Raw genomic sequence first — 71,086 nt, 5'->3', positions numbered from 1 at the left:
TACAGGGGCTGGAGAGATATAGTTCAGTAGTTAAGTCTTAGTTAGGGTTTCTTAGTAGCATGTCTTAGTTAGGGTTTCTATAGCTCTGAAGAGACTCCATGACCACAGCAACTTTCCTTTTATAAAAGGAAAACATTTAATTGGCATGGCTTACATTTTCAGAGATTTAGTCCATTATCATCATGGTGCCACATGGTGGCATGCAGGTAGACATGCTGCTGGAGAAATAGCTGAGTGCCCTGTATCTTGACTTACAGACAACAGGAAGTGGTCTATCTCACTGAGCATAGCTTGAGCATAGGAGACCTCAAAGCCCACCCCACAGTGGTACACTTCCTCCAACAAGACTCCAACAAAGCCACACCTCCTTATAGTGCCACTCCCTTTGGGGACCATTATCTGATCATTATGAAGCCATATCATAATGCAAAAAAAAAATGTCTTTAATCCAACTTCAAAAGTCTCCTTAGTCTATAAAAATCTCAAACTTAACTTACTTAAAAGTATAAAGTTCAAAGTCTCTTCTGAGATTCATGCAATCTCTTAACTGTAATCCCTTGTAAAAATCAAAATCAAAAAGCAGATCACATACTTCTAACATATAATGGCACAGGATACACATTACCATTCCAAAATGTAGGGAAAGAAGCATAGTGAGAAAATACTGGACCAAACAAGACCAAAAACCAGCTGGGTAAGCTCCAAATGCTGCATTTCTATGTCTGACATCAAAACACTCTTCAGATCTCCAACTTCCTTCAGCTTTGTTGACTGTAACACACTTCTTTCTCTTGGGCTGGTTCCACTCCCTGTTAGCAGCTCTCCTTGGCAGGTATCCCATGGCTCTGGCATCTCCAGTATCTTGGGGTCTCCAAGGCAATCCAGGCTTCAACTTCACAGGCTTCTCTAGGCCTCCATTCAGGGACACCCCCAACACACACCCAGCCTCAGCAGCTTTCCTTAATCATGAAGACAAATTCCATAGTCTTTTTCTTCTGTCCTTAATCCCCAAAACATGTGGCTGAAGCTGCCAATTTCTGCTGCTTGCTGGGGCTGGAACACGGCCCCCTCATTCAATTACATCTTCCCCAACTTTCTGTTTTTGATGGTTAGACCAGGCTGGCCTCAAACTCAGAGACCCACCAGCTTCTGTCTCTAGAGTGCTGGGATTAAAGGCATATACCACCACACCTGGCTCTCATCTTATCCTTAATTCCTCTTCACAAGTCAAAACCTAGCTGGGTGGGATCTTGCACTGAGGTCACCGCTCCCTTTATTTCATTTCTTAATCTGTTTATCTCCTTGGATACAGGACTTAGCTCCATTCTACTTCCTGGTGATCCTTTTTCATCCTGTTTTACATTTTGTAATTTACCCTGCTCAGCTTATTCCTTTTCATTATAAATCTTCATCAGAGTTAACACTAATAACCACACAACAGAATCTATGCTAGGCTGTTTTAAAATCTCCTCTGCCAACTTCATCCAAAATTCTTCATTTTAGCCTCAGGGAGATTCTTTGGACAAGGGCAAAAAGCAGCCACATTCTTCACCAAAGTATCACAATAATGATCTCGAAGTCACATATTAATATTCTCCTCTGAAACCTCTTGAGATAGCCCCCCACACACAGTTAATCAATCACACTCAGCACCACTGTCTTCCATGCTCCTACTACTATGGCCCATTAAGCAACACTTAAACTGTTCAACTGCTTTTCTAATTCACAGTCCCAAGGCCTGCATTCCTTCAAACAAAAGCATGGTCAGGCCTATCACAGTAATACCCCGACCCTGGTATCAACTTCTGTGTTAGTTAGGGTTCCTATTGCTGTGAAGAGACACCATGGCCATGGCAACTCTTGTAAAGAAAAAACATTTAATGGGGTGGCTTACATTTTCAGAGGTTCAGTTCATGAATATCATGGTGTGTAACGTGTACTCTTCCCACCAGCTGCCTGGGTCCCGCCACTATCTCAGCCCCCAAATAACACATGAGACACTGTATTAATTATGAAGCTGTTGGCCATTTGCTATGGTTTCTTAATGACTAACTCTGACTTAATTATTAACCTATAATTACTAATCTATATTTTTATAAGGACTTATCTTTCCGAGGACACCAGACTTGCACCCTTTCCTCCCTGGATCACATGGCGACTCTCTCTCTCTTGACTACATTTCCCAGAATCCTCCTTGACTCCTAGTCCTACCTATCTTGCTTCCCTATTGACCAACAGTGCTTTATTTATACCAATCAGACAAACATATACACAGAAGGACTCCCCCCATCAATGGTGCCACATGGTGGCATGTAGGTAGCCATGCTGCTGGAGAGATAGCTGAGTATCCTTTATCTTGACTTACAGACAACAGGAAGTCATCTGTCTCACTGGGCATAGCTTGAGCATAGAAGACCTCAGAGCCCACCTCACAGTGGAACTCCTTCTCCATCAAGGCTCCAACAAAACCATACCTCCTTTAGAGCCACTCTCTTTGGGGGCCATTTTCATTTAAACCACCACAGAGTACTTGCTGTTCTTCCAGAGGACCTGGGCTCAATTCCCAGCAGCCACATGACAGCTCATAGCCATCTGTAACTCCAGACCCAAGGAATATGACAGCCTCTTCTGGCCTCCATGAACATCAGGCACAAAAGTGGTACTCAGACATACATGCAGGCAAAATACCCACATACATAAAACAATAAAATAAAAACTAAAAAAAAACAAATATGTATTGTGTTCCAATGACTTGTATTTATTTATTTGAAAGGGGAGCTTTACACACCATGATGTGTATGTGGAGACCAGAAGACAACTTAGGGGAGTCAGTTCTCTCCTTCCATATGGTGTTCAGGGATCAAACTCGGGTCATCAGGGTTGAAAGCAAGTGCCTTTATCCACTGAGCCATGTAACCAGCCCTGCCTTAACCTTTTAATTCAGATTCTATTAGGTTTTTGTCTACACAATGACCACTAAGAATGCTTGTTCTGAACTGTAATACAGACTTAACCTGGATTTTTCTAATTGTATTTATATATATTAAATTTATTGGAATTACTTACAGACTGCAGCCAAGCTAATCTAACAATGGATTAGCTGTGAATGAAAAGCCCAAGAATCTAGTAGTTGCTCAGTCCCACAAGGCTGGATGTCTTAGGCTGGTCTCCTGTGTATGCTGGAATCCCCAAGAAGTATGCCCCAGTGCCAGTAAGGGATAGATATGCTAGCAAGGCAAAGCAATTAGGCAGAGCAAGAGTTTCTGTTGGGCCTAAGAAAGGCTCAGATGTGAGGCCCAGGGTAACCTCCTGAGCCTGATTAGAGTTTGGTGACCTGTCTCTGACCTGTAACCTCCATGTGGGGGTGACTCAGCCAGACCTGACGTAAGACTGCCCTCTGCCTAGCTAACTGCCTGCTTGGTGGAATACTATTGGCCATTACACCTCACCTTAACCTATCCTAAGATTTCCATCCCTTACCTAAACCCCATATAAGCTCCTGCCTGTTAGAAAAAATCGAGATCCTGCTTCAACAAGTCTCCCCACTCAGTGTGTATTTTCTCCCCAGAAACTAGTAGGGAGGAGGGTTTGAGCTATTGGCACTCACCATCTGGCTCAGCCCAAGGAAGAGACTGTCGGCTGGACTGGACCAGCCCTTCCTCTGCTCTACCTGCTGGAGGATCCGGCAAGCTTCCTTCTTCCTTATACAGACTTCTTCTATATGCCTTTATATAGGTTTCTTATATATGTCCTTATGTAGGCTTCCAGTAGAGAGTGTGAACCAGATTAGAGGTGTGTCTTCTCACCTTCAAGGTCTGGAATAAAGATTTGTCTTCCTGCCTCAAGCTCTGAATCAGAGGTGTGTTTTTCCTACCTCAAAGGACTGACTAGAAGTGGATTCACCACCCACTTTAACCAAGCAGAAAATCTCTCACAGGTGTGCCCTCCATTTCTGGATTGTAGCTCACTCAGATATAGTCAAATTGACAACTGAGAATAGCCACGACATTAATCTTTCCCTCTCCCCACACATTAAGACTGAAGACACCCATCAGCCACCATGACTAAAAACATCAGACCATGAAAGGAAAAGAAATCGTACCCAACTCCTGGAAAAGACAAGAATATTCCTTCCCTCTCTAAACTGGTTTCTCTCCTTCGTTATTTCTGCCCTGCATTTGAAGCCCCCTAAGCTCCTGAATGGAAGAAGCAGACCTGTGTGCAAAGTCCCCTACATCCATTCTTTAGCCACTTCTTTCTCCCCAGTAGACTCCAAGATGCTGCTTTTCTGTGGTATGAGCTTTTGAATCAGAGTCCAGGAAGCTCTATCTCTCATTATGGACCCTCCCCAGACTTCTCACCAACTCTTCCCAAAGTCCTCTCCCAACTTCATGACCCTCTCCAAAGTCCACCCCCCACCTCAGGGCCTTCACTAGTGGCCTACCTGTATTCTAGACCTCTAGGCCTCTAACACAGGCTGTTTCTCCTGATACCCCAGCCTCCCAGATACAATTTTCCCACACTCTAGCTATGGAGTTTACCCCAGAGCTGCCCTTTCCCCAACTCAGGCACTATGGTGGCCAGTTTGTTAGGTCACTGTGACACAAGCTAGAGTCATCTTGGAATTAGAAATGTTAGTTAGACTGACCAAGGCAAGTCTGTGTGGCATTTTCTTGATCAATGACAGGTGTGGGAGGCCCCAGCCCACTGTCAGTGGTGTCTCCCCAGGACAAGTAAATGTGAACGGGTTTTATAAGAAGGCAAGCTGAGCTTGTCGGTACTGGCACACGCCTTTAATAATTTATTATTAGCAACAAATTATAGGCCAAAAGCAAGTTTCCTAATCTATCAATAAAAACTTTCAAAGGAATCACACTGGAAGACTTAATTCATGATTTCTCATAGGAATTACTCCAGTGTTCTAAATCACAATAAGCACACAGTTAATGTTGTCAACAGTGTTAATAACAGGATGAGCAATTCACTTTAAAGTTTTTGTTTTTTGGACTGACCCAAGGTTCAGTTCCCACTTCTGGGTCTTGACTGTGTTGCTCTGAGGGACACAGGGGACATGGATGCTGGGGACAGGTGCTCTGTAAGTTTAACTTTCAGATGCAATTCTGGGTTTTTTCCAAGATGGGTGCACCAACTTAGAAGTGGACCTGAGGCTCACAAACCCTGTTCTGCTCAAACCGAAGAGCACAGCAAAGAAAGAGAAAGCAGGAGCTTATCCCATATCTCAGGGAGAAATGTTTCTGTGCTTAAAGCAGTGGCTTCAGATCTTCAGCATGGAAAATCACAGCGTTGCTCAGCAGATGTTAACAAATTAATATTTGACTAGTTTGTTCCCAACGACTAGTAGCTCTCAAGAAGTCCTACTTTGGCTGGATGAAGTGGAATACATATTGGCCTAAGTACTCAGAAGGCTGAGGCAGGAGGATACTGAGCACAGAGGCTTAAGAACAGCTTAAACCAAATGGTCAGTTGGGCAGTGGTGGCATACACCTTTAATCTTAGCATTTGGGAGGCAGAAGTGGGCAGATTTCTCTGAGTTTGAAGCTAGCCTGATCTACAGAGAGAGATCCAGGACAGCCAGGGCTATACAGAGAAACTGTCTCAAAAAAGAAAAAAACAAGCCTTTAGTCCCAGTACTCAGGAGGCAGAGGCAGGCGGATCTCTGTGAGTTCGAGGCCAGCCTGGTCTACAGAGCAAGTTCCAGGAGAGCCTCCAAAGCCAGAGAGAAACCCTGTCTGTAAAAAAAAAAAAAAAAAAAAAAAAAAAAAGGAAAAGAAAAAGCCAACCATATGACCATATCTCAAAAAGTACCACATATATTAAAAACTACAAAATCTTTTTATTTAATTTTATTTTTCTAAAGAGAGGGATAGGTCATTGGGTAAAGTGTTTGCTGTAAAAGCAAGACGCCCTCAGCTCTGATCTTCCAACACCCCTGTGAAAGCTGTAGCCCCAGCTCCAGAGCACTGGGGGCAGAAACAGGCAGGTCCTGAAGCTCCTGGGTCAGCCAGTCTAACAGACATGACAAGCTTCGTTCAGGGAAGAGACTCTGCTTCAAAAGATAAGGTGATGAGGCTAGTGAGATGGCTCCGGGGTTAAGAACAGATAGTACTCTCATAGAAGACCCTAGTTCAATTCCCAGCACCCACAGCTGGTGGCTCTCAGCTAGCTACCTGTAACACAGCTCCAGGGGATCTAATGCCCCTGGCCTCTTAAGTGTACCCACATTCCTGTGGTGTACACACACACACACTCACATGCACATACACATACCCTCACACACACTCACACACATACACACACACACACTTTAAAAAATAAAAATGAAACTTTTTTAAAGGTAAAGAAAGGGGAAGATACTCAAAATCTACCTATGGCCTCCACAGGCATGCACACAGCCAAGCAACACACACACACACACACACACACACACAGAGGAGGAGAGCTAGGTATGGTAGTACACATAAGAGAAAATCCCCGTTGCCTGGCATTAGTGGCACATGCCTTTAATCCCAGCACTCGGGAGACAGAGGTAGGCAGATGTCTGTGAGTTCGAGGCCAGCCTGGTCTACAGAGCAAGTTCCAGGACAACCTCCAAAGCAATACAGAGAAACCCTGTGTCGAAAAACCAAAAGAAAGGAAGGAAGGAAGGAAGGAAGGAAGGAAGGAAGGAAGGAAGGAAGGAAGGAAGGAAGGAAGGAAGGAAGGAAGGAACAATCCCAGCATTTGGAGTAGAGGTGGCAGGATCAGGAGTTCAAGGTCAACTTAGCTACATAGCAAGTACAAAGAGAACTTGGGCTTCTTGAGACCCTGTCTCAAACACAAGACCAACTAAGCAAACATGGTAAGCCAGGAACTCACCTGTAATCCCAGCACTCAAGAGGCAGAAGGATTATGAATTCAAGACCAACCTGCACCCTTGTGTAGGATAACCTTCTATCTGATCTCCTGCTGCCACCTCCCAAGTGCTCAATTACAGCTGAGCACACTAGGCCTGCCGATAGCAAGTTAGATTCCCACACACACACTATTTACTACATTTCAACTTCTTCAATAGGTCCTTTTAGTTTGGTAACCATGGCTTTGAGAAGCGTATGGTTCACTTTGGTAGTCTAATTAGAGAACATAACACTGTTCCCTTTGTTTATGTAGAACACAATAACAATGACTCCAAAATATTGTTGAGGTTTGGGTTTGGGTTTCTGGCTTGTTTTTGTTGTTGTTTGTTTGTGCTTTTTTGGGGGGAGTGTTGGTTTCTTTGGGGGAAGGGGGTGTTAATGAGATACTGTTGGAGAAGCAACAAAAACTTAAAGTCAAATTCTGATTGCACTTGTGTCCAGACTGCAAGTGGCCACAAGTTAATGAGTAGTTAATTTTAACAGACAAGCTTCTAGAAATGATGAAACTGAAGAGCTGTCAAGATGACTCAGTGGGTAAGGGTACCCTGCCACCAAGTCTTATGACCTGAGTTTGATCTCCAAATCACACACGTGGAAGGAGAGAACCAACTCCTCCAAGTTGCCCTCTGAACACATGGCTATTGCACACCACACACAAAAATAAATAGACACAGACAGACAGATGATTGACAGACAGACAGACAGACAGACAGACAGATAGATAGACGTGGGGTTTTTTGTTTTGTTTTGTTTTGAGACAGGGTTTCTCTGTGGCTTTGGAAGCTGTCCTGGAACTCACTCTGTAAAACAGGTTGGCCTCGAACTCACAGAGATCTGCCTGCCTCTGCCTCCTGAGTGCTGGGATTACAGGCGTGCGCCGCCACCACCCTGCATGATAGATAGATAGATAGATAGATAGATAGATAGATAGATAGATAGATAGATAGATGTAGCCAGCAAAAATGAACAAAGAACTATGGATATTCATTACCACCTCTGTGTGTGTGTGTGTGTGTGTGTGTGTGTGTGTGTATTTGAGACAGGTTTTTTACATGATAGCACAAGCCGTCCTGAAACTCACTTTGCATTCCATGCTGTTCTGACCATGTAAGCACGAGCCACCAGGAGTGGCTCTTCATTGCAGTTTCTATACAAACACATCTCTTGAACCATCATGTTTATAGTCCTTCAACTTGAAGTAAGTGGTACTCTTTTCCAGACACTGCCTCTCTTCAGAATTAATTTATTCTGAAAACTACATGTAGATAAAGAAGTCTGGGGGAAAGATACTTGCAAGAAAAGACACTGGTCTGAAATAAGAAATCTTTTTCATAGCCAGCAGTGGTGGAGCTTGCTTTTAATGCCAGCACTCGGGAGGCAGAGGCAGGTGGATCTGTGAGTTCCAGGTCACTCTGGTCTACAGAGTAAGTTACAGGACATCTTCCAAAATAATACAGAGAAACCCTGTCTTGAACCCCCCCAAAAATAAAGAAAAGTGGTTCTGTTGTCATTGTTTGTTTTGTTTTTTGGGGGAACACGGTCTCACTATAGTCCTAACTCGCTTCAAACTTGCTATGCAAACCAGACTAGCCTGGAACTCGCAGAAATCCCCCTGCCTCCATCTTCCAGGTGCTGAATTAAAGGCCTGCATATCACATTTTGCTGGGAAAACATTTTGATTGTTTTGCTTTGGTATGTGTTTTTTTAAATTAGGTTTTTTGGGGGGGGGTTCGAGACAGGGTTTCTCTGTATTGTTTTGGAGGCTGTCCTGGAACTCGCTCGGTAGACCAGGCTGGCCTCGAACTCACAGAGATCTGCCTGCCTCTGCCTCCCGAGTGCTGGGACTAAAGGCGTGTGCCACCAACGCCCGGCTTTAATTAGTTTTAAATGTTTGTAAATCATAGAGGTTACAGGTAGGGATAGCTCATTGGTAGAGTACACACTTGCGAAAGCTCTGGGATTAGTTCCCAGCACCAGAAGAGAACTAAAGAAAACAGAGGAAAAGAAGGCAGAGAAGGAAAGTGGAGGGCGGGCTCCACGCAGCCCTGTCCAGGGTGGGACAGTGCTTATGCTTATCAGACTGTTCCCAAGAGACACTGTTTTACAAGCCACATGAGATTCCACTCTGAGTGCGAAGTGCATGCGGAGGCTGAGTGATCCTGTATCTCGTTTGTGCAGACTGAAACCACAACCTATCCAGTGCCAACCATAGGGAACAGACTAAAAAATATCTTACACCTTCCAGTGAGGGCACCATGGTACACAGCAGGGTAGCTTGGCATGCACGGGTACATTAGAACCATATCAGAAAAAACAGGTGCAACATACCAGGTCAGTAAAGAGTGCAATGCCCTCACTTGGACCCCAAGAGGACAGTTACCTAACATCTATGGATCTGTCATCTGCCACTTGATGTATCAAGGGAGTGACAGGCAGAAAACTCACCATCCAAACTCACTGTCGTCTTTGTAGCTTCGGCTCACATTTGACGTGGCCTGCTCAAGTTGTTCCTCTCCACCCATCTGGACCCAGTCCTTGCTTCTGAGACCCAGGGTGCCCTCTGCTCTCAGCAGCTTTCCAGATGCATTGGTTAGCATCTTATCTAGCCACCAGGAAGCCATTAGCTAGTCAGACATCAGCAGGCTTGGAGACCACTGAGAATGGATTCCCTCCCTCATATTCAACTTCCAGCCCAGGCCCTGTATCCCTGGCAACAATCAAATTTTGAGGAAGGAGGAAGTCTCATAATTGCCCTGTCTTAGAACTTGAAATGCCGTGGTTATTCATCAGTGACCCTTTTACAAATGGCTTGGTCAGTGACAGATAATTCCTTTTGATAAAAACAGTCAGGGGTTCCCTTGCCCAGACAAGGCCAAAGATCACCCATGTTAAAGAGAAAGTGGTGTTTTACAACCTCAAGAGAACATTCTAAAGCCAGGTCAAAGGAGGCCTTGTTAACTGGGAGGAATAGCTGCTCCCTTTTAATGAGCTATGTACTTACACACCTCAGAAGCCCCTCCCTCAATGCAGTGACTTACAGACTCTCCCTGCCAATCTGCAATAGCTTTTCCTTTTCTTTTTCCACCCCCACCCCATATCTGCCTAAACGCCACCTTTCACTGAAGTTTCCCTCCCCCTCAGCCCTCTGCCCGTGACTTGCCCCCCAGACGTCCACTGCTGAGTCAGCCAGCTTCCTTGACTTCCAACTCAAATAGCCACGACTTTCTTTCCTTCTCCTTTTTTATTTTTTGAGACACCATCATGTGTAGCCCAGGCTGGCCTCAACCTCCTCATGGAGTAGAAGCTGGCCTTGAACTTCTGGCCCTGCTGACTCCACCTCCTGAGTGCTGGGCTCACAGGCTAGCACCATTTTCAGTCTTACGGCACAGTTTGTACCCCAGAAAGCCAAGTTTGGCCACCATCCTCAAGAAGGCAATTAAAACAGCCAAAGTGACGGTGAAAACCAGAAAAGGGAGATTTGTTTAGTGGGAAAGACACTGGGGAAAGGGACAGAGATCCAGTGACACACTCCAGTTTGTCTTTGGGTCCTACAGTGAGACTACAGTTTAATCAGAGGGTCGGGGATTACACACCTAAGCAGCCCAGGCCAAGCCCAGGACTGTTCTACATAAAACAGAGAAGAAAGAGAGTATCTTACACCGTGGTTGCCTATTTTCTGGTGCTAGGATTGAACTGAGTTTTCTGCACAGAAGAGCATTCTACCAGCCAAACTGCATGCCACCCAGTCCGATTCATTTATTTCTCAAACAGGGTCTCACTGTACTGTCTGAATGGACCTAGACAGAACTCACTGTGGAGCTCAGGCTGGCTTCAAACTTGCAGCAATCCTCCTGCTGCATCTCCCCAGTATAAATACATAGCAGCACACCAGGCTGAATTGTATACATGAGTGAGTGTCATGGTAATAGAATCATACTTCTTTTTTGTTTCCTTGGGGGTGTTTTGTTGAGACAGGGTCTGGCTATGTAGTGTTCCGGGAGCCTGCTGTGTGCTGTGTACTAGCCTGGAGTCTGCTGTGTGTGTGTCCTGACCTGGTGTCTGCTGTGTGCTGTGTACTAGCCTGGAGTCTGCTGTGTGTGTGTCCTGACTTGGTGTCTGCTGTGTGCTGTGTACTAGCCTGGAGTCTGCTGTGTGTGTGTCCTGACCTGGAGTCTGCTGTGTGTGTGTCCTGATCTGGAGCCTGCTGTGTGCTGTGTCCTGACCCGGAGTCTGCTGTGTGCTGTGTACTAGCCTGGAGTCTGCTGTGTGTGTGTCCTGACCTGGAGCCTGCTGTGTGTGTGTCCTGACCTGGAGTCTGCTGTGTGCTGTGTCCTGACCCGGAGTCTGCTGTGTGCTGTGTACTAGCCTGATACTTACTATGTAAGTCAGGCCTTGACTTCTGGTACTCTTGCTTCAGCCTTCCCAGTGCTGGCCTTACAGGCATATGCAACCACACCCAGTTAGAATTATATCTCAATAAAGCTATTATGTCACATTAAAAATAAATTAGGGACAAGGTCAGCTAGGACTGTTAGAGAGACCAAGGCTCAAAAAGATAAAATAAAATAAATTGAATTACGGACAGTGAGATATAGTTCAACAGGTAAAAGTACTTGCCACCAACCTAATGACCTGAGTTCAATTTCCAGGATCCATATTGTGAAAGGAAAGAACAAATTTTCACAGGTTCTCTCTCTCTCTCTCTTCTCCCTCCCTCCCTCTCCTTCCTTCTCCCTCTCTCTCCTCTTTCTCTCATACACATGCACACACATACACACACACACCAAAAAATAAAATAAAATAAAATAAGTGAATATTTTAAAAGAGAGGTTGGGGGGCTGGGGGGCTGGTGGAGGGACAAGGGAGGAGGGGTGGGAGAGGGAGCTGGGACTGACATGTGAAACATTCACGTTTCTAATTTAAATAAAAACATATATTGAGAAAAAAGAATATTCATGCACTATTTGTGTGACTTTAAAAGAAAAATAATCGATTAAAAATAAATAAAGAAAAAACGAGGGGTTGGAGAGATGACTCTGCATTAAGAGTGTGTACTGGCTGGGCACAGGGTTACACACCTCTAATCCCAGCACTTAGGAAGCAGAGGCAGGCAAACTCTGAGTTCTTAAAATTGAATCTTTTTAAGAATAAAAACAATTTGATGTGCAGCTGTACATGTAGTGGTCATGAAAACCATCTCTGGGGACAGGCAGCTGTGTGACTTGGCCACAACATTCAAGCTTTCCAACACATTTTCTTGTCCTAAAACTGGTGTGATGAGTCTCTCTTTGGAAAGCTGTATCTGGGAGCTGCCTTCACTTGCCCCTTCCTCTGGCCCAGCATTCTAAATGGTTGAGATGGAACTGTAAGGGCCAGAAAGACGACTACAGTTATAAGCACCTGGCTGCTCTGCCTTAGGACCTGGATTCTTTTCCAGAGGACAAGGATTCAATTCTTAGCACCCCTGTGCGCTCACAACCACCTGTAGTAACCCCAGTCCTAAGGGGTCTGCTGCCCTCTTTTGGCTTCCTTGGGCAATACACACATGTGGGCAAAATACCCAAACACATAAAATAAAAACCAATCTTTAAAAACATAAGAAAAAGAAGAAAACAACACAAACCACAAACCAGGCATTGGTGGCACCTGCCTTTAATCCCACCACTCGGGAGGCAGAGGCAGGCGGATCTCTGTGAGTTCCAGGCCAGCCTGGTCTACAGAGTGCCAGGATAGCCTCCAAAGCAATACTGAGAAAGCCTGTCTCGAAAAACAAAAAAGAAAAGAAAACAATAAAAAAAAACAGAAGAGATGCAATTACTAAATTAGTAAATCTTTCTTTGGATGTAGCATTATGAACCCAGAACACCTGATGACCTTTGTGACACTTCTGGAGTTCTCAAAGGATTCTGGGTTTGATGGAGCTTGATGAGGACTGGACTGGAAAGGGCTGCTGAGCCAGTTCAGAGGCGTGGGGTCTTAGAAGTCAAATAATATACTTTATGTGATGAGCAGAGGAAGATTTGCATGTAGAGGAAGCAAGGAGGTCAGGAAGTGTTGAATGAGATGGATGTGGTGGCACACACCTTTAATGCTAGCATTTGTGAGGCAACAGCACACTGACTTTGTGAGTTTGAGGCCAGCCTGGTCTACACAGTGAGTTTCAGGCCAGTAAGGGACCAGGGCAACTCTTACAAAGGAAAACATTTAATTGGGTGGCTTACAATTTCTGAGGTTTAGTCCATTATCATCATGATGGGACATAGTGGCATGCAGGAAGACATGGTGCTGGAGAATGGAGTTGAGGGTGGAGAAGGAGCTACACCTTGATCCTGCAGGCAACAGGAAGTGGTCTGAGACACTGGGTGTGGCTTGAGCGTACATGAGACCTCAAAGCCTACCCCCATAATGACACACTTCCTCCAACAAGGCCACACCTCCTAATAATGCCACTCCCTATTAGCTTCTGGGGACCAATTACATACCAACTACCACATTCCACTACCTGGCCCACATAGGCTTGTATCCATACCATAATGCAGAAATGCATTCGGTTCAATTTCTCCATAATCTGTAAGTCTCAAACTTATTTAAAAGTCCAAAGTTCAAAGTCTCATCTAAGATTCATGCAATCTCTCTACTGTAATCCCCTGTAAAAATCAAAATGAAAAAGCCAATCACATACTTCCAACATACAATGGCATGGACATACATTAGCATTCCAAAAGGAAGGAAATGGAGCATAGTGAGGAAGCAAAGAATCAAAGCAAGAGCAAAAACCAGATGAGCAAACTACAAACTCTGCATCTCCATGTCTGATGTCAAAGTGCTCTTCAGATCTCCAACTCCTTTCAGTTTTGTTAACTGTAACACATTTCTTTCTCTTGGGCTGCTTACACTCCCTGTTAGCAGCTCTCCTTGGCAGGTATCCCATGGCTGTGGCATCTCTAACATCTTGGGGTCTCCAAGGCAATCCATGCTTCAGTTTATAGCTTCACACAGTGGCCTTTCTAGGCCTCCATTCAAGAACAGCCTTGCCACATGGCTAGCTTTCCTTAGCATGTGGGGAGATTCCATAACCCCTTCCTTCTGTCCTTGAGTCTAAAGCCAGAAATATGTGGCCAAAGCTGCCAAGTTCTACTGCTTACTAGGACTGGAACATGGCCTGCTCGTTCAATTGCATATTTACCAGCTTTTTGTTTTTGATGGTTTCCTTCATTGCCTAAGTTTGGCCATTCTGGAATTTGCTCTGTAGACCAGGCTGGCCTTGAACTCGGAGATCACCAGCCCTCCTCTGGAATGCCAGGATAAAAGGCATGCATCATCACACCTGGCTCTAAGATTTTTCTTTAATGTCTTTCACAATTTGGAAACTTAACTGAGAGGGATCTTGCCCTGGGGTCACCACTCCCTTTATTTTATTTTTTAATCTGTTTATCTCCTTGGATACAGAACTGCGGGGCCCTTGCCACAAGCAACTCCAAGGTATCAGGAAAAGAAAGACCAGACTTCTACTTGTTTGTTCTAAGAGAATGCATGTGCTGCCTTTATTGCCAGAAGAATGTGCGTGTGTGTGTGTGTGTGTGTGTGTGTGTGTGTGTGTGTGTGTCTTCATTGCAAGTGCTAAGAGGTCTCTCTCTTGTAGGAGGGAGGAGATTTATATACAGGTTTACAGCATAGTGAAAAAACCCCAGGTAGAAGAGAGCATGTATTTCTCCTGCTGAATGTTGATGTCAGAGGGTCAAGGCCGGGGAAGTAAGCCAGGACTAGAAAACAGGAAGCACTTGGACTGGAAAACAGGTTGCACTTGTAGGCTGACCAGCAACTCACAAAGACCCCGTGGGGTTGGGGCCCAACACAGAACTTAGTTCCATTCCACTTCCTGATGTTTCTTTTTCCCCTCAAATTACACATTTTGTATTTTCCCTTGTCCAGCTTGTTTTTTTTTCATTATAAATCTTTATAAGCATGAACACTAGGAACCATATGACAGAGTCTATGCTAAGCTGTTTTGAGATTTCCTCTGCCAAGAGAATTAATCCAACTCTCTCATTTTAGCGTCAGGCAGACTCTTCAGACAAAGGCAAGAAACAGCCACATTCTTCACCAAAAGATCACAAGAAAATTTCTAGGCAACATACTAAAATTCTTCTCCTCTGAAATCTCTTGAGCCAGGCACCCCATAGTTCAAGTCACTCTCTGCACCACTGTCTTCCATGCTCCTACTAATATGTACCATTAATCAGTACTTAAAGTGTTCAACTGCTTTTCTATTCTACAATCCCAAGGTAGATATTCCTTCAAACAAAAGCATGGTCAAGTCTTTTACAGCAATATCCAGTATCTAGTACCAACTTCTGTCTTAGAGTTTCTACTGCTGTAAATAGACACCATGGCCATGGCAACTCATACAAGGAAAACATTTAATTGGGGCTGGCTTACAGTTCCAGAGGTTTAGTCCATTATCATAACAGCAGGACACAGTGGCATGCATACATGGTGCTGGAGAATGGAGTTGAGAGTAGAGAAGAACTACATCTTGATCCCAAAGGCAACAGGAAGTGGTCTGAGACACTAGGCATAGCTTGAGCATATATGAGAAGGCAAAGCCCACCCCCACAGTAACACACCTCCTCCAACAAGGCCACACCTAATCCAACAGCAACACCTCCTAATAATGCCACACCCTATGACCTCATGAGAGCGAATTACATTCAAACTACCACACATGGTCATACACTCAAAACATAGTTAATGAATATATTCAGAGATTCAGGAACAGTGAGGATCTAGGATGATGCTTAGGATTTCCATTTTGGCATTGTGCGGGTGACAGAGTAGGTGGAAGGGTTTAGGGGTAAAAAACAAACATTTTCTTTGAGAAATGTTTATTATAGCCATTGTGAATGGTGACATGCTAGTAGGAATGAAAGACGTGCCCAGAGCTGAGAAGTCATGTGATGAACATGTGTAGTACACAGACACTGCCTGGAGAGGTGACCTGGGGTGGAAAGACAACACTGCAGAGTTGTCTCTTGAGAAGAGGAGGGAAGTCAAGGACCCCATCTGAATGTCTACAGCAGTTCCAGCAGTTCCGAGGATTCTTCCAGAGTTTCTCTTCTCCCAGATGCCTTCATTCTCACTCTTTTAACTTCGCCCAGTGATCTTCACCAAATACAAACCAGGGGCTGGGGAGATGGCTCAGGTGGTAAAGTGCTTGTGCAAGCATCCACATAAAAAGGACTGATGAGTGAGTCATGGTGGTGCATGCTCATAATTCCAGCACCATGGCTTGGGGGGTAGAGATACGATGATCTCTGAGTCTCACTAGCCAACCAGCCTGGCCTATTCAGTAAGTTCCAGGTCAATGAGAGACTGTCTAAATAACAAGGTGGATGGCACCTAAGAACTGACAGCCATGGTTGTCTCCTTGTACACACACACACACACACACACACACACACACACACTGCAAATCAATGTCTTTCAAAATTTTCCCTCGTTCTCACTGCCACAGCAGTATATGGCTCTGATGTAGGCAGGTAGGTACGAGGGCAGTCAGCTGCTTTGCTCTCAAGTTTCTCAGGAGGAAGAGAACTCCATGTCTGTGGGATATGCCTGGACAGCCATGTAGAAATGAAACAAAGGACACGAGGAGGGGTTCATCTCCTTGACACAACCTGAAGCGCCTCCAGAAGGTGGACATCCCCCTGCCCTCCCTCTGTTCACCTAGGAGAGAGTAACTTTCTTTCTTCTGTGAGATCCCCAAAACATGCTCCCAGCTTTCTGCTGATAACCAACTATGCACAGGACATTCATAGTCAGCACTCAACAGACATTTTCAGAACAAACAACTCCTATGCCAGGATAGGAAGAAGTTCCTTTACCTCAGGACTCAGAAACACCACCAAGAGCATATGTTCTGGAACCAAACTCAGACTGAGACAGTCACTGTGCAAATGCAGCTCACATACTGAGGCAGTCACTGCACACTGCAGCCAACATACTGAGACAGTCACTGTATACACTGCAGCAGCTCACATACTGAGACGGTCACTGTGCAAATGCAGCTCACATACTGAGGCAGTCACTGCACACTGCAGCCAACATACTGAGACAGTCACTGTATACACTGCAGCAGCTCACATACGGGACAGTCACTGTGCAAATGCAGCTCACATACTGAGACAGTCACTGCACACTGCAGCTCACATGCTGAGACAGTCACTGTATACACTGCAGCAGCTCACATACTGAGACAGTCACTGTGCAAATGCAGCTCACATACTGAGACAGTCACTGCACACTGCAGCTCACATGCTGAGACAGTCACTGTATACACTGCAGCAGCTCACATACTGGACAGTCACTGCACACTGCAGCTCACATACTGAGACGGTCACTGCACACTGCAGCTCACATACTGAGACAGTCACTGCACACTGCAGCAGCTCACATACTGGACAGTCACTGTGCAAATGCAGCTCACATACTGAGAGTCACTGCACACACTGCAGCTCACATACTGAGACAGTCACTGTATACACTGCAGCAGCTCACATACTGAGACAGTCACTGTATACACTGCAGCAGCTCACATACGGGACAGTCACTGTGCAAATGCAGCTCACATACTGAGACAGTCACTGCACACTGCAGCTCACATGCTGAGACAGTCACTGTATACACTGCAGCAGCTCACATACTGAGACAGTCACTGTGCAAATGCAGCTCATATACTGAGAGTCACTGCACACTGCAGCAGCTCACATACTGAGACAATCACTGCACACTGCAGCAGCTCACATACTGAGACAGTCGCTGCACACTGCAGCAGCTCACATACTGAGACAGTCGCTGCACACTGCAGCAGCTCACATACTGAGACAATCACTGCACACTGCAGCAGCTCACATACTGAAACAGTCACTGCACACTGCAGCAGCTCACATACTGAAACAGTCACTGTATACACTGCAGCTCACATACTGAGACAGTCACTGTGCAAATGCAGCAGCCCACATGACATCTTTCCACCTGTTTGTGCATCCAGGACATGAGAGACACAGCAAAACCTAATCTGAATGTTCAACAAGACGACACTTGATGACACAGGTGATCTAGCAATGTGTCCTCAGCAGACTGCCCATGCAGACAGCTCTGTCTTCAGAGATGCTATCGTAGTTGGCCCTAATACACACAGCAGATTCACAGCCTGGTGAAGTGGCTGAATGGGCAAGCTCAAAGGGAAGCTGCTCAGAGAAGAAAGGTCCCCCATCCTCATGTTTTGTTCTATTTTCATGTAGCCCACACTGGCCTCAAGTTTGCCATGTACAAGATGACCTCGAACTCCAGACTCCCTGCATTCATTTCCCTAGACTTGTGCCACTGCTCGCAGCTTTAAAAGGTCCTCTCAAGGTCACACTGTTCTCTAGCAGTGTCTCAGTCCCAAAGTCCATCTCCTAGATGAGGTCTGCTTCCCAGGCAACAGAGGGTAATGAGCACAAGAGAGCAGTTATCTGCAGGTAGGAACACTTTGGTTAGAAGGTCTCCAGGAAGGCAGCTCGATCTACACCAGCAGAAGGCCCTACCACTTTTGCCCACCAAAAGCACACCTTCTGCCCTCTCTAAGGATCAATCTCATTTCTACTGCCAAGATCTTTAGTTAATAGAAAGAAAAGTTGTCCTCATTCAAGACGGGGATGGGAGAGGCCCCCACTGGACACAAGTAGGGATTAGGAGCCTAGTTCCCTGTAACTTTTACAAGAACAAAAGTGAAAAGTCACCTCATCTATGGTGTGTGACCATATACTCAGTGGCCAGCAGTCTCATTTTCTATGTTCTAAGTACTATGACCAGCTTCTGGGTTAATGTACCTGTGTTTTTAGATGTTAAACCTAATGATAGCTAGGGTTGGTAGTATGCGTCTTTACTCCCAGCACTCAGGAGACAAAGGTAGACAGAAATCTGTGAATTTAAGGCCAGACTGGTCTACGGAGTGAGTTCAGGGCAGTCAGGGCTACACTGAGAAAACCTGTCTCAAAAAAAAAAAAGGTAAGGGGGAAAATGTCCAGTGTTTATAAATGGTCACAAAATTAAATGGAGAAATCTTTCTAAAATTTGCACATAAGTACTGGGCATGGGACTGGAGATATGGCTCTCCAGAGGATCCAAGTCTGGCACTCAGGTAGGTCGCTCGCAACCACCTATAGCTTCACTTCTAGGAAATCCAGTGTCCTCTGACCCTCTTAGACACCTTCACACAAGTGATGTGCATATACTCATGTAGACACACATACATATATGTGAAAATAGTAAAATCTTTTAAAAAGGAAATGGTGAGATTGCTCCGTGGGTGTGGTGGCTTGAATACTAGATGACCCCCACAGTCTCAGATAGTTGAGTACTTGGCCCCTAGCTGGTGGCACTGTGAGGGGAAGCTTAAAAGGTGTGGCCTCATAGGAGGAAGGATGTCACTGGAGGTGGGCTTTGTGCCATGTCCAGATGTGAATGTTCAGGTCTGATAGTCACCATGCCTGCCCGTTGCCCTCTTCCCTGTTGTGGGGGTGATGGAGGCTTAACCCTCTAAAACTGTAAGCCCAAACTGCCTTGATGATGTTTCACATAGCAACAGAAAAATAACTGATAAATTAGGTCAAGGCACTTGCTGGACAAGCCTGACAAACTGAATTTGATTCCTGGAGCCCATGAAATGGGATGGAGAGAATTCTACAGAATTGTCCTCCAACCTCCACACACACAATGATTATGAAACAGTAGTGCTGGGGCTGAGGAGATGACTCAGCTGGTAAACTGTTTGTTATTCATGTGTTAGGACCTGAGGTGCAGTCCCCAACACCCATGAAAAGAAGCCCGGTGTAGCAGTTTCCACCTGAAATCTTAGAACTGACACTGGGGAGGTGGAGACCAGAGGATCTGTGGGACTTGCTAGACAGCCTAATTTGTAGGCTTCCTGCCTCAAACACAAGATGGTTGCCAGGCATGATGGCACACACCTTCAGTCTTCAATTTCAGTAGCCAGAAGCAGATGGATCTCTTTGAGTTCAGAGCCAAGTCTCATAAAAAAAATAAAAAGGAAGGAAGGAAGGAAAGAAGGAAGGAAGGAAGGAAGGAAGGAAGGAAGGAAGGAAGGAAAGAAGAAAGAAAAGTAGGATGGCTCAGTAGGTAAAGGTTCCTGCCATGCAAGTCTGGCAACCTGAGTTCCAGCTCTGGAACCATGTAAGGGCAGAGGAGAAAACTGATTCCCAAATTGTGTCCTCTGACTGCCATACACACACCACGTCACATCCACGCTCCCCACACACATCAGGCACACACACATACATATACAATACAATAGATATACACCAGAACTGTGGGACTGAATATATGAGCATACTGTGAACCCTAAGATTTCATTATTTACCAGGAAAACCTTTTTCTAGTTGTGGTGTGGCTCAGCCCTAACATACACCTTTCATCCAAGAGCTTTCAGCTTGAATACTGTAAACAAGATTAAATAAAATCAACCATAGGTCAAGAGGTGGAGCAAGCAACCTATTGACAGAAAAGAACCATAGTGAGTAAGAGGAAGTCAGGCAGATTGAGGGAGAGAGACGCACAGGAAGGACAAGGGAGGGACATCCGGTTGGATGAGTTTTTGATTCAGACAGTGTAGGAGAAAGCTCTCTTTCTAGAACACAGCAGAGAAAGAAGTAGCTGGGTGCTTTCTCTGCTTCTCTAAACTACCAGGTTTCCACCCAGCATCTGGATCTAATAAAGTAGAACAACACTTAGTTAGAGAATCACCAGGAAACAACTTACAACCTCTTCTCCCCAACATGCCAGAACCCCAAGAACACACAACACCACATGGAGTCTGCTCGAGCCAGAGGAGACCTGAGAAGTTCACCTTTCACTCGCAGATGTGCCAGCGCGTCATACCATAAATATTCTTTTTATTTCTGATTTCACGAGAGTTTGGCTTTTGTGTGTATGTTGCTTAGTTGTCTTAGGACTGTTGCGTGTGTTTCACACCAGTTTTACAGTAAGGATTCCTTCCTCCGCTTCCCAGGCTCCTCTGGCATGCTGCCCCCTTCTCCCTATGTCATGTCTTCCTTCCTCATCCTTGGCCCCGCCTCTTCTTACTAAGCTATAACCTGACAAAACATTAAAAAGCTCTAAAGTCTGTGGACCCCAACATGACCCCAACATCCCCGTTCTAATTACTTTACCCACTTTTTTTTTCCTTTTCAAAGTCAATCTCATTCTTAATCCTTATTCTTATCTATTGTTCCAGTAAGTTTTTTGTCTGTTTGTTTGTTTGTTTGTTTTGTCAACCTGACACAAATCAGGGTCATCTGGGAAGAGGAAACTTCAACTGAAAAAGTATCTCGACTAGATTGGGCTGTAGACAAGTCTGTGGGGACCATTTCTTGATTAATGGTCAGTGTGAAAGGGTCTAGCCTGTTCCTTAGTACCACCCCTGGACAGGTGGTCCTGAGGTATGTAAAAGAGCAGGCTGAGCAAACCATGAGGAGCAAGCCGGTGAGCAGCATTCCTCCATGGCTTCTGCTTCAGTTTCTGCCCTAGGTTCCTGCCGTGCTGGAGTCCCCTCAGTGATGGACTGTGGTGTGGAAGTGTAAGATAAAATAAACCTTTTTCTCACCAAGTTGCTTTTGGTCATGGTATTTTATCCCAACAATAGAAACCTTAACTAAGACACCTGCCCCACTTCCCTTCCACTCCTAATATTAACAAAATCTGAATCCGTTCTGTATTATCTTTGTTTATCTTCCAATAGTTACTGAAGCCAAAGCGGTCACTGTTGCAATTGGCTAATACAAAATTTACAGAAATAATATTGGGCAGCTGTGATCCCTCTCACAGCTAATAATGGAATAATAGTTTATTTACATCCTGCACTCCAGGACTGAGAAACTATCTGAATTCCACATTCAATTCCACTACTTCCAAAAATCAACTCCAAATAGATCTAGGATCTCAACATCAGGCCTGCAACAGCTAATGGAAAAACACAGGATGTGCACTTCAAGATGTAGGCATGGGTAAGGGTTTTCTGAATAGAACTCTCATGATTGCTCAGAAACAGAGCCAATTATCAACAAACAGTATCTTGTGAAGTTAAAAGCCTTTGTGCAAGCCAGGCGGTGGTGGCACACACCTTTAGTTCCAGCACTAGGGAGGCAGAGGCAGGCAAATCTCAGTGAGTTCGAGAACAACCTGGTCTACAAAGCTACACAGAGAAACCCTGTCTCAAAAAAAACAAAAAACAGGAAAAAAAGTTTTTGCACAACAAAGAAAACTATCATTCAAAACTATCAGTCTATTGAATGGGAAAAAAATCCTAGGCAGCTATAAATCTCTCCGAAAATCTAGAATATACAAAGAATTCAAGCCTGGTCTACAGAGTGAGTTCCAAGACAGCCAGGGCTACACAGAGAAACCTTGTCTCGAAAAAGCAAATAAATAAACAAACAAATAAATAAATGAAGAATGGAGAGCTGGAGGATGAAGCATTGTGAAATGTGGTCCTTTGGGCATAGCATAGCTGTCGCACTCATGAACTTTAGTGAGCATGTTTACCGTACAACATCAAGCCAACAAGACCAGTCAACAATCCAGCAGACCGTACTAACTCAAGAAAGAGGAGGAGGAAAAGGACAAAGAAAAAGAAGAGTGTGAGGGTAGAGTTTGGCTGGATTCAATCAAGATACATTGTAGGCAGCTAAGAAAGTTGTCAAAGAATAAACAAAAGACATTCTTTAAAAAATTTTAATAAGCCGGGCGTTGGTGGCGCATGCCTTTAATCCCAGCACTTGGGAGGCAGAAGCACTCGGATCTCTATGAGTTTGAGGCCAGCCTGGTCTACAGAGTGAGTTCCAGGACAGCCTCCAAAACATACAGAGAAACCCTGCCTCTAAAAAGCAAAAAGAATTAATAAGATAAAGTGTCTTAGGATTTCATTGATGTGAAAAGATACCATGACCATGGCAACTCTTTTTTTGTTTGTTTGTTTGTTTGTTTGTTTGTTTGTTTTCGAGACTGCCTCTGCCTCCTGAGTGCTGGGGATTAAAGGTGTGTGCCACCACTGCCCAGCAACCATGGCAACTCTTATAAAAGAAAACATTTAATTGGTGCTGGCTTACAGTTTCAGAGGTTTAGTCCATTATTATCATGGCAGGACATAGCAGCACGCAGGCAGACACGGTGCTGGAGAAGGAGCTGAGCGTTCTACATCTTGGTCTACAGGCAGCAGAAGGAGACTATGAACAACACTGGGCATAGCTTGAGCTTAGGAGACCTCAAAGCCCCCACAGGATACATTTCCTCAAAAAAGGTCACTCCCTATGGGCCATCATGAGTCTGTGTGGGCCATCCCTAGTTAAACCACCACAAACCAGCCTGGACTACCAAGCGAGTTCCAGGACAGCCTCCAAAGCCACAGAGAAACCCTGTCTCGAAAAACCAAAAAAAAAAAAAAAAACCACCACAAAAAGCAACAGTAGGCACAAGACATCAATCTACACAGGTACATGCACACATATGCAAACATTGAATACACACACAAATATTTTTGTGCTTACATCAGCAGCACACATACTAAAATTAGCATAGCCCTAAACAAGGATGAAATGTAAATTTGCAAAATGTTCCATTTTTACAAAGGGGGGCGGGAGCCGGGCGTTGGTGGCGCACGCCTTTAATCCCAGCACTTGGGAGGCAGAGGCAGGCGGATCTCTGTGAGTTCGAGGCCAGCCTGGTCTACAAGAGCTAGTTCCAGGACAGCCTCCAAAGCCACAGAGAAACCCTGTCTCGAAAAACCAAAAAAAAAAAAAAAAAAAAAAAAAAAAACAAAGGGGGCGGGAAACCTCAGGATGGCCAGAGAGATAGCTTAGCAGTTAAGAGCACTGGCTGCTCTTCTCAAGGACCTGGGTTTGATTCCCAGCACCCACATGCCTACTCACAACTGTCTGTAACTCAAGTTCCAGGGGAACTAACTCTCTTCTGGCTTCTGTGGGCACCAGGCATGCATGCAGGCCAGAACACTCACACTTACAAAATTAAGGAAAAAAAATAACTGTTAAACCCCTTAACATTCCCTCCTCCACCTACCCAAGACACCCCTCAACTCTCCTTCAATGACCTCCTAGACAGTGGCAAGTCTCCCTCACTGGGAACAGAGCAGAGAGGCCTAGTATGATGCAAAGGCACACAGTAGGATGAATCTGGCTGGCAGTGGACAAAGCAAGCTAGGCTCTGACTGGCTTTCAGTCCCTCTTTGAGAGGCAGGCAGGAGTCTAGCTTGGCTGGAGACGTTTCTCATTCCAGCCTGAAGTAGGGTCCCTGAGTCACAAAGTGTGAGGGTCTAGCTAGAGGGTAAGTGAACCAATGGGTCCCCATCAGATCCAGCCCTCTCTCTCCATGAACACTGGTCCAAATAAAAGTCATAGTTGCCAGTCTCTATTATCTACTTCACTGTCCCTTAGATACTTCACACAGCCCTGAATCCCCAGGACGACGTGTGTGTGTGTGTGTGTGTGTGTGTGTGTGTGTGTGTGTGTGTGTGTGTGTGTGTGTGTGTGTCTCCATGTGAAGGTCACAGACAACTTGAGTTAGCTTTCTTGCCACCCTTTGGGTTTGAGGGCTCAAATTCAGGTTGTTGTTCTTGATAACAAGCATCTTTACCTTCCAAACTGTCTTACAAACCCAGAGGCTTTATTTTAAGACCTAGATAGACAAATAAAGTCACCTTTCCTCTGGGGCAGGGACTGAAAACCAGTAGCCATACTTTTCCCTTCTATCTCTCTGGTTCCTTAGCTCTAAGCAGTCTGGGACCCAGCCTGGCTCTACCCTGGGTGTGGTAAGTGAGCTGTGTCCTTAAAAGCAGGTGGGGAGGGCTAGCTACAGGCACAGAAGAGGTAGGACCAGTTCCCTCTAGACTGCTGGTGTGTGGCCCAGGGCGGAGCCCCTGGGTTTAAAGGGCGGAACCCATCCAGGCTGTCCTCAGACTTGCTCTCTGCTCTCTGAACCACTCACCTGGCTGGGGTGACATCCAGGGTGAGTAGATATCTGCTGGGATTTGGAAGGGGGTGGCCAAGAGACTATCTGAAGAAGGGGTGGTGGGTGCTGACCCCATGACTCTGGCGGGTGAGCAACTGTCTGGGAGTTTTGAGGACAGAAATGGCCTCCTGGGGCCTGGAGACTGCTGACTTTGTGACTGTGTAGTAGAGGGTTCAGGACAGAGGAATTAAGAGCCAACCTTTAGCAGAAGTTCATGTGAAATGATAACGAGAGATAGTCCAGGGGCTGCGGGTTGAGGGAAGAGGCAGGAGAAACCGACAAAAGGGAGGAGAAATTCAGATTCAGAGACCCATGTCCACTTGGTTTCACCCAGTTTTCCATCGTAGGGCAAAAGGCCCAAGTGGTTTGGATATATTGTGGCAGACTTTCAGTTCTGAGCTTATTATTTTAGGACTGACATATTATAGCTCATTTAAATTCAGCTGCATAATTTACAAGGTTGCTATTATTTATAGGACACTGAAACATAGAGATAACACCTACTACTAAGTCACATAGCTGGCAGGCAGATGATAGGGACTGAGTCCAGTCAGTTGGCACTGGGTCTGTGATCTCCTCAGAAGACCAAAGCTAGGAATAGTAGATAGTAACAGTGGCTTCACAACTGAACCCTTGACACTAGCTACCATTACACACCAAGAAGGTATAGGGCTTTTTTTTTATAAAAACTCAGCCTTACAAGGCTTCTCACATTGAATGTGTGAGTAGGGCCCTAGCTAGGACCTACTCACAGGAGAAAGGGGCTATGTCTCACACACCAGCAGGCATTCCCAGCAGGTACCTATGCTCTGAGTGGAATTTGGGGCTGCCTGGAACAAAGTCCCTAGCTCCAGAAGTGCTGGATTTTTAGACAATCCATAATTCAGCTTGGGTACTTCAGGCCCAGATCTTTCCAAACAGAATAGCCAGAGCCTGGATACCTGGCTAGGAAAGCTGAACTCCTCCTATGGCTTAGCACAGCCATCTGACTTGGAGTGCTTGGTTTTATCTTCCTGAATTCCCTTTTGCTCCTCCTCCTATGAAAGACATGATAAAGACATGATAGTATGTTTGTAGAGCTCTTCACAGAGTCCTCCACGGACACTGCAGGGTGCTCTGTTCAGAACACTTAACTAGAGTTAACCAATCACACACCCCCCCTTGTTCCATCCCCAGGTGTTAAAGTGGAAGCTTTAGTAAGGTAAGTGCGTGCCTGTGTGGGATTCACACCCAATTCCCACACCAGTTCTGCTTCTTACTAACGAAGTGAGCTGTGGCAGACCACAGAGCCAAGCCCACCTACCTCTACCCCCATCTCACCCAGCAGCCTGCAGCCTTGCCCTCTGTCCTGACATGAAGGGAGTAACCTGTGCCTTTCTCCTGGTGTTAGCAGGTGAGTTCTCCACCCACTAGGGCAGTGGAGACCAGACAGCCTCTGCCCAGAGGATGACTGGTGTCCAATAAATGTGTCTGTTTAAACTGTCAGCTGCGTGAAATACTAGTACGGGTGGAATGAGGACACTGAAAAGATTGCTTAAAGGCTACTGAGACAGTGGGCTGTGGACAGTGGACAGTGCACATCATGGTGTGCCCTTTCTTCAAGAGGCAAAGAGCCAGGCTCTGTCCTCAGCTGCTGGGGCAAGTTTAAAAAGGAACCAAGCATCCTGTTCAGAGCACAAGAAACTACGGCAGGCCAAGAAACAGGAAGGGCTGTGAATGGGAACCCACGGCCTCAGTAAGAGTTGCAAAAGCCAAGACCTGCTTGGCACTGAAGAGCTAAGGGACCTGGTAGGCCCAAGGTCACTTCCCAGGCCCCTTTAGAGAGTTGGCATTATAGACACCAGTACAAGAAATACCTTCTTCCTCTTCTCCCACCCAGGTCTGCCTGCCTTGGAAGCCAATGACCCAATCGGTGAGTACTGCGCCCTGGAGAGTGACATATGTCACATGCCTGCATTTCAAGACCCATACCCTGTCTCCTAATCCTGGCGTTGCTTATTTGCTTACTTATTTACTCTTTTTCATTTACTGTAGATAAAGACAGTCCCTTCTATTATGGTAAGAGCTGGCACCAACCCCCACCCTACCCACCCCATCCCATTCAGTCCTTGTCTACCTTGGCCTCTTTGCCAAGTCAAAGGAGAAGGACGGTACATAACCCAGTAGACAAGGTGGGGTGGGACATCAAGCCTCTTCTTTGTGAGAGCTCAGTGCAGTGAGGAAGAGGGTGCCCTGGGGCATGGCACTGGGGTCGGAAGCCTGGGACTGAGCTCAGTGAGCCTTGTCCCCCTTTCTCAAGGTTTTTCCACTTTGCCTCTCACGGCACTTGTCCCCATGAGATACTATTACATGATGTACCTATTAACCCACTTGGTCTCTTTTTCGCTGCCTGGGATGTAAATGCCATGCGTGTAAGTATTTATAGGGCCAGTGGGTACTTGTAAAGGCCTCCCACAAAGCCACGCCCATGGTCCCATAAATACCTTTAGAATGAATGTGTGAGGGTACTGTGAGACATTCTTGTTTCCTCTTTGCAACCCCCCCCCAAGACTGGGAGAGCCTGCAGCTGGGTGGAATGATCTTTGGAGGGCTCCTGTGCATCGCTGGAATAGCCATGGCCCTGAGTGAGTACCGGGACCGGCAGAGTGGGGAGAGGAAGGCTCAGCCTCATCGGGCTGGCAACTCTGATCTTCCTCTCACAGGTGGCAAGTGCAAATGTAGGCGAAGTGGCCAGCCCAGGTGAGACAGCGACCAGTGGTATGCGCCTTTGGCTGAGCACTCCTGCGTGGTTATGAAGTTGTAGGGCCTATAGAATCATGACAGTCTGCCTATTCATTGGGCTCAAAGCAGGATTTGTTTGAATTCAGGGAAAACCCATGAAGAGTATTACGGCATATGCTCCCAGCTGGGCATGGCAGAGCACATCTGTAATCCCAGCGCTTGGTAGAGGCAGGAAGATTAGTAAATCAAGATTATCCTTGGTTACATACTAATCTCGAGTATCCTGAGCTACAGGAAACCCTGTCTCAAAAGTTCAAATATGTTATGCCCTCAGGGCCATGGGAAGCCCTGAGGAGACAACAGAAGATCTTGACCCTAACCTGAGTGCTTCCTTTCTCTAGTTCCTTACCTGAGAAAGCCACCCCACTCATCACTCCAGGTGAGCTGGGCCCCTGTGGGATGCAGGGATGAAGAATGAGGGGGTAGCCAAGGAAACAGGCCACCTAAGAACTGATCCAACTGTCTACAGGCTCGGCGAGCACCTGAACTGGACACAGGACCAAGCTGGAGGCGGGTCTGGCAGCTTCCCACTGTTCTTCCACTCTGGAGACCTTCCCTTCCAGGATGGCCTCTCACACGTGCTGTTAAGTCTTCACTGACAGGGAAGAGTAACCTAAACGTATTTTATATTAAAATGGTCTTGCCACTCCCTTCTGTGGTCTTGTGACCCCTCTGTTGATGTGGTGGGGGAGGCAGGGGATTAGAAGTGTCTGATGTCTGTCTGTCCCGTGTCTAGCAAGATTCTTCGAGAACCTAATTGATTGTGTAACCCAAACGTTCTCCTGTGGCTCCTGGTCCAGTAAGATCCACAGGAATGAGTGCAACATGGACGGTAACACAATGCTTTATCCAAAAACTACAGTTCTCACTTTGTGCCAAGACCCCAGCTGTTGATCACCTACATGAAACCAACGATCCTCACTGGCTCAGCCACTCTGTAACCCCCTCTCACTCCATTTGGCAAAATCTTGTCCAGCCCTCAGATCAGCATATGGGAAACCTCCAATGTCCTGGGACAAGAGTGTATTCAGCAGTCTCCTGATGGTAAGAAGGATTAAACAGCAAAAGCCAGAACTCAGAGGGCTCCCGCAACAGGGACCTCTTGGTAGCGGAGGAACCTCTTGGGTGTGGCAGAATGCTGGGCGTTTAGAACAGGAAGCAGTCAGCTAGTGGTGGTGGCCCAGAATCCGACCCAGAGTATCTGAATTGAACTGAAAATGAGAAGAATTGCTACAGAATTGCTCTGGATGAGTTAATAGGGTATACAAATGTCCAGGGAGCAAAATGACCTGGACTGCACCTCTGGAAGTATGACTGTAATACAGCTAAGATCCCAGAGCAGCAGGTTTCACATGAGGAACCAAAAGAGCTGGAGCCTGAAACCCAGCAGTGCCCCCTTGAGGAACTTCGTGGTACTCTTCTGTCCTGGTGGAAAGACAAGTAACAGGTTGTCCCCCAAGTGTTAGTGAACTGGCTCTTGACAGACAGCCTTTTCACTGAGGTGTATCATTTTCCAGCCACACATCTGGGTTGGAAAGGCTGCCAGACTGATCCCACACCCACCTTTAGCTCTTTTCCCTGTGTATGCTTTGTGGTAGCAGAGAACTCACGAAATTCCTGTTGCTTTCTAGGTGCAAATACTGCACATAGCCCAGGCTAGCCTTGAATTTTCTGTAAGAACAAGATGAAATTGAAGCTCCATTCTGTTCCTCTTGCCTTCACCTCCCAGGTGCAGGGACAATCACATTGGTTTATGTGGTGCTGGAGCTCAAACCCAAGGCTTCATGAATGTCAGGAAAGGGCTCTACCAACTGAGCAATATAGTACCCCACCTGAAAATGTTTCTCAGAATTTCCCTGTCCCCCACTCCTATTAGCAACCATTGGGGTGCAACACCTCAGTGTCTTATATATGGTTCTTGTCACCATAGTTAATAAATAGTACCAAACCACAAACTTGTTATATAGCATAGAAGGTGGCAGTATTTAAGCTTTTTCTCCTCCTCTGAGAAGTGGTTCAGGTTGAGAACTGCTCCTCTCCCCCCAGGATTCCCTGTGTGCTTACTGGAAGCACTTCAGACCATTGCCCGCTAACAGGAAACTTCACAACTCCTTTCCACCCTCTTCACTCGGTTTAAAAGCCTAGGAAATGGGGGGGGGGGATTCCTACTATACCAGTAGTTCTCAACCTGTGGGTCAAAAGCCCTTTGGGGTCAAATAACCCTTTCATAAGGGATCACCTAAGACCATCAGAATACATTACTACTAATAACAGCAGCAAATTAGTTATGGAACAGCAACAAAAATAATTTTATGGGGGGGTCACCACGATAAAAGTGTTGCCGCATTCAGGTTAAGAAACACTGTACTACCCCCTCCTGCCGTACACAAAAGTTCTCACATGCTAGTAAGCACACAGCCTCAAACCCAGGGAGTCCTCCTGTTTCTGAAGAACTCAGTTTCTTTCTGAAGTTTAGACTATCCAGATAGCCCAATGGCTACGCCAGCTTTGTGATTATATCCCTCCTGCTTATCTGTCATATTGAAGCTTATCATCTATTTTTCATTTTGTTTTCTTGAGGCAGGGTCCAAATAGCCTAGCTTGACATTGAACTCATAATCTCCCATCTTTAAGACTGAGATTACAGGCAAGTACCACTACCATCTGATTTTCCTGTTCCGAGATAAACCCCCAGCATGCCATGTAGCTGTTTTCTAAGATACACTCCTAGGCTGATACTTAAGACTAGAATACCTAATGTACAACAGATGAATAAGGAGTGTGACCAGGCAAGCATCTATAATTCCAGCATCTAGGAAGTAGACACAATAGAATCACAGCAAGTTTGAGGTCAGTCTGACCTGGTGAGTTTCAGGTCAGCCAGAGTTACATAAAATCAAAAACAACAGGGTGGGAATAATGGCTCATTTAGTAAAGACCAGAATTCAGACTTTCGGGTTCTTAATTAAAAGTCAGTCACAGCAAAGCTCACATGTAATCCTAGAGATGGAGGTGGGGGTTGCGTAGGTGAACACTTAAGAGCTCGTTGGCTGGTCAGCCAACCTGAATTGGTAAGTTACAGGTTCAGTGAGGGATTCTAACCCAAAAAGTAGAAAGCAATAAGACAATGATTTGACATACATGTGAGCATGCATGAACCTGCACTCACATGTATACCACACAAACACATTATATAGGACAGGAGGAATGTCTCAGCAGGTTGATGTCCACCACCAAGTCTGCTACTAAGTCTGATCCTCAGGACCAAATGGTGCTAGGGAAACTGATGATCTAAAGCTGTTCTCTGACTCTGACTGTAGCAAGACCTGCCAAGGATCTATCTGAGTTTGCAAAGAGGACTAACCCTTAGAGCTGAAACATCTCCAAGGAGGCGCAGGCTCAAGGGAAGTAAACCAGCCGTTCATGTGTGGAAAAGCATGGTTCTCTCCAGGGTTAGACAGGGTAAACAACTGCTCGGGAGACTGGCCAGTCACGTCCTCCAGCAGCCTACACATCATGGAGGGATTCCAGGTTGCAGCTTTTATGAAGTCATTACCCGAGTTGGGATGGCCTGCAGTTGAGTCATCCCTATTCCTGAGTAACCCCAACCAGTACCTGTAAGAAAATAGCTGCTTCACCAATTTGCATTTTGTTGTTACGGTAACATTGGTCTGGAGTGGGTTCCCTAACTGGGATGAGTAGACATTTTGTAAAGTAGGTGTCCTTCACACAACCTAGTAACCAAAACCAGGTAAGGTTACCATCTATCACCTGTCTTAAGAACTGAGTCCTGAGCCGGGCATTGGTGGCGCACGGCTTTAATCCTAGCACTCGGGAGGCAGAGGCAGGTGGATCTCTGTGAGTTCGAGGCCAGCCTGGTCTACAGAGCGAGTTCCAGGACAGCCTCCAAAGCCACAGAGAAACCCTGTCTTGGGAGAAAAAAAAAAAAAAAAAGAACTGAGTCCTGGTCCCAAGATGACAAGCCCACTCACAGGTACACAGGAATGATCATTTAGTTATCAAACCTTTTAACCTTCATTACCTCTGGATAATGGGTCAGAAACTTACCTGATGCAGCTGTATGTTCAAGTTTTATAATGTGGGTTATCTAATCATACATCTATTTCTTGCTTAGTTTTCTTGAGTCAGGGTCTCATATAGCCTACCTAGGCAGTCTTAAAAAACCAAAGAAAATAGGTAACAAAATAATTACAAGTAAGATTTTCCAATTAAAAAGCCGTTTTTAAAGGGCAAACAAGCAGGGATGGTGGCTCATGCCTACAATCTGAGTCACCTTCCTCAAAGACTGGGGTTCCAGACTAGTCTGGGCTAGAGACCTGAGTCAACTCCCCCCCAAAAAAAGAAAAAGGCACTGAAAAATGCTTCTAAGTGCTAAATCAATTTTCTGTGACTAGGGAAAAAAAAAACTCAGAAAACTGACCACATGTAAAACATCTATGTAAAATATAGACCTGGAAAAATGGCTTAGAGGGTAAAAGCACTGGTCCCACCCATAAGCATGAAGACCTCAGTTAGGAAGCACATAAAAACCAGATCTAAGCCAGGTGTTGATGGCGCACGCCTTTAATCCCAGCACTCGGGAGGCAGAGGTAGGCGGATCTCTGAGTTCAAGGCCAGCCTGGTCTACAAAGAGAGTTCTAGGACAGGCTCCAAAACAACAGCGAAACCCTGTCTCCAAAAACAAAAACAGATCTAGGATTAACTTATAAACCTAACTACATAGATAAAAGGGAGAATGTCTGGATGCTCAAGGGACAGCTAGTCAGCTCAGCAGAACTAAAAGACCCTGCCTCAATGAGGTAAAGTCAACTCATGAAAGCAGTCCTTTTATTTTCACGTACACAGCATGGCTTACATTGTGTATACGCACAAGCAAAATGGTGGGACACACCTGTAATCTCAGCACTTGGGATGCACGCAGGAGATTTATTCTCAGCCAGAGAATTTGATGTGGACTACAATGACTAATATTTGTTAGACACATTAAACCATTATTGACCTCTTGTTGGGAACTGCTGATACAAAAACTTGTAAGCCTTCTAGTAATGAAAAGGAAGTCATATTTCCACGTGTAAAAACCAGCTGCCCCCAAAGTTCAATATATGCTAGCATAAACTTGCATGAAGAGAGCTTAAGATCAGTATTTTTTCAGGGGTCTGGAGCTATGACTCAGAGGTTAAGAGCACTGGCTGCTCTCCCTCTTCTGGCTTGCAGGCATACATATAGAGAAAATACGGAATATATAACAAATTGTTTTAAATCAGGTCATTTTTTCTTCATTGCTAGAGATGATATGGACTACATGCCAAGCACAAGAGGTATTCTTACCTATACTTTGAAAATCACCCAGTGTTCTCAACACAGATTGACATATTCCCAAAGAGCAAAAAGATTTTACTTTTGTTGCCCAAATGCTGTGTAATACTAAGCTCTCCGCTTTTGTAACACAGGAGTAACAGAGTAATGAATGACCATAGCTGTTGGAATATTTATAAATAAGTCATGGTTAGGATGCCAGAATAGCCTTACAATAACTTCAACTCCTCTCCAAGCCACTGGATGGACTTTCCTCTAACAGAGTAAGGACTCGCTTCCAAACTCCAGTTCATCAATATAGTACACCTTGTGCCAAGTGTAAATGATTTGGATTCATCTCCCAAGATCTTGAGTTGAATGCTTGGACATTGGAGACATACTTCTGCTTCTACTTTCCCCCTTACAACTCCCTGCTTCCTGTATGCCTGGGTCTCTTTCTGCAACATATTCCTACCCATTGGTAGCTCTTCCTAGTTCCAATATAGTCTTGGTAACCAATACTGAAGGTGTGGAGAAAAAAGTGTTTCATATCCACACTGTAGACACCTCTCGACAAGACTGTTCAGGAGGCAGACACCAACACAAGTTCTGTGCTTGGGACCTGCCTAGGTGATGCAACCTGCCCACCAATAGAAATATAAATATAGGGGCTAGATGTTTGGCTTGGTCCTTAAGAGGACTTATTTCCCAGCAGCCACATGGAGGATCACCACCTCAAGTATTAGAAAGGAATGTGATACAGATATACAGGCAAAGAACTAACACAACTGAAAACAAAACAAGACAAAAAAACTTAAGTGCTGGGTGTTGGTAGTGCACGCCTTTAATCCCAGCACTCGGGGCTTCAACCAGGATAGGCTCCAAAGCAACATGGAGAAACCCTTTCTCGTACCCCTCAACCCCACCTTGTCTTCAAGGCAGGGTTCCTATATAACAGCCCTATCTGTCCTGGAACTAGCTCTGTAGACCAGGCTGGCCTCAAAATCTGAGATCCACCTGCCTCTGCTGGGATTAAAGGTGTCTACCACCAGCCCGAGGCAAATGCATGTAATTCTTAAATGTGTCGATGCTACTTGGAGCTAATTCAGATGTCTCTCCAAGGCATATAGCTTCTCAAGAAAGAGGTTTATACCAGTTATTAGTAATATAAGCCAATTTCAAAGGGCATTAGCTAGTCTTAGATAACTGCCTGCTGATTAAAGCCAGCAGTGGTTTTGCTGGGGTCAGCACCCTTCCTGCAGTACACAAAGTTGTTCTTGCCTTTACACAGGCTAACACAAGTAACCCCTGCCTGATTTCCCATCTTGGGGGGGGGGGGTTAAGCAGTTCCTAAGGTACGTTTCCTACTACTGCAGCTTTGTGGGTCACAACTGAGTTGGAAGCCTAGGGACCCATTGCCATTAACACATGGTTAAAGGTGGTGAATGCAAACCTTGAGACCATTGCCCACCTCAAGTCAGCTTACTCTGCCACCTATTTGGAATTCCTGGGTAGCACAACTGGAGCCTGGGCACTATGGGTCCCCTCTAGACATACCAAGGGAGACTCCTATAACCAACACCCTTTGGACTTAGTATTATTTTACTCTAGTGTGGCTGGGTTTCTTTCATGGTACATGACTGATAGTTAACTGACTATGAACTCTGAAACAGGACACCAGTGGCAGAAAATATTAACATCCAGAAGGGCTGTCAAGTATTTAGGTTCCCTGTGTCTTTTTGGCTAGTTTGTTGCAGATCATAGCTATACTTGTCACCCTAAAAACAGCTGCCTTAACAGCTAGTTGGCCAATCACCCCAGACTGAATGGAACACATACTCTGCATTTAACACTAAAATATTGGGACTCGAGCAACTGTTTAATCCCCCATCACCTACTATGATGGCTCAACTTGTAAAAGCACTTACCACTCTTAGAGAGAACTCAGGTATGAGTCCTGGTAACTACATGACACTCCACTTCTGGGGATCCAACACCCTCCTCTTGTCATTTCAGACACCACACATGCATGTAGTGCACTTACTATAGGTGGAATGCACAAGCAGGTCTAGATTTTTTCAATCGCATATAATATACGTATCACAGGTGGCAGCAACTATGTGCTTCCTCATGAACACTGGACTGTTTATAGTCACTGTCTCTACAATGTACTTTTCATTTTAAAAGATGCCCAACTAGGTCTATCTGCCAGCCTAAACAATATAGACCAAGATGACCTCAAATTCATGGCAATTGGCCTGCTTGGGCCACACGAGTGTTAAGATTACAGACCTGAGATACCCCCACGAAGCTAACGTGACTACTTTCAAATCCTTTTCAACCATCCAGTTTGCTGCCTTTTGCTGAGGAGATAAGCTGTGCCAGTCATTGTGAAAAAGTCTTTATTTTAAGAAAAAAATTTAGTTAACAAAAAATTTAACAAGTTTCACTTAGCAAAATACACCCAAAAGGAAATCACAGTACAAAGAAAGCTTTAAGTCAAGGCCTCACCAATTCCTACAGTATTAGTATTGTGTCTCAATTCTCAAAACTAACTCTTAAAAAGCTTAAACTTAACCTAAAGATTTAAATGAAAATATAAACTAGAATGAACATGAGAAATGCTTCTCTTTGCATCAGGGATCTAGCACCTTGAGTTCTCCAGAAAAGTACATGTCCCCAGTGTGTTCACTGTGGTGTGCTTAAAGATCCACTCAACATACTTAACTACTTAACTCAGATAACATCACTCTTAAGTATACTACCAAAAATGTTAATTGAGAAAAGCGGAAGAAAATAGTTTTAGTTTACTCAATATTACATGCTAGAAGAAAAGTTTGCATGAGAAACACTGAAGAGGTAATTTTTTAATCCAGATTTTCACAAACTCATGGTGCAAAGTGGGTCCCCCAGCTTCCTCTAGAGTTTAAACTGCTCTTGACTGCTTATTGGCTGCCTGTGAAATTTTTGATTGAAGTAACTCAAATGCTCCTACTATACTAATCATATCCACCCATGCTGTTCTGACCGCTGTAGCCGGCCCCGTAACAGCCACTCACTGACTGACTCTCCAGGCCACTGTAAGTCGCCTGGGCAGCTGACACTCCCATGCCCTGCATCACCTGGCTGCTGTAAGCCCCGTTGCTAGCCCCTGTTGTTGAATTCAGGAAGAGTTCTATGTATCTGTGCTGCATGTTGGCCCTGTCCTTCGACATAGCTGCCACTGCTTCTTCATGGGTGGCAAACTCAACATCAGCTTCTCCCGTCACTCTTCCATCAGGGCCAATCTCAATATGAACTCTCACAGGGTTGAGTGGAGAGAAGAAGTTGTAAATGTCGTTCTCCGTTGCTTTGTAGGGCAGCCCTCTCATGTGGACGCAGTGGCCGGTGGTGCTCTGCACTGTGAACTCGCTGTCTCCATATCTGTGGTCATACATTCCTGAGAGACAGTAGCTGAGGTCTCTCCCAAACAGGTCAGTGGTGAAGCCATAGCCATCACTGAGGCCACTGTATTCTTCATAGCCCCCATAGCCTGCACTATAGGCACCAGACCTCATCCTATCCAAGCCTGCCTGTTTGACAATGCCAATGTACCTCCGTGCTGTGCCAGGCCGGTCATAGGGCCCAGGCCTCTGCACAGACATGAACTTCAGAGGTGGGTCTGAGTATGACCTAACTTCCTCCTGACTGCTCTTGAACACTTCAATGTACCTGTGCCCTATTCTCTCCTTGTGCTTCCCTAGAGCTTTCTCGGCTAACTCTTGTGAGGCAAACTGAACGAACGCCTCCCCTGTAATCTTGCCCTCCGGGTCCACAGGTAATGTGATCCCGTTTGGCACAATTTCCAACCCTGAGAAGAACTGAACAATTTCTTCCTTTGTGCATCCAAACGGGAGTCCCCGAAGCCTCACAAAGCCATCATTGGCGCTGTCGGCGCTGTTTGGACCACTGTGCTTCAACACCCAATCCATCTCGGTTCTGTGTGACTTGAACACCTCAATATACCGGTGTCCCATGCTTTCCCTGTCTTTTTTCAGAGCCAATTTTACATCATCTTCTGACTCAAGTTCAACAAAAGCCTCACCACTCTGCCTGCCTTCTCTAGTATAAATGAAATGAACACCTGCGACCCCATCATGAATTGTGCAGTCGGAGAGGAAGTTTTGTACGTCCTCAATTGAGCAGGACCAGGGTAGGCCACGAAGTTTGACCACATAGCCTTCACCTCCCTCAGGGCCCAGCATCATGGACACTTGACAGAGCTGATGTCACACAAGCTTGGGCAATTTTAGGTAGCTGAAAGAAAAAAAAAAACAAAATAAAACCTCCTTTATACAAATTTCATTTAATATACATAGCAAGGCTATTCAGATACGTTTTTCTCCATTTCATAGATGGAAAGTAAGGACTGGTAGTATACGCCTTTAATCACAGTTGGTGGACGCAGGCATGTGGTTTTCGGAGTTCCAATCAGTCTAGTTTCTGCATTCTAGACTAGCTTGGGCTAAAGTGTACCAAGAGTTTGATCTACATGATAGGCCCTAAAACCTTATAAACTGAAAATATCCCCCACTCCCACCCCCCATAAAAGACACTGTATTCCTCTTATGTGCTATCAAAAAGATCAAACAAAAGACCAGGGTGGGTCACAATTCTGTAACTAGTGTACTTAAATGACAGCTTTAAGTCAACAGCAAAGCAAAGACCTATCACTGCAAAAAGTCAACACCCTACCAATGTAAAAGTTTTGTTTTGAAACAGGGTTTCTGTGTGGTCCTGGCTATCCTTGGCCTCAAACTCAGAACCTGTCTCTGTATCCAAAATCCTGGGAATAGAGGTGTGTGCCCAAATGTTTTTGGCAAGCAGAAATCAAAGGGTCAGGAAGTAGTTCCAGTCATCTTTAAGTTACATGCTGACATAAGACTGTCTCAAAAATAAAACGAGGGGATAGTAAGAAGAGAGTTTAAACCCGATGAGCTGCAGTTTTTATCCCTGAGAGTCCTAAATCAGTGGGGAGCCTTGACTCTTCTCCTACCTCTACGTGCATACTCATCTACACACTTGTAATAGAATACATTAAAAAGTAAATAAAAGCCGGGCGTTGGTGGCGCACGCCTTTAGTCCCAGCACTCGGGAGGCAGAGGCAGGCGGATCTCTGAGTTCGAGGCCAGCCTGGTCTACAAAGCGAGTTCCAGGACAGCCTCCAAAGCTACAGAGAAACCCTGTCTCGAAAAGCCCCCCCCAAAAGTAAATAAAAGTCAGGCCCAGGGTGATAGCACACCTGGAAGGAGGTAAGTGGGATCTCTACAGCGCAAATCCTATGCCAGCCAAGGCTACATATCCATACCTTGTCAAAACACTAAAAAATAGACTAAATATATAAAAAATAAAGAGCCAGAAAAGGCAAGGTAGTGCACACCTAAAACCAAGGGAAGAAAAGGAAGAACTAATTCATGGTCAGCACAGGGTACCTACTTATAATTACCTAGACTACAGAAACATCTCAAAAATTGTTTTAATTTAACCAAAATTTTAGTCTTACACATATGAAACAACATTTTACCATTAACTTTAAAATACTGACAAAAATTCTACTTACCTGCATCTACACCAGGTTGGAGATGACAAGAATGCCATCCTGGCTCAGTAATAGTTCAATGGGACTAAAGGCACTACTACTTAACAGTGGGAAATTGACTAATATAGACACAGAGTCACCTTGCCTATGGCATAAAGATAAAGATAGTGCAAGCTGTAAGGGAGAGTGGGACATAAACATGTACATACAAAAGTTGAATTAAGGTTGCAGGCACCTAATAGTTACCACACCCTAAGCTTTACCTAAAACCCCTGTAGCAACAACTTAACTAACTTCACAATGCAGTTCTGGCACTTGTTCATTAAAAATCAGTGTACATGTATATGGACAGGACATATAACTCCTGCCATCAGGGACACACACCTGTTCATACCTTTTTTAATGGGAGAATGTGCTATCCCTTCACCCTACTGGAATAGATCCATAAATCTACTACTTGTTCTTGGTTTCCACCTCCAATGATTTCCAGGAACTCCTCAGACCCATCCCTAGACCCTACTGCCTGTAATAATTTATATCTATGTGAAAACTCACTGTGAAAAATCTCAAATGCTATTTCCCTCCTGCTTTGTGAACAGCCTTGATCCCTCCTTTAAACGATTTCTTTCTCTTTGTTCCACATAAGCCACTATGTTTTCCCTGTTATCATTTTAGCCCCTCCAATAAATGATTTACATATAGTTCTTTACTGCACCACTTAATTGCTAATTTGTACCTTGGATGTACTGAGTGGCTCAGCAGCACCAAACCCAAGAAAGATGTCTTTAGACTCGTTTCTCCTGGATTTCAGCTATTTTGAACCAGTCCATTTGTTTTCAAAGGATGCCCTGTGCCATGTATATTAGGCTGCAACCTAGTCTCTATCCACTAGAGGGCAGGAGCACTCAACCCTTATCTATCAGCCAGTCTCTTGTAAAGCTGCCCTCAGGTTATCCATAAGTCCTCAAACACTACACAAAGTCTGAACTGCTGGCACAGTGACTGTAATAACCAGATACTCGGAAGTCCAGAACAGGTCAGTAAGTTCAATGTGAGATAATATAACTTAGTGAAATAGACTCTTTATTTCCCGGGGGAGGTGGGACATAAGATCTACGCTATACTAGGCTGTCTCAAAACTGGAAAAAAAAAAGTGATAGTAGATATGTATAGACAAACATTTACAAAGCCACTATACTCTAGCTGCCTGCTGTTGGGACACCTCTTCAGATGCCTGGGCAGCTTTGGCCTCTTCTCTACTTCTAGGAAATCAACTGAAGCAAGACCACAAAGTTTATAAGAACTTATAAACAAAAGGAATTGCTTGGGGTTCAAACCAGAAAGTCTGTTCTATTGACCCAACACCCTTTAATAAGGCCTTCTCTGGCCAGTTTTTCCTCTAGCTACTTGCTGATTTTACCTTTTCTTTCTGTACAATCTTCAAGAGGCCTGTTTATTGACTATTCTAGTCCCAGCAGCACACACCTTTAATCCAGGCACTTGGGAGGCAGATCTAAGTGTGTTCAAGGCCAGCCTGTTCTACCATGAGTGCCAAAACAGACTCTAAAGCTAGAGAAACCATGTCTTGAAAAACAAAAACTCCTGGTCTACAAAGTGAGTTCCAGGAGAGCCTCCTAAAACAATAGAGAAACCCTGTCTTGAAAAAACAAAAACAAAAACAAACAAACAAAAAACTCAGCATTCTGGAAAAGAGATGGCTCATAGATACAGTGGCTCACAGCCATCTATAATGAGATCTGGTGCCCTCTTCTGACCTGTAGGCATATAGAGGTAGAATGCTGTATGTAACATGAACATAAATACTAATAAAAAAAAAAGGCCCAGAGACTCATTTTGGGGCTCAGGCTTCAAGCTGAAGATCAGAAAAGCAATGTAGCAGGCCACTAGCTCTTATCACTAACTCAGGATGAATGGGCTGATTTGATCCTGCTGCCTTCTCCTCGGGATGGCTGGAGAATGAATGATCTTACTATTTTTTGTTGTTTGTTTTGTTTTTCGAGACAGGGTTTCTCTGTGGCTTTGGAGGCTGTCCTGGAACTAGCTCTTGTAGACCAGACTGGTCTCGAACTCACACAGATCTGCCTGCCTCTGCTGGGATTAAAGGCATGCACCATCAATGCTTAGCTCTGTTACTCTTTGAGACTGATTCAATCTCCTGTATCCCAGGGTGGCCTTGAACTCAGAGCTCTACCTCTTAACCCTCAATCCTAGGATTAAATAAAGGGTATTATTGCTACCTCCTAGGTTCTGGCTGCTGAAATAAAGGCTTCTATGGCTGTGGCCTACTTCATTGCAGTGTATACACAATAATTTAATCTTAAAACCAAACTACCTTCGAATGATTACAGTCTCTACTTATATATACAAAAACTTCAAGAACATTGACTGCTCTTCCAGAAGGACCAGAGTTCAATTCCCAGCACCCACATAGCAGCCACTACTGTCTGTAACTCCAGTTCCTGGAGACTGGACAGCCTCACAGACACACATGCAGGCAAAACACCAATATATATAATACAAATAAAATTTCAAAAACATTTACATTCCAGTAAATCCACCAAAAAATACCTTAAGCAAAGTACACACTTAATATATGCACAACCTAGCGGGACACACTATTAATCCCAGTCTTTGAGAAGTTGATTTGTGCATTTAATGCCAGCTTCACCTAACAGAACTAGTTCCAAGATAGCCAGGACTCAAATCCATCTCAAATGATCAAAAGCACAACCTACCCAAAAACATAGCCTAGAACAACATTTCCATTAGCTATAGCTGGGCAAAGCTTTCTTACAGTGAAAAGCTAAAAGGTACCTTTTCACATCATAAAGTTTTAAAGACTCCTTATCTCTATTCTCAGACTGAAGTATTTCCTTTTTTGTGGTATCGGGGACTTAACCAGGGCCTTCCACATGACAGGCAAACTTCCACTATAGAGCTGTACATACATCTCCAACTTCTTTTAAACGTTTCAATTTTGAGACTATGTCCAAGTTGCTCAGGCTGACCATAAAGTCTTTTTGCCTCACCAGCGCCCAGTAGCTGAAATTACACAGCCCTGTACAATAACATGGCCTGGTCCCAATTCCTTCTCTTTCTGCATTCCTCTCACATGTGATTTCTCATATTCTTAGTTCCTCTCAACTTCAATAAGAACCCATTTGCTGCTACTTACAGTCTTGTAAATTTCTCTAATAACAACTGCAACCCAATTACTTCAATGTCCCACTTATAAGACCTATTCCCCATGGTTATTACAAATATTCTTAACTCTTAACATTTCCTTTTTTCCTCCTAGTGCCTATATAATTTCCCCAGTTTCTTGGAGGATTTGACACACATAGTAATTAACTCTCCCTCCAAATATCCTCTGCCCAACCTTGTCTAGCTAAATCCTGATAATCCTCCAGGTCTAAGCCCCTTTTCAAAACATCTCCCTATTCTCTACAACCTATCTGATTGTCCACTCTTTCCTAATACCCTCTACTGTGATCTAAAAGAAGTCTTCAAAACCACAGGACACCAATTAGGACAGACTGTTTTTGTCCTGTGTCCTCATCCTTAGCAGACTGGACACAAACTACAGCAGGCCAAAGAATAGCAAGGGATTAACTAGCTATAACAAATCAGCCAAGGCTGAAGACTCAAAGGATGCATAAAGAACTCAGAAGAATTACTTTAGATACCTCATTAAAGTTTAGGCAACAGGGCAACAAATCATTCTTCCTGAACACCTACTCCTTTGGGGGGGGGTCTCTGTGGCTTTGGCGGCTGTTCTGGAACTAGCTCTTATTGACCAGGCTGGTCTCAAATTCACAGATCTCTCTCTCTGCCTGCCTCTGCTTGAGTGCTGGGATTAATGAGGTGTGCCACCACCTCTACACCTTTTCCTCAATTTTCTACTAGTTTTTTTTTCCAAAGACAAGGTTTCTCTGTGTGTAGCTCTGGCTGTCCTAGAATTGGCTCTGTAAACCAGGCTAGGTTTACAGAGATCTACCTGCCTCTAACCTCCCAGCTGCTGGGATTAAAGGCAACCAAATTCAATGGACAGTTAAAACTATGTCAGTTTTAGCCTCCAAAGGAAACTAAACTTTGCTTAAACCAATTAACTTACATTGACTTATCTTAATAGCTTACCTTAAAGAACCACCACGGGTGCCTTCTGTAGGAAACACTTATGGAAGGTACAAGTTTTCCTTTAAAAAACAAAACACAAAACCCAAGATTGGTCTCGTGGCCTCAGAATCCATGCACTATCGTTACAGAGGGGAACTCCTGGAACTGTACTCAGTGAAAGCAATATTCACAAGTCCAACTAGACATTTATTATAGCCTCAGGACTAACAGGTCCCCATGTTATTGTTCTATCTTTTCATGGGTAGAGGACATCAGCAAACACACTTGTTAAGCAGAGAACTAGCTATAAATTACCTGCAGAGATTACACATAGGGAGACCAATCGAAATGAGGTGAGATCAAGGAGCTAGGTAACACTTTCTGACAAACTTGCATGACAAAAACCTTGCACCTAGGCAAGGCTGTTATAGCTTGAAACACCCAAGCATGACCTTCCTGGGTGGTTCTTTTTTAATTTACATGACTTTGGTATTTGACTTTTGACCTACTTATCATGATGAATGAAGCACTATTCACTAATATAATCCTAACCAAAACCAATCTGACAAAGTTAAAGTTGTTCCCAAACAATGAGGACATGAGCTGAATCCTATAAAATTAAGAACCTCTGATAATTAAGCTGCACTTTACATTTTGGAAACGATAGTTCACCTTGCTTGTTTGTCTTAAACTCGATTTGTCTCATACTTCCTGTGATTATCATGTAGGACACTACAGGGGCAATTGTTAGAAACCTGGTAAAGCAATAGTTGCCAACACTCAGGAACTAGGTTTTTATTTCAAAAAAATTCATCTATATTCCTGCCTGTGAAAGACAGTACACCCTATTTTTGCACCATATTACTCCAGTCTTCTACTTTCAGTGTGGTATACAATACCTGAGGCCTCCCTGGAGACATCATAGTGCAAGCAGCTGTCAGCTAGACCTACTTTAAACCACTGGCACAACACCTGTGAACATGTGAGCTGTGGAAACATGCTCAGTGTAAAGAGCCGATGAATCTCGTTGAAACTGTTCGTACACCCGAAGATTTAATTGTAGGACGTGCTGCTGGAACCGTTTGCACAATTCCGGGTGACTAGCTCGTAATACTGTACCCAGCCAAGGCTTACACTTGCTCTTAAACATACTTCCCAACTTTGGAGCTAGTGAACATGCACTTCTAAATTTAAAAATTCCAAGCTGAGACTCGGTGATACTGGTTAGACTGGATTTTCACTGCCTTCAGGTAGATCCAGGGAAGATAAACGAGGTGCGCCCTTTGAATCCTGAACTAGTTAAGTTTATCTGGCGAACAAACAGGGCGGATCAAGCACCACCCACCTAGTTCTTTTGTTCAGGGCCCGCTCGGTGGGAACCCTCCGGCACCCTCCTCCTTTACGCATCTTTGTGTTCCAGGAAGTCGCCGGAGTTTTCGCTGAGAACACGCCCTCACCCTCCCTCCATTTTGTGAGTTTTAACCTCAGGAGCACCGGGAGCGCGTCCTGACAGGTTCTTACTCAGAAAGTTCTACTTTTTAAACGCATGAGAGCTGGGGCAGAAGAAAGTCCCACGTCCCTGCGTTTTCTGCTCTAAAACTTACCACGGAGGAAGGCAGAAGTGACTTCTACTTTCAGTAAGCAACGCTGCTTACGAATCAACTCCACCCGACGCTTTAAAAACGCAGAGAGCTCCGGGGAAAGTCCAGGTGCATCTTCTTTTTGTTCTCAACCTGAAATGGAAGTTCAAATGACCAGGGGCAAACGCTTTCTGCCGGAGAGGAGCCCCTAGAGACGCGCGTTTTGGCGGGAAGTAGGGCCGAGGACAAGGTGACGCTGCTCCGCGGCCTGCACCCGGTAGTCGATCGCGCCGCACTCAGAGCGCCGGCCGGGCAGGAAGGTCCGCCCCGGGGCCTGCGCGGGCTCAGGCGGGAGCTTCCGGGCGGGGGCGGGGGATGGGAGGCTCCTGAGCCTCTGGGGATGGGTGGGGGAGGGGAAGAAAGCTCGAGTAGGAACTCGCGCAGGCCGAAGTGGAAGGACTCGAAGCGGGAAAACTTCTAGGCCGCCAGGTCGAGAAAGCGACCGGGAACCTCAAGGCTCGAGGGCCGAGCAGTTCTCACCACGCCGAGGACGGGCGTTCAGGTCCGGAGTCCGGGAAGCAGAAACCGCGTGATCTACGGCGGCAGTCGGACTCAGGTCACGGGGTGCAGAAAAGGAAGTGCCCTGCCGGCCCGCCAATAAGTCACCAATGAGAGGAGCGTGCCTGCAGGTGTGGCCCGCGAACCGTGCGATTGGCCAGCGCCGGAAATGGGGGAAGGAGGGAAAGGAAAGGGGAAGACTTCTCGCCGAGTTCTCGGTAAAGCAGCAGGGGAGCCACCTGGGCAAAGTCCAAATTGTTTGGCGGGCGGGGGGGAACGGTAACGCACTGAAGCGGAGAACACTCAGCCCAGTAAAAACTAAATCACCTTGGACTGGGATACTACAGAATGGAAACCTGCCGACACACAATACTCCATTTTCTTACGGTTATTTTCCATGCTGAAACATAACTTTAAAACCAACTCCTGCTGGACGGTAGATGGCGTACGCCTTTAATCCCAGCACTCGGGAGGCAGAGACAGCACACTGATGGCAGTCTGGTCTACAGAGAAACCCCCCACACACACACACACAAAAGTGCCCCTGCCCCCTAGTGGCTGACACCTCACTTTGATTTCCTAGTACTACAAGGTGTTTGTCCACTGAATCTGTTAGAGCACAATGTTTTAAAATTTCTAAAACCTGTACCCAACAACAAAATGTACTTTAATTCAAAACAAGTGGATTCAGCCGGGCGTTGGTAGCGCACGCCTTTAATCCCAGCACTCGGGAGGCAGAGGCAGGCGGATCTCTGTGAGTTCGAGACCATCCTGGACTACCAAGCGAGTTCCAGGACAGCCTCCAAAGCCACAGAGAAACCCTGTCTCGAAAAAAAAACAAGTGGGTTCGGCAGTGAGTGGGTGTTTCAAGGGCTTTTTCCCACCCTGAGACAGCGTTTCTCTGTAACAGTCCAGACTGTCCTGAACTCCCACTGTAAGTCAGGCTGGCCTCCAACTCGACTGGCCTTTGCCTGGAATGCTGCGATTAAAGTGAGGCACCAGCAGCCACACATTTTTGAGGGCCCAGTGAAATGGAGAGAGGACTAGCCTCCCATGCCTGACAACTGGGTTCCATCCACAGGAACCATATGACCTAATCACCCTTGTAGAGGTAGCCCCTCCCATCGCATACACACAATACTCTAAAAATGTTGTCACTGAGGTTATTTCTTGTAAAGACTGGAAAAGCTTACAGAAATGTTCTACAACTAAAGAGAAATATGAAACAAGTAGAACCGTTATTGACTGAAGCTGGTGATGGCTTCAAATTTTTATGCTTTAGTTTGTTTTTCGAGACAGGGTTTCTCTATTGCTTTAGAGGTTGTCCTGGAACTCGATCTATAGACCAGGCTGGCCTCAAACTCAGAGAGATCCACCTGCCTGTGACTCCTAAGTGCTGGGATTAAAGCCACCAAACACCCCCACCCTCCTTGTTAGTCTTTTTGGATAACTTCAACTTTACAGAAAGAAGTTTACAAAAATACCAATGTTCATTCAGTACTAAGGACAAAGTTGTTTTAGTAACAGCTCCAATAACAAGACTTAAAAGCATAGCAAAGACAATGCATAGCGCATATTTGATTGGAGGGGCTGGGTTCCATGCAGTGGAGACTGACTTCCAACTCAATATAGAGCTTAAGCTCAACTGAACCACTGATTTTGCTGAGCTTTTGGCAATCTTCCTGTCCAGGCTTCTTGAATGCTGGGATTAGTCTGCTCTCCATCATGACTGGCTTTATGGGATGCTGTGCATTAAATCCAGGACTCCATGCTAAGCACCAGACCAACTCAGCTAATTTAAAATTAGTTTTGAACTTTTTCGTTCTTTTTTGGAGACAGGGTTTCCTCTGTGTAGCTCGGGTTGTCCTGGAACGAGCTCTGTAGACCAGGCTGGCCTCGAACTGAGATAACACCTGCCTCTATACCACCAGGGTGAGGTTGAGGCTCAGTTTTGAAATCTTGGTTCAAATGAACACAAGAAATTTCTGTATGTATGTATTCCAAAATAAAGGAGTTGGGGTCATTAGGTGGTGGCATATACCTGTTATCCCAACATTTGGAAAGCTGAGGAAACAGGATTTTTTTTTCCGAGACAAGGTTTCTCTGTATTGCTTGAGGCTATCCTGGAACTCGCTCTGTAGACCAGTTTCTTATGGAAACGACAAGTCAACCTGGAAGACACTATCTCAAAGTCAGTCTCCTCTCTTCCCGTTCTCCCAGAGGCTAGGTGGGGTTTGGCTCCTATACACAGGTCAGGCTGTTTTTCTGTCCTCTGTGGGAAGTGACCAACATTTCATACATTGCTATACACAGTTGTTTTCAACAGACACATCAAAAAATTTGTAAATAAGTTGGTAAGACACTGGAGTTTTGTCTGGAAATTACCTACAATGTAGGAAAAATGTCTACCATTGGTTTCGTTATAAAAATTTACCATATTTGTTTGAAATAGTCCATTGTAAGAATGCTGTCAATTCCAAATTTGCTTATAAATCCTCAAAAGCCCTAAATCCAGGGTTCCACCCCACCACCAAATAAAAACCCAGGATGGTAGTAACTGAGGCAGCCAAATATCTAGGGTGGTAAAGACAGAAGATCAGAAAACGGTATAAACGGCTCTACAGGTAAAGATGATGCTATCACTGGGCAGTGGTGGGGCATGCAGGAGGATCTCTGTGACTGGTATATAAGAGCTCATTACAGGGAAGCCTCCAAAGCCAGAGAAACCCTGTTTAAAAAAAGATGATGAGCCGGGCGTTGGTGGCCCACGCCTTTAATCCCAGCACTCGGGAGGGAGAGGCAGGCGGATAACTGTGAGCAAGATTTCTCTGTGTAACAGCCCTAACTGTCCTCGAACTCACTCTGTAGACCAGGCTGGCCTCGAACTCACAGAGGCCAGTCTGGTCTGCAGAGCCAGTGCCAGGACAACCTCCAAAACTACACAGAGAAACCCTCTCGGAAAAAAAAAAAAGATGATGATGATGCTGTCAAGCCTGACCACCTTAATTATATTCCTAAAACAATTTTATATTCCCATTTTGTAAATTCTTGTCATCATTGGCTACATTTACTTTTTTTGTTTTGATACAGTGTCCTGGCTGTATCCTGACCTCCAAAGGAAAAATTAGTTGGATATGAAGCCAACGCTTTTAATCCCAGCTCTCAGGGGCACTGGCCAGTCTGGTCTACACAGCAGCTCCAGGCCAGTCAAAGCTACACAGCAAGACTGTTCTCAATACATAAAATAGTTCAAAATCACCCTCTGGAATCCAGGCCAACCAAGGGGTTACAAGAGACCATTCCTATTAAAAACCCCAAAATCATAAAATTTTAAATATGAATGCCTTTGATCCCAGCACTTCGGAAGCATAGGCAAGCAGACCTGAGTTTGAGGCCAGCCAGAGTCACACAGAAAAACCCTGTGTCTCAACAACCCCACCAACACTGCCATGTAATAGGCCCTCCTGTTGTTAGGTCCCAAAGCTGAGAAAACAGAAATTTTCATTGTTTCTAGCAAGAGCACTATCCAGGTCTCAACTGCTTTGAAAAAAATTTTTGTTCATTGTGAGTGGTATGCATTTTACCAATGTGTGTGGCTGAATGTAATACCTTCTTTAGTTAACTGACTTGTGATTTAAGGCAAATCCTACTACTGCTCCGTCATACATTTTCTTCTGTAAGGGAACACTGCAGAAGAGATTGTATACGGACACAAAAGGAAATTAAATTTGAGGCATGGTGGCACAGGACTGTGGTGATTCAAGCAGGATAATGAGTTCATCAAGTCTGCCTTAGCTACACACTCAGCAACACAGAAGTCTACAGTTGAGAACTCTAGTATGGCATTTTGTATCCTGAAGCCAATGGGAAATTGATTGTTTCCATGAAGGTGATCCAATTTGTCTCTTGGTGTTTTTTTTTTAAGTCATGGTCTGTATCTTAAGATGGCCTTAAAACTCTTGATTCTTCTACTACCACCTCCCTTGAAGTACGTATTTTTCTGTTAGTTTATTGTACACTAAATTTAATTTCAAATTTTGTTCATGTGCTTCTGGGCTTGCGTGTGTGTGTGTGTGTGTGTGTGTGTGTGTGTGTGTGTGTGTGTGTGCGCGCGCGCGAGCGCATTTGGCTAGTGACCTCTCCAATATGGAAGCAAGGAAGAGAGAAAGGAGCAAAGAAAGGTATATTTACAGACCAAGGAAAAAAAAAAAGAAACATGCCTGGTGTTTGTGTCACATGCCTTCAATCCCAGCAGCACCGGGGAGGCAGACACAGGTGGAACTCTGTAAGTTTGAAGCCAGTCTAGTCTACAGACCAAGTTCAAGGGCAGGGTCCAAAGCTACAGAGAAACTCCTGTCTCAAAAACCAAAGTAATAAAAATAATAAAAATCTTATGAAATAGTTTGATGCATGTGTGCTCTATATGCATGTGCACCCTTTCACCAGAAGCTGGCACAAGATCTTACCATATGTTTTCTGGAAAATCTAGAAATTCTACTTCTCTGGGCCTGGTTTTTTAGTATTTTTTCAGGGCCCATGTATGGGTGGGCATTAGTGAGAGAGTGGGCACCTGTATTATCCTGCAGCATAAGGTGGGAACAAGAGGCATCCCAATCCAGTGTGCTTGTGGTTCCTGCAATGGAGCTCCATGCCGTTAAGGTCCCTTTTATTTTATTTATTAAATAAAGGAAAGGGGGGAGAGAGAAAGAAAGGAAGAACAAAAGAAAGAAGGAAGACAGGCTGACTTTGCAATTAGTATCCAGGATACTTCTCATGCTGCCCCAAGTCCCAACAACCTCCAAAACTTGCTTTGTTCTGAATATGCACCTGAAAGTCCTGTGATCATGTCAATAAAGCACTGTTGGGCCAATAGGAATCTAGATAGGTGGGACTAGGAGTCCAGGAGGACTCTGGGAAGGAGAAACACAGAGTCCAGATGTAACGCCATGAGTAGGAAGCCCGGAAACCTCTCCCGTAAGAGAAATACTTACATTAACAATTATGGGGTAATTACTTAAGTCAGAGCTAGCCAGTAAGAAACAAGGCCAACAGCTTCATAATTAATATAGCCTCCTGTGTGTTTATTTGGGACTGATGCGGCTCTAGAACCAGGCTGGCCAGAAGGCTTCTCTCAAAGGAAAATGCTTCTCTTTACAGTATTGCTATTAGACTTTGTGGGAAATTCCATCATTTATATTAACTGGTACCTCTCTCCCCATAGCAAAGTGAGAAATGAGTATGTGGTGAGTTCTGCTAAAGAAACAACTGAAAAGATGGTAGACTCCTAGATTACCATCCCTGTTAAAAACTTCCCTGTAACTCTTTCCAAAGTGTCAGTCACAGAACTAAGCAGGCTCAGGATGCCTGTGGTCCAAGAGACCTGGTCTTACAAAAGGATAGATGTGTTCTCCTCAGGAGTCCACAAAAAACCAAATACCAAGTCTCATGTAACTACTACAGGAGCCCAATACACTGCTCTGGAGGGGAACATGAACAGATGCAAGAGAATAGAGTTAAGAACCACGACTGTATACTTAACAGTGGCTCTACCACCCAGGGACCTCAAATGAAAGCACTTTCAGGGAACAAATGCCTTGGATATTTTAATAAACATTCCCTGAAACAAAGACCTTAAGTATTTTATCAAGGGGAAAATACAAAATATAAGCATCTAAAGCATTTAAACATCCTTTAGTTTTTTTTTTTCCAGACAAGGTTTCTGTTTAACAGACCTGGTTGTCCTGGAACTCAATTCTGTAGACCAGGCCTGCCTCTCTCTGCCTTCCCCAAGTAGTGGGATTAAAGGTGTGTACCACCACGCCTGGCTACTACCCTATTTTTTAAGATTTAAAAGAATTAGCCTGGTGTTGGTGGCACACACCTTTAATCCCAGCACTAGGGAGGCAGAGGCAGGATCTCTGGGAGTTAAGAGGCTAACCTCCAAAACAATACAGAGAAACCCTGTAGGGAGGTACAGAGTAGACTGCCAGGTTGGGGTTAGGGGCAGCACTTGGGAGGCAAAAACAAAGGGATCTGTGAGTTCAAGGCTAGCCTGGTCCATAGAGTTCCAGGACAGCCAGGGATACAGAGTTCTTCTGTCTTGAAGAATACGTTTTCATGTGTGTTTTGTCTGCTGTATTATTCAAATGCACCACATTACTACAGATGACTGTAGTCACCATATGGATGTTTAGAACTGAACCAGGGTCCTATGTAAAAATCAAGTTCTTACAGAGGTCTTTAAAAGGCCCCTTTAAAGTCTGTTTTAGTCTGGGAGTATTTTACCTGCAGGATTGTTATGTGTTTATCTTGGACACCACAGAATCAAATCTGGTTAAGCCACGAAAATCTTCCATTCCCCGCCTATCTCTTGCCAGCATTTGTGTCTACGCCAGCATTTGTGTCTACTTCGTTGGTCTGGTCTAGAGTTACACTGGGATTGGTCAGTCTTCAAACGGTCTACCAAGTAGAGTTAAAAAGGCCTGAACCACAACTGGCTCAAGAGAATCTCTTGTAACCTAGGCTGACCTGTCCCTCCAAACCCCACTTCCTAAGCCATAGACAAGATGGGATACTTCACACCTAGTGCTTTATGTGTCTATGTTTAAAGAGCAAACCTCCTAACCCAGGGCTAGATACTTTATAAACTAAATTTCATCAACTGAAACTACTTTTCCACCTTCAGATTTTAGTTTCACAAACTAATTTCAGTTAGGCAGGCAAATTCCAAAGTCCTAAAAAAGTTTGAGTTCAAGCCTAGCAACACACAAAGCAGTTAGCATTCATCAAGTTAGAGTAATCAATCCATTAAAAGTTCAACCATGGCCAGGCATTGGTGGCACACGCCTTTAATCCCTTGGGAAGCAAAGGCAGGCGGATCTCTGAGTTCGAGGCCAGCCTGGTCTACAGAGCGAGTTCCAAGACAGTCTCCAAAGCCACAGAGAAACCCAGTCATGGGGGGGAAAAGAGGCAAAAGGCGGATGAACTGAGTGCCAGGCCAGTCAGGGTTACAAGACATAGTAAGACTGTCTTTAAAAACAAAGAAAGAAAGCATTACAACTTAGCACATATCAATGGAGATAAACTATGAAATAAGATCATTTCTTAAATTTTTTGTAGGTAATCAATCATATGCTGTTCCCTCACTCAAGACCATGTTACGTCCTTGGAACATCAGAAATATACAGGTACTACAGGCAACACAGAAGAGGGAATAGGAGGGAAAAGGAAAAGGATCAAAAAGGAATATGAAAAGGCCTATATAATTATGAAGAAACAATGAAACTATTAATATACAAGCACATGCTAACAATGTTTGGTTTTTTGAGACAGGGTTTCTCTGGGTAGCTTTGAAGCCTGACCTGGGTCTTGCTTTGTAGACCAGGCTGGTCTTTAACTCACCACTGCCCAGCACATACTAACAACTTAAATGTTAAAGTAATGGTATGTCAAGAAAAAACTAGACACAAGTCTATAGGGCTCCCACTAATGTGAGGATATAAAAGACTAACACCAATACTGTAATAATAATCTCACTACATTTTTTTTTTGTTTTTTGAGACAAGGTTCTCTGTATCGCTTTGGAGCTTGTCCTGGACTTGCTATTTAGACCAGGCTGGCCTCAAACTCAAGAGATCAGCCTACCTCTGCCACCTGAGTGCTGGGATTAAAGGTGTGAGCCACCAATCTCACTACATTTTAACACCAGCACTGACAGGATTACTGGGCTACAAACATGCACCTCTCAACCCTCTTCCCCCCATGAAGACACAGAAGCTTTACATAACAGAGAGAACACTAACCAGTAGAGTGCTTGTTAGGACCACAGTCTCAATAAGCACTTACAAAGGTTAACCACCAATTTATAGGAAAAATAAAGAGCTGAGAATAAAAAGATAAACCATTTGTGGCTTGTAATGTACCTCTATTAGTACCAGAATAAACAGTCATTTATATGATTGGTAACACACCTGCCTACCAGATGATAGAGCCTTGTTTGGCTCCACCTCAAACTTGCCAGCTGCATGGGGTGGCCCACACTTATCCTGCACTCAATCTCAGCACCGGAAGGGTAGTCTGAAGCAGGAGAGTCCTCAGTTTGAAGACAGCCTGGGATATAGGGCAATACCACATTTTTAAAAAATCAAAAAATAGCCTGGGCATGATGATACACACACCTTTAATCCTAGCATTCAAGAGGCAGGGGACCTGAGTTTGAGGCCAGCCTGGTCTACAATATAGACCCTGTCTCAAAACCAAAGTACAATTTCCAAGTGAAAAGGATGCTAGGATAAAAAGCATCTGTGGAAAGCCTATCTATCCCAGGGCCCAGGAGTAGCAAAGGAAACCAAAAGCTGCTGTTCTGACCTTGATATGTTCTGGTACATATGCCCACACCCACTTACCCATGTGTATCATATACATTAAAAAGTAAGTTTTTCCCAAAAAATACAGAGAAACCCTGTCTTGATTTATGGAAAACTAATGCCACTTAGTATGACCATCTGCCTAGCATTTAAAGGCCCCGGTTAAGTATGGTGGTCTTTTTTTTTTCTTCCTTAAGTTAGAAGCTTGCTTCACATGTCAATCCCAGCTCCCTCTCCCTTCCCTCCTCCCCGGCGCACCCCCCACCCTTATGGTGGTCTTAAACTGAGTTTAATTCTTCCTCTTCTGAGACCCCAGAGCACTCCATTAACACTACATTGGAGACAGGAGCCCTAAGCAATGGAAGGCAGTCCTTGTCAGACCCAAGTCCCAATTCCAATTGCGTCCCTGGTGATTTCTTGAGTCTCCATTTTCTCATTTGTAGCTTGGGATTAAGAACAAGATTATCTTCAGTTGTCACATATATGCAATCAGAAAGAGCTTATAAAACATTTCATGCTGTAGTGGACCTAGCTACACTAATGTGGGAAATGCCACTGGACTCTTCTACCTCAAGATTCTCATAGCTTTAGCAACATGGCAGATGAACCTAGTATTTTCTTTTAAGCTATTTCTATTTTTAATGAATGGTGGGTTTTTTATTTCTTGGTTGTTTGTGATTTTTTGTTTTTTCAAGAGTGTTTCTGTATAGACTAGACTGTCCTCTGAACTCTAGAGATCCATCTGTCTCTGCCTCTCATACCCCTGGATCAAAGGTGTGCCCATTTTTTTTTTTTTTGGTTTTTAAGAGACAGGGTTTCTCTGTATTGTTTTGGAGGCTGTGGGTCCAGCCTGGCCTAGAACAAGAGATCCGCCTGCCTCTGCCTCCCGAGTGCTGGGATTAAAGGCGTGTGCACCACTTTTAACACGTCTAATCCCAGCAATCCACTGCACTTTGGAGGCAGAAGCAGGCAGATTGAGGCCAGCTTCGTTAATAGTAAGCTCCCTGCCAGGCAAGCTCAATAGTGAGATCCTACCTCAAAAAAAAAAAAGGAAAAAAAAACACAATTTAACCTTTGTCTACTTGTTTGTTTTAGAGTCAAGGTGCCTAGGTTTTTCCTTCAAACTCACTATGTAACCCAGCGTTGCCTTGATCTTGGCCCACACAGAAACATGAGTATATAATGCAAGACTCAATTTTAAACAAAAAGGTAAAAAAATTGACATAATGGGGCAGGGTATCTGATCCAGTGGGTGTGCAGTGCTTGCCTACCATGTCCAGTACCTATTAGTGGTCCTGTAATCTAAGTAATCTAGTGGCTATACACAGTGCTTTGGAGACCCAGCCTGGGCTACTTGAGCCTGCCCCCACCCCTCAAAAGACTTCTATGGTGGTTACCCTCCTGTAGTCTCTTGTAATTGAGGTTTTGAAGACAAAAATCAGGAAGATCAAAAGTTCACTCCACACTGAATGGAAATATTGTTTAAAAGTAATCTATGAAGCTGGCGTTGGTGCTGCATGCATATAATCCCAGCATCCGGGAAGCAGAGGCAGGCAGATCTGTGTTTTCAAGCCAGCCTGGGCATTTAAGCAGAATAACCCCAGCAAAGGCAGGTGATCCTTTCAGTTCAAAGTTAGTCTTTTCTACATAGTTTCAGGGCAGCTAGGAACAGAGAAACTGTCTATCAAAAGTCTACGTGCACAACAGAATAAACTACAAATCTCTCACTACCAATTTCTTAACATTCTCTGGAACTATAAACCTTCCGCTTTATAATGAAAATAGTGTCAAAAATTAGCACCAAAACCACTTCTCCACTGACCTATTTGTTTACCCAAAAACTGAGTTATTTCTATTTTTACTAAAAACTCATAAGCATTAGTTAACTCTAAAAAGTTCCAGATCGAGATCCTTCACTGCCAGAAAGGATGACTTGGGCTCAATCTCTGAACACAATACGGAAGAAACGACTGGCCCCACGTATTTCCCTGAACTCTACTCAGCAGCACACACAAAGGAAAGTTTTAAAAAGATCCAAAGTAGTAATACATCTTATGACTTGATCAATTAAATGACTCTAATTATTTAAAAAATTCCCGGTTTTGCCGGGCATGGTGACGCACTCCTTTAATCCCAACACTAGGAGGCTGAGGCAGAAAGATGAGTTCAAAGCCAGTCTAAGTCTGGTCTACAAGTGAGTTTCAGGACAGCCACGACTACACAGGAACCGTCTGGAAAAACCAGCAAAAAATACAAAACAAAACCCACACTTAATAGGAATTCGAGCTGCCAAGCACAATGACCTCAGTTGGATGTCGGTGACCCACTCTTGGAAGAACCGTTGTTGTCTTACTTCTAAAACTAACGCATCACGCAAAAACTCAAAAAAAAATTTACAAAGAAAAAAAAACGAAAGAAGCCCTCTCTGTTCTGCAAGGTTCTGGCAGTCAAAGCCACACTGCCCAGTCTCCGGAAACTGAACCCGCACAGCCGCATGGCAGCCTGCCACGCTGGGCGCTCGCACAACCACCCGGCAGACCCATTCGCAGGCGACAGGTCGCAAGTAGTTGTGGCAGGTAGGAGCCCATTAGCTTGTGCCCCGGGGATCTGGGGCAGGAAAAGTGCAGGGCGCTCCGTGTTATGGAGCACGTGGGGTTGCCTCACAGACATGCGCAGGGCGGCTGGGGCCAGCGTCCGGTCACATCGGGAACGCTCGGGGGGAGCGCGCACGAGACAAGGCCGGAAAGACCCACATGAAGTTTCAGCAGAACCGTAAAGATCTACAAACACATCCAAAAGTTCATGGAACTACAGCAAACACCCGACCGGCCTCCCTAGGTAAGATTTCTCCACCACCACCCCCAAACGCAAGCACACTACCTCCGAGGTCCCGGATCAACAGACCAGTGCCTAGTACTCCCCGGCCGCCACGAGGAGGAAGAGGCGGTCGGCTCGGTCTGGCCAGGAGTGGGAGGAGGGCGGAGTCGTCCCTCCCAGTCTTGTGAAACTCTGGGCGCCTCCAACCACGTGAGCACCGCTTTCCTTTCTCAAAACTGCAACTAGCGCCCTGGCCTACCGCGGACGGCCGAGCGAGTCCCGCCGCGGGGGGTAAACGCTCCGCCCTGCCCCCAAACATGCCGCGTCGGCCGCGCCGCGTGCGAGCAGAGCCTCCGGGCATGGCCCTGGGCGGGAAGCCGCTCTCCCCGGCGAGTGCCTCGGACGCGGTGAACCGCCCCTACACCTCAGTCCCCGCGGCCGGACCTCTACCTGAGTGACTCCAGACTTCGGATCCCGTGTCGTTCCCCACCCTCCAACCCCCGCCCGCAAACCTCGGCCACGCGGCCAGAGCCGTCAGTAATGCTCCCCAACTTGGGCTGTCAGACATACTCTCCACTTCGCACATGGACTCCAAACCCCGGCTATGCGGCCCCAAGCCCCGGGGCAACCTTCGCACGGCTACAGGTGTGCGGCTCCTTCCTCGCACCGGTCCTTTCTAAAGCCAAGTCCCACGCCCGCGATCCAACGCCCGAAGGGCCCGGCCGCCAGCCCACCCGGGTGGCGACCCTCACCTCGGGCTCCTTGTCTCCACGCTCCCACTCACATCCGGAACCTCGCCGGCGCTCAGAGCACCTAGAGGAGGGTGGAACCCCGGGGACTTGGCAGTTGTAGCTGAGGCAGTTGAGGCTTGTTTACTGTCACCATGGAAACCCCCAGAAGCGCGCTCGCGGTGGGGCCTCCGCGGAGCGAGTCAGCCGCGCGGGCCGGCCTGTTCCTCAACTCCCGCCCGTCGAGCGCCCGCGGCGCTTCCGGAAGCCCTCCTGATCCCTGGTCCGATCCCCGCTCGACCCACGCCCCGAGCACCCGGAAACAGAAGCCAGGGAAGCCCACTTTCCCTTCCCACAGCCGGCGTGACCGCGGGCTGGCCTTCCCCGAACCCCACCTTCAGGAAGACGAGGCGCAGTCCTCCTTCCACGACGAAGCCGGAAGGATACAAGACCGTGGCGGGGCGGAGCCTCAGGCAGCGGACATCCGGGCACCAGGCCGCCACGGCGCCATTCTGACGAGCCCAGGTCCGAGCCCAGGATTGGCCAGCCAGGCGAGGGGCGGGGCCGGGGATGTGGGCCCGCCTCTAAATCCAGGAAAGGACAGCGACAGCGCAGGCGCACAGCTTCGGGGAGCCATGCGAGGGAAGGGGAGGAGGGAAAGGAGGGGAGAGGGCGGGCAAAGAGGGGAGCAAGGTGGAGGGGCTCCAAGCAGAGCGCAGAGCTTCACGACTTGTGGCTGAGGGAGGGCGATGAGTGGTGCACCCGCGTTTCCGCATCCCGAAACTTGAGCCCCAAAGATTCAAAAACCGCGTGTGAGCGGAAAACTAGTGTAGTGTCTTACGTAAAAAGAAAGACCGCCTAAGGGCGTCTCCGAGGGACAGTCTTGAGGGATTCGTATGAAGTTGCTCAAAGCCCCCAGCGTCAGGGTTTTAAGTTTCAGACTGTAAGCACTTTCCGGAATAGATGACAGATTTTCTCGATGTGTAATAATTTGTGAGTAAGTACTTTTTGTGAGATGTCAAGATACAGGCTAAGTTTAAGATTATTAACACCACAGAACCTCCTAGGCGGGCGTGGGGACGCGCGCTAGTGATTTCTGGATGGAGTGGCCAAGGCTGCATGGTTGCCAGCCGCCGGCTAAACACTGGAGAAATTACAGAATAGTCTCAGGTTATAAGCGAACGATAACGATGAAGGAAAATTTCATAAAACAACACACCAGGCTGACTCCAAAAAAAAAAAAAAAGACTAACTTTCAGAGGAAAAACTGTCTAAGAAGAAAAGGAGAAGCCAAATGATACAAAACAAATCCTGCAAAAGTTAAATACGTATTCCTGTGTATATTGAGCATTAAGTTCAGAACCTTGTACTTGGCACAAGTTTTACCAAACTATGCCCTCACAATGCTGTTTTGTACTGAGGAAAGAGGGCGTTAAGATTTTTCTTCCTTTTTTTTTTTTTTCTTCTTTTTTTGGGTTTTCGAGACAGGATTTCTCTGTGTAGCTTTGGAGGCTGTCTTGGAACTCGCTCTGTAGACCAGGCTGGCCTCAAACTCACAGGGATACTCCTGCCTCTGCTGAGATTAAAGGCATGCTCCACCACCGCCCAGTGAGAGTTAAGATTCTTAGTGTGGAGGAATCCCATTGTATCACCTTGCTGGTGTGGAGGTCAGAGGTCAATCCTGGCAAAGCTGTCTCTTCAGTTATGTGTGGTCCTGGATTAAACTCGGGTTGGCAGGCTAAGGCAGCAAGTGCCTTTATCTGCTGAGACATTTCACACTGCTTTTGTGTTTTGTTACTGATTTTTAAAGTTTATTACTATTGGTGGAGGAAGGTGCAAGTCCCTTCCACCCTTGTGGAGGCCAGAGGGCAACATTTCCTGTGTTGGTTTTTTTATTTACCTTTATGTGAGCTCCAGGGATCGAACTTAGGTTGTCAGTCTTCCACAGCCAGAGATTTCATTGCGAACTCTCTCCTGTCTAGGCTGTCCTCCAAATCCTAACCAACCCTACTGTTTTCGTATATGGCTAGTGTAATTATTTTGCTCCTTAGTTGCTGATTTGCTCCTTTCACCATGTGCGCCCCAGACATAGAATGTAGGTTGTCAGGTTTGACAGCGAGTACCCTTACCCTCTGAGCCACCTCACCATATACCCTTTCTTTTAGGATTTATTTTTATTAGTGTGTGTGTGTGTGTGTGTGTGTGTGTGCGTGCGCGTGTCAGTTGAGTGTTCACCTGCTTGTGAAGACCAGGAAAAAGAAGGTGGAAATTCCTTGGAGCCGGAGTTATAAGCAGCAGTCTGTTGCCAAATGTGTGTGCTGGGTACTGAACTTGGATGCTCTGCAAGAGCAGCAAACCTCTTAACTGCTGAGCCATCTCTTCAGGGCCACCACCACCTTCAACTTTTTTTTTAATTAATTTATTTATTACTAATACAACACCCTGCCTCCATGTACACATCAGAAGAGGGCACCAGATCTCATTACAGATGGTTGTGAGCCACCATGTGGTTGCTGGGAATTGAACTCATGACCTGTGGAAGAGCAATCAGTGCTTTTAACCTCTGAGCCATCTCTCCAGCCCCACCTTCAACTTTTTGAGACAGGTTCTTACTCTGTAGCCCAGGCTATCTTGGAACTGTAGCCCAACCTAGCCCCAAACTTGTGGCAATCCTCCTGTCTCAGCCTCCTGTTGGGGTCGTGGGGGTTATTAGTCACCCATCACCTCTAGTTAGGTCAGTGTTTTGGGGAGGAGGAATCTGTGCCCTGTGATTGGTTGGTTTTAGGATGAAGGTAGATATCTTGTGTTTTGGGTTTTTTGTTTTTTGTTTTTGTTTTGTTTTGTTTTTTACGAGACCGGGTTTCTCTGTATTGTTTTGGAGGCTGTCGGTCCAGCCTGGCCTCAAACTCAAAGCGATCTACCTGCCTCTGCCTCCCGAGTGCTGGGATTAAAGGCGTGCACCACCACCACCCGGCTGATATCTTGTGTTTTTAACCACGGTATTCTCCATCCTAGTGTGAAACAAAGCTTTTAGCTGGATCTCAAACTCCTTCTCCATCTCCCTCTCCCATTTGAAAAGGAAAGGGAAGAAAGTCATTTAACAACCCAGTAATAGTATAAGAAGGCTGTACCCAAGCCAGGCGTTGGTAAACACCTTTAATCCCAGCACACTGGAAGCAAAGGCAGGCGGATGTCTGTGAGTTCGAGGCCAGCCTGGTCTACAGAGTGAGTTCCAGGACAGCCTCCAAAACAATACAGAGAAACCCTGTCTCGAGAAAAAAAAAAAAAAAAAGGCTGTACCCAAATGTCACATTCTTCCTAGGAATCAGGAACTCTGATGGCAGATGAGCAGTAAGATAACCCAAGGTGTTGCAGGGTGGGCTTGATGGTGGAAAAATTACTTGGGGATTGAGAGTGCCCATTCCCCCTTTGACAACAAAGTGTCATTTATCTCAGATGACCCTTAAGCACACTCAGTACTCCAAGTAGGCCTTGAGTTTTATAAGAAATTCTCCTGATTCAGTGCTAAAGAGGCACAAAGACTTGAGTTCAATTCACAGCAAGAAATAACTAAGGCTTTCTTTGCCAGTAGCCCAGCCTGTGTTAGGAGTGTTGATGTGAGTTCAAAGCAAGCCTGAACCACAGAATTCCAGGCCAATCTGGGCTACCAGGTGAAAAGCCCAGTCTCAAGAAAGGAGAGAAGCCGGGCGTTGGTGACGCACATCTTTAATCCCAGCACTCGGGAGGCAGAGGCAGGCAGATCTCTGTGAGTTCGAGACCAGCCTGGACTACCAAGTGTGTTCCAGGACAGCCTCCAAAGCCACAGAGAAACCCTGTCTCGAAAAACCAAAAAAAAAAAAAAAAAAAAAAAAAGGAGAGAAGAAGAAAAAGTATATAGTTTGATGGCTTAGACAAAGTCAGAAAACCTTTTTCTGTTGTCCATCTTTGTTTATTTTAATCAGGGTCTCTCTAGGCTGTCCTGGAACTCAATATATAGCTCACGATGGCTTCAACTCACAGAGATCCACTTGCCTCTGCCTCCTTAGACTGGGACTAAAGTCATGCCAGCTGAGTCTGGAAACTTTAAATAAGTTTAAGATGTACTAAGGAACAGAACAGATTGTAACTTATCTTTTTCTTGGCATTTCTTCTCTGTATTTTTTTTTTAATTTTAGAAACAAGCCACCTGTGACTGGGCACACCTTTAATCCCAGCACTCTTGAAGCAGAGGCTGCAGATCTCTGTAAATTTTAGGAGAGTCTGGTCTACAAATGGAGCTCCAGGCCAGGCATGAGTACATAGCTCTGCTTCATGTCTCAAAAATAGCTGGGCATTGGTGGTGCACACCTTTAATCCTAGCATTTGGGAGACAGAGGCAGAAGGATCTCCATGAGGTCAAAGCCAGCCTGGTCTACAGAGTGAGTTCTAGGACAGCCAGGTCTGTTTCACAGAGAAACTCTGTCTCGAAAACCAAACCAAACCAAACAAACAAAAAAAGAACTAGAATGATGTCCCATACACTTAAGAAGAGGCAAGAGGATCTCCTTGAGCTGAAGGCCAGTCTGGTTCTACTTGCAGAGTGCCAAGAAAGACTGTTGCATGTTGAGACACTGTCTCAAAAAAAAATTAAAGTAAAAAGCAAAGTTTGAACATAACATGCAGCAATACAGCAAGTGGGGGAGACAGTTTTAGGCCTGAGTTATCCACATGGTTCAGTGGTTAAAAGCACTTCCCATGGCCAGGTGTTGGTGGTGAATGCCTCAGGAGGCAGAGGCAGTCCGATCTCTGTGAGTTCGAGGCCAGCCTGGTCTACAGAGAGAGTTCCAGGACAGCCACCAAAACAATACAGAGAAACTCTGTCTCGGGGAAAAAAAAAAAAGGCACTTGCCACACAACCCTGATGACAGGAGTTCAAACCCCAGAATCCACCTTTTTAAAAAGCCAGCTTTGGTGATTCAGATTTGTATCCTGTACCAAGATGGAAAGTGAGCACAGAATTGCCTGGAAGCTCACAGGCCTAAAATATGCACCATCTCAAAAAGGTGGGAGGAGAGAACCACCTCCTGAAAGTGGTCCTCTGTCTTCACATAGGTCTATCACATACGGAAACCTGCGCACACACACAACCAAAATACACATTATACATAGTACTAATGAGAGCATTTTAGCATCAGAGAACTAACAAAATGTTTCCATTTACATAAATTTCTTCATAATACTGCTTCTGATGGTAATAGAGTTTGTGTGTGGCTGTAAGCCACCTTGACCCAGTTTTTATGACTGGCTAGAGGCCACCCAGTTCCTCTGGCCACTGATTAATTCCACACAGCCCCAGCCACTCCTTTATCAGGGCTCCTATGCTATGGACTATTATGCTCCCTGCCCCTAATTGTGTGAGAGCCAGGTCCCAGACAACTGGAGACAGTCTCCAAGCCTCCAGAATTTACTCAAATCAGCTAGTCCTCAAGCTGTGCCCTACCTAAGCCCCATTTTCCCCAGCAACAATAAGAACGCATGCCCACAGCTCCCCCTTATTCCTTCTACTTCTTTTTTTCTTTTTCCTTTTTTTTCAGATAGTGTCTTGACTATGTACCCAGGCTGCCCTTGGCCTAGAAATCTCCCTGCCTTCTGAGTGCTGGGATTACACATACTGCCATGTGTAATGTAATGGCATGCCTGGTTTTCTCTGTACCTCTTGAATTATCCAAGTTGCCCTGCTACAGGGGGCTATGCTCACCCCAATTAACTAACTACATTAGTCTCTCTCTCTCTCTCTCTCTCTCTCTCTCTCTCTCTCTCTCTCTCTCTCTCTCTCTCTCTCTCTCGTCTCGTCTCTCTCTTGGTTTTTCAAGATAGGGTTTCTCTATGTACCTTTGAAGACTGTCCTGGCACTCGCTCTGTAGACCAGGCTGGCCTCAAACTCACAGAGATCTGCCTGCCTCTGCCTCCCGAGTACTGGGATTAAATTTGTATGCCACCACCGCCCGGCGGTAGTACAAGTTTTAATGCCGGCATTCTTTGAGTCAAAAACAGGTAGATCTCTGTTAGTTTGAGACAGCCTGATCTACACTGCAAGTACCAGGTCATCAGAGTTTTATAGTAAGAGTCTATCTCAAAATAATAATAATAATAATAATAATTTTTAGTGTAAAAGGGTTGGAGACTGTGAAAGATTCACCTAGCAAATGCAAGGCCATTTTCAATTCTAAGGACCAGGGCTTATGAGCTGGTTCAGTATGTGAAGTGTTTGTTACTCAATCCTGAGGATCTCAGTTTGGATTCCCAGCATCCAGTTAAAAAGAGTGACCCGGGCCGGGCATTGGTGGCACACACCTTTAATCCCAGCACTCGGGAGGCCGAGGCAGGCGGATCTCTGTGAGTTCGAGGCCGGGCTGGACCGACAGCCTCCAAAACAATACAGAGACACCCTGTCTCGTAAAACCAAAAAAAAAGAGTGACCCATTAAGTATTTATATCCCAGATCAGGGACTTTGGAGACAGGAGGGCACCTGGGCCTTGCTGGCCAGACAGTCTAGGTATCCTAAGAAACATAACAGGCTGGGCAGTGGTGGCGCACGCTTTAGTCCCACCACTCAGGAGGCAGAGGCAGGTGGATCTCTGTGAATTCGAGACTAGCCTGGCTTACAAGAGCTAGTTCCAGGACAGGCTCCAAAGCCACAGAGAAACCCTGTCTCGGAAAAAACAAAACAAAACAAAAAACAACTAAGAAACATAACAGAATTCCTGCAGCCCTCCCACTTCTGGCTGCCCTCAGGCCATCTCTAGATGGGAGCAGTCTGGATATTTCAGTCACTATGGCTTCTTTCTTCAGAGCACTTCCTGAACAGCAGCGGGTAGCATAGAGATGCAGTTGCAGGGACTGGGCAAGATTTGGAAGATGGGCACATTGTTCCTCACTGTCTGTGGCCTCAGGCGGTTGCTACCCTCTAACTGTGGTTTTGGCTCCTGATGCCCCCCTTTCCACACCCACTCCTTGGAAACACGGGGCAGAGGAGTGAGTCATTTGGAGTAGGAGGCCTGCCTTCTACACCCCACTACCAAAGTCAGAAGACAGCCTGTGTGTGCTCAGTAGCTCAATTCCCTCTGCTGTGTCAGGACGAATCACTATAACAACCCATTACATGCATTTCCTGTGGGTGTTTCTCCCTTTGAACCCTAAGAGGTAAACAAAAGGCCAGTACGAGGTTAAGAAGTTGACACACAGGATTTGGCAGCAGGGGCTTACTGAGAATCTGGGGTGCCTCTTCCTCATCCTGTCCCCATCATTTCCTCCCTTCTTTTTCTTCTACACGCTCTATCAGATGTAGCTCAAGCTGGCCTCAAACTCATGATCCACCTGCTTCCACTTCCTCAGCCAAAGCGCAGGAGCTGTAGGTGTGCTGCACCACTGTCTGCCCAGACTTCTTCCCGGCACGCTGCTGACAGGTAAATGTGACCACTCAACAAGTGTTGACTCTGTGCCTTTCCTGAAGCAGGAAGTCTTCTGAGTAGGTGAGGTGTTGCTTGTTTGTCTTTGTTTGAGACAGGTTTCACATAGCCCAGGCTGGTCTGGCTTAGCTACCTAGATGAGGATGACCTAGAGATCTGAGCCTCCTGCTTCCTTCCACCTCTCAAATGCTGAGATTACAGAACTGTACCCAATACACTCTGTTAACTTTGCTTATTGTTTTTTAAGATAGGGTGTCTCTGTGTAACAGCCCTAGCTGTCTTGGAACTAGCTCTGTAGACCAGGCTGACCTTGAACTCACAGAGATCCCTCTGTCTCTGTCTCCCAAGTGCTGGGATTAAAGGCGTGCACCACCACACCATCGCACTGCAGCAATTCTGCTAACTTTTTTTTGCTTTTGTTTTTGTTTGTTTTTGGGTTTTTTTGTTTTCTGTTTTTATTTTTTGGTTTTCTGTTTTGTTTTGTTTTTTCGAGACACAGCTTCTCTGTATTGTTTTAGAGGCTGTCCTGGAACTCGCTCTGTAGTCCAGGCTGGCCTTGAACTCACAGAGATCCGCCTGCCTCTGCCTGCAGGGTGCTGGGATTAAAGTTGTGCGCCACCACCGCCCGGCCTTGTTTTTGTTTTTTGAGACAGTGTTTCTCTGTAGCTTTGGAGCCTATACTGGCACTTGCTCTGTAGACCAGGCTGACCTCAAACTCACAGAAATCCGCCTGCCTCTGCCTGCAGAGCGCTGGGATTAAAGGCGTGCGCCACCAACACCCGGCTCACATCCTAGTCTTGTGATTAACTTGTGTGCCTGTATTTTGGAGGCACAACTACAGCTAAAGAGTACAGAGATGGAGGGGGAGAACGTGCTGTGATGCAGAGGACCTGAGTGCAGTTAGCAACACATGTAGTGGCTCACAGCCACCTGTAATTCTAGTTCCAGAGGATCAAAGAACCTTTTCTGGCCTCTGTGGTTACCAGGCATGCACACGAGGTACACAAATATACATGTAGGTAAAACATTCATATGCATGAAATAAATAATTTTTTAACCTCTAGAACGCGGTAGCTAAACATGCTAACAGTGGCTTTGGCTCTACTTTTCTGTTGGGGATCTTTGGACAGATGGCATGTTATTACAGCTCTTTCTCCACTTTTTCTCTAAACTCATTTGCGGGTCATTAGTGTATCCTGCACTAATAAATTGCCTCTCTTGACTCCCGGAAGTCTCTAGTGGTCCTTCCAAACACTCAGTGCCCCTGACTACCAGCAGAACTGCAAAGCAGTGTTTTCTTCAGAGAAGTTCTTACTCTCCTCTAAAGAACTGTGTGACTCATCTGTGTCCCTGCACTTCCATATAGAAAGAGCACCCTTAGAAAACAATGAGTTTATAGAAAACTAAAATCACTCCAGCTACTTAGCAGTCTGAGACAGTAAGACTGCAAGTTTGAGGGCAGCCTTGCAAACACTGAGAGGTCATCTCAAGGGGAAAAAAGATAAGCAGACAAAGAAAACAAGAAGGAAAGAAGTCACAGATACATAAAAACCACAAAAAAACAAGCACCAAGTGGTATAGGTGCCACTCAGTGGCCATCCCTCAACTTACGGGCCTTTCCCATCTCCAGCACAGCAGCTGTACCACCTCGGATAATGAGCAACAATAAATATAATTTAAATATGTTACCTGTTCCCACAATATGTTTATTCTGACACAGGGGAATAATGTTCTAGGTGTTATTGCAAACAAAATGAAGGTTTCTTCTATATTTTAATCATGAAAGTGTCTCTGGCACGGCGTTATTGGTGCACGTCTTTACTCTCGGCACCCAGGAGGTAGAGGCAGGTGGATCTCTGTGAGTTCGAGGCCAGCCTGGTCTACAGAGCGAGTTCCAGGACAGCCTCCAAAATAATACAGAGAAATCCTGTCTCGGAAAAACAAAACAAACAAAAAAAGGTGGTGATGCATGCCTTTAACCTTACCGGTCGCCGGGCATTGGTGGCGCACGCCTTTAATCCCAGCACCCTGCAGGCAGAGGCAGGCAGATCTCTGTGAGTTCGAGGCCAGCCTGATCTACAGAGCAAGTTCCAGGAAAGCCTCTAAAGCCACAGAGAAAAAAGTCCTCTAGACTCAGCCTCCTGAGTATGAAATGACTGTACCCAGCTCTGGTGTTACTTTTCTGTTGTTTTGGGTTTTGTTTGTGTTGTCTCTGTGTGCATTTGTATCTTTTTCAGATAGAATCTCTGTTATGTAGCATGGCTGTCTTGGAACTTACTCTGTAGACCAGACTATCCTCGAATCACAGAGATCCACTTTCCTCTGCCTCCTGAGTCTTGAGATTAAAGATGTGCACCACCACTGCCCAGCTAAAAATAAATATTTTAAAGGAAAAAAGACTATATAGAAAAATATTCCTTTAGCCACTAGGAAAATGTAAACCAACTGTGCTGTCTAGATTTATATCAACTTGACACCAGCTAGAGTTATCTGAAAGGCGGGAACCTCAATTGAGAAAATGCCTTCATTAAGATCCAGCTGGAGCCGGGCATTGGTGGCGCATGCCTTTAATCCCAGCACTTGGGAGGCAGAGGCAGGCGCAGGCGGATCTTTGTGAGTTTGAGACCAGCCTGGTCTACAAGAGCTAGTTCCAGGACAGCCTCCAAAGCCACAGAGAAACCCTGTCTCAAAAAACCAAAAAAAAAAAAAAAAAAAAAAAAATCTTACCTGTCAGGAGGCAGAGGCGGATGGATCTCTGTGAGCTGACTGAGGCTAGCCTGGTGCATAGAGCTAGTTCCAGGACAGTTAAGTCTGTCATGAAGAGAAATCTTGTCTCGAAACACACACACACAACACACACACACACACAAGAACAACAACAACAAAAAGAACCTAAAAGTATTTGAAGGTTATCTGTGCTGGTTACTTTTTTGACAACTTGACATAAGTTGGAGTCATTTGGGAAGAGGGACCCTCAACTGGGAAAACCTCCTCAGCAGATAGACCAGTGGGCATTTTCGGGATTAATAATTAATATGGGAGGGCCCAGCCTGCTAGGGGAGTGACCACCCCTGTGCTAGTAATTGTAGAAAAAGCAAGAGGAGCAAGCCGACCTAGAAAGCAGCATTCCACCATGACTTTGGCTTCAGTTCTTGCCTGACTTCCTTCAGTGATCAGCTGCAATCAGGACGTTCCAGCCAAATAAACCCTTTCCTCCCCAAGCTGCTTTTGGTGTTTTGTCATAGCAATAGAAATAGTAGAAGTACATTATCTATGGAAAATTTAGATTTGCTGGGTGTGGCGGTGTACACTTTTAATCCCAGCACTGGGAAGACAGAGGCACCTGGTGGATCTGTAAATTCATTCTAGTCTACAGAGTGAGTTAGTTCCAGGACAGCCAGGGCTACACAGTGAAACCTTCTCTCAAAAAAAAAAAAAAAATGAACACAACTAGAAACTGTAGTGAATTTTGTTTTTTGTTTGTTTGGTTTTTTTTTGGTTTTTGTTTTTGTTTTTTTTGTTTTTTTGGTTTTTCGAGACAGGGTTTCTCTGTAGCTTTGGAGGCTGTCCTGGAACTCACTTGGTAGACTAGGCTGGTCTCGAATTTACAGAGATCCGCCTGCCTCTGCCTCCCCAGTGCTGGGATTGTTTTGTTTTTTGAGATAGTGTTTCTCTGTGCAGCTCTGGCTGTTGTGCAACTCTGGTTTTTTCCTTATCCCTCTACTAATGAGCACCTAAAATGATTCCATAATTTGGCTACAATAAGCATGGATGTTGACTTTGATTCATTTGGGTTTGTCCTAAGTGGGGAACATAGGAAGTCCTCAGTGACTAAATTCCTGAGTGACTGTATCATAGACAAGGGCAGTCATGACAGGGACCAAGGCATGGGACCCATGGGAAAGTGGAAGAATCTTCTTTGGGTGAGGCTCAGGGGATTGGCAAAGTCCCGGGGTCCAAGTTCCAGGGATTGACCAGCATGTACAAGACGCAAGGGAAGCTTCCTCCAGGATGTTTATGGCCTGAGGCTGCCGGCCTACAGAGACCAGTGCTGAGAATGGCTAACTCCTCCAGCTGAGCTGATGGTAATAAACAGACTGAGGTTCCAGTTACCGAGGCAGGTGCTACTCCATCTAATGCCCCCTCTCACCAGACTCCAGCTTTCCTGTACATATATGTCTGTGCACCTGTCCTCTCTGCATTCTTTCAACAGCACTAGTCAGGGTTCCAGGACCCAAGCCACGTGGGTTTCAGCAATTACACTTGGGAATTGTGTGTCCTGGGCATAGTAGTTTCAAATTTAGTTTCTGAGGGACCGACACGCTGTTTCCCATAGTAGGTGGTCTAATTTACATTCCCACCAGTAGCATTTGGTGTTTTTCTTTGACAACTTTTTTGTTAGAGTTATTATTGCTGTGATGAAAAAGAGCTTGGGAGCCGGGCGTTGGTGGCACACGCCTTTAATCTCAGCACTGGGGAAGCAGAGGCAGGCGGATCTCTGTGAATTCGAGGCCAGCCTGGTCTACAAGAACTAGTTCCAGGACAGCCTCCAAAGCCACAGAGAAACCCTGTCTCGAAAAACCAAAAAAAAAAAAAAAAAAAAAAAAAAAGCTAGGGGAGGAAAGGGTTTGTTTGGTATATGCGTCCACATCACTGTGCCTCATTGAAGGAAGTCAGGAAGTCAAGCAGGGCAGAAACTTGAAAGTATGAGCTAGTGCAGAGGACACGGAGGGAGGAGTACTACTTACTGACTTGTTCCTCATGGTTTACTCACTCTTTTTCTTTTATTTTTTTATTTTTTTTGAGACAGGGTTTCTCTGTGGCTTTGGAGGCTGTCCTGGAACTAGCTCTTGTAGACCAGGCTGGTCTCAAACTCACAAAGATCCGCCTGCGCCTGCCTCTGCCTCCCAAGTGCTGGGATTAAAGGCATGCGCCACCAATGCCCGGCTCCAGCTGGATCTTAATGAAGGCATTTTCTCAATTGAGGTTCCCGCCTTTCAGATAACTCTAGCTGGTGTCAAGTTGATATAAATCTAGACAGCACAGTTGGTTTACATTTTCCTAGTGGCTAAAGGAATATTTTTCTATATAGTCTTTTTTCCTTTAAAATATTTATTTTTAGCTGGGCAGTGGTGGTGCACATCTTTAATCTCAAGACTCAGGAGGCAGAGGAAAGTGGATCTCTGTGATTCGAGGATAGTCTGGTCTACAGAGTAAGTTCCAAGACAGCCATGCTACATAACAGAGATTCTATCTGAAAAAGATACAAATGCACACAGAGACAACACAAACAAAACCCAAAACAACAGAAAAGTAACACCAGAGCTGGGTACAGTCATTTCATACTCAGGAGGCTGAGTCTAGAGGACTTTTTTCTCTGTGGCTTTAGAGGCTTTCCTGGAACTTGCTCTGTAGATCAGGCTGGCCTCGAACTCAGAGATCCACCTGTCTCTACCTCCAGAGTGCTGGGATTAAAGGTGTGCCCAGAGCCGGGCGTTGGTGGCACACGCCTTTAATCCCAGCACTCAGGAGGCAGAGGCAGGTGGATCTCTGTGAGTTCAAGACCAGCCTGAACTACAAAGTGAGTTCCAGGACAGCCTCCAAAGCCACAGAGAAACCCTGTCTCGAAAAACCAAAAAAAAAAAAAAAAAAAAAAAAAAAAAAGGCGTGCCCAGAATGTGGTCAGTGTTTTATCATAGCAAGAAAAACCACATTAGGATACCAATCAACCGTTTTAAAAAAAGAAGTTAGTTTTTGTATATTTATCCTTCTTCCTCTTCTTCTCCTCCTCCCTTCTTCTTTCTCTGTCTGTGTCTTTCTCTCTCTGGCTGGGAATGAAACCCAGGACCATGCAAATGGTAGGCTAGTTTCTTTCTTTTTTTGAGGGGGGTAGGTTATTTCTTTTTCTTTTTGAGACGAGGTCTCTCTATGTAGCCCTGGGAGTCCTGGAACTTTCTGTGTAGATCAGGCTAGCCAAACTCTCACAGAGATCAGGCTAGGCAGTTTCTTTACCCCTAAGATAACCCATTTCCATGTAATACTTTTTTATGAATTCTGCACTTCTTGATTTCTTCCTTGGTGCAGGGGACTAAGGCAGGTGGTATGGATGTAACAATAACTAAGTTGAATTTGGGTTTCTGGTGAGCAATGAAAGCATTACCTTTATTGAGTTAGAAAGAGAGACAAGAGAGAGAAAGAAACAGAGAGAGAGAGCCTTATTCTGTGATCCCAGTACTCAGGAGGCTGATACAGGAGGATCTGGGGAGCCCATTGGTCTAAATAACATATCAAGATCTGCCTCAGAAAAACAAAATACAACAGTATATTTTCATTAAAATATATAGGTCCCAGCTGGGTGACACACCTTTAATACTAGTACTCAGGAGGGAGGCTGGTGAGTCTCTGAGAGTTCAAAGAGGCCAGCCTGGTCTACAGAGGGAGTTCCAGAGCAGCCAGGGCTACACAGAGAAACCCTGTCTTGAACCTCACTCTCTGTCTCTCTCTCTCTCCTCTCTCTCTCTCACTATCTATCTATCTATCTATCTATCTATCTATCTATCTATCTATGTATCTATATATATATATATAGATATAGATATAGATTTAATGTCCCATACTGGCCACCTTTAATCCTAGCACTTGGAAGACAGAGGCAGGTGATCTCTGAAGTTGAAAAAAAAGATCCTAGAGGAAAATAAATTCTACCACTCAGTAAATACTTAGAAAAGTTATTGGCACAGAAGACAAAGAGATGAAACTGTTCTGTCCTTGGGTTTCAAAC

The 71,086-nt window shown here is 45.3% G+C and overlaps 2 protein-coding genes across 7 annotated transcripts; one reads left to right on the top strand and one right to left on the bottom strand.

Moving 5' to 3' along the window:
* The first annotated feature begins 24,843 nt into the window (after positions 1 to 24,843).
* Fxyd4 (FXYD domain containing ion transport regulator 4) lies at positions 24,844 to 28,458 on the top strand. Of its 3 annotated transcripts, XM_013110337.3 has the most exons (9): positions 24,858 to 24,992; positions 26,172 to 26,196; positions 26,323 to 26,388; positions 26,875 to 26,907; positions 27,030 to 27,053; positions 27,545 to 27,619; positions 27,698 to 27,734; positions 28,118 to 28,155; positions 28,246 to 28,426. In XM_013110337.3, exons 3-9 carry the CDS (start codon positions 26,349 to 26,351, stop codon positions 28,260 to 28,262), a joined length of 264 nt encoding a protein of 87 aa, XP_012965791.1. In that variant the 5' UTR covers positions 24,858 to 24,992; positions 26,172 to 26,196; positions 26,323 to 26,348; the 3' UTR covers positions 28,263 to 28,426. The 3 variants fall into 3 exon arrangements, with proteins under 3 accessions (XP_021080444.1, XP_021080443.1, XP_012965791.1); XM_021224785.2 differs by lacking the exon at positions 27,698 to 27,734 and having other exon boundaries at positions 24,844 to 24,992; positions 26,320 to 26,388; positions 28,246 to 28,458; XM_021224784.2 differs by lacking the exon at positions 27,698 to 27,734 and having other exon boundaries at positions 24,846 to 24,992; positions 28,246 to 28,458.
* Positions 28,459 to 35,477: 7,019 nt separating this feature from the next.
* Positions 35,478 to 57,380, bottom strand: Hnrnpf (heterogeneous nuclear ribonucleoprotein F). 4 transcript variants are annotated; one of them, XM_005066080.4, is made up of 4 exons: positions 57,252 to 57,380; positions 44,412 to 44,540; positions 42,829 to 42,887; positions 35,478 to 37,388 (listed from the first exon to the last, which is right to left on the bottom strand). In XM_005066080.4, exon 4 carries the CDS (start codon positions 37,337 to 37,339, stop codon positions 36,092 to 36,094), a length of 1,248 nt encoding a protein of 415 aa, XP_005066137.1. In that variant the 5' UTR covers positions 37,340 to 37,388; positions 42,829 to 42,887; positions 44,412 to 44,540; positions 57,252 to 57,380; the 3' UTR covers positions 35,478 to 36,091. The 4 variants fall into 4 exon arrangements, with proteins under 4 accessions (XP_005066137.1, XP_005066138.1, XP_012965892.1 ...); XM_005066081.4 differs by lacking the exon at positions 57,252 to 57,380 and adding an exon at positions 56,881 to 57,014; XM_013110438.3 differs by lacking the exon at positions 57,252 to 57,380 and adding an exon at positions 56,192 to 56,279.
* Positions 57,381 to 71,086: the final 13,706 nt, after the last annotated feature.

The sequence above is a fragment of the Mesocricetus auratus genome, unplaced genomic scaffold (genome assembly GCF_017639785.1).
Source record: "Mesocricetus auratus isolate SY011 unplaced genomic scaffold, BCM_Maur_2.0 Super-Scaffold_100676, whole genome shotgun sequence".
Classification (NCBI taxonomy): Eukaryota; Metazoa; Chordata; class Mammalia; order Rodentia; family Cricetidae; genus Mesocricetus; species Mesocricetus auratus.
The sequence above is the reverse complement of the archived record's forward strand: the minus strand, read 5'-3'. Positions and strand labels throughout refer to the sequence as shown.

What these genes read in the sequence shown, in the direction of transcription:
- Fxyd4 (XM_021224785.2), top strand. Translation starts at nt 26,349, where the DNA reads ATGAAGGGAGTAACCTGTGCCTTTCTCCTGGTGTTAGCAG. An exon ending in AGACAGTCCCTTCTATTATG is followed by an intron (nt 27,054 to 27,544) that starts GTAAGAGCTGGC and finishes CCCCCCCCCAAG; the next exon opens with ACTGGGAGAGCCTGCAGCTG. An exon ending in CACCCCACTCATCACTCCAG is followed by an intron (nt 28,156 to 28,245) that starts GTGAGCTGGGCC and finishes AACTGTCTACAG; the next exon opens with GCTCGGCGAGCACCTGAACT.
- Hnrnpf (XM_005066080.4), bottom strand. Translation starts at nt 37,339, where the DNA reads ATGATGCTGGGCCCTGAGGGAGGTGAAGGCTATGTGGTCAAACTTCGT.